Source organism: Dama dama, chromosome 13 (assembly GCF_033118175.1).
Source record: "Dama dama isolate Ldn47 chromosome 13, ASM3311817v1, whole genome shotgun sequence".
Classification (NCBI taxonomy): domain Eukaryota; kingdom Metazoa; phylum Chordata; class Mammalia; order Artiodactyla; family Cervidae; genus Dama; species Dama dama.
In genome coordinates this window covers 31370873-31440462 of record NC_083693.1, presented here as the reverse complement: position 1 = coordinate 31440462, position 69590 = coordinate 31370873, and the positions used below count along the sequence as shown (strand labels likewise).

Sequence of the window (69590 nt, the reverse complement as noted above, 5' to 3'; positions counted from 1 at the left end):
CTCATTCCTTTACCAGCGACGGGATTGAGCGCCTACGTAGTACTGGAGTGGTCTGTGGGTATGGCACTCTTGGGGCCGGAACGTAAAGTAGAAGTTAAAGTTACTGTTGTCTTGGTTTACTAGGGCTGCCATAAAGAAGTAACACATATTGGGTGGCTTAAAGCAACATATTCCTTTTCTCACAGTTCTGGAGGCTGGAACCCCGAAAGACTAAAAGTGTCAACAAGATCATGTTTCCTCTGAGACCCTGGGTAAACCCCCTCCCCACTTGCCTCTTGGTAGTTTCTGGTTCAGTTCAGTTCAGTCGCTCAGTCGTGTCCGACTCTTTGCCACCCCATGGACTGCAGCACGCCAGGCCTCCCTGTCCATCACCAACTCCTGGAGCTTACTCAAACTCATGTCCATTGAGTCGGTGGTGATGCCATGCAACCATCTCCTCCTCTATCGTCCCCTTCCACATTCAATCTTTCCCAGCATCAGGGTCTTTTCCAGTGAGTCAGTTCTTTGCATCGGGTGGCCACAGTATTGGAGTTTCAGCATCAGTCCTTCCAATGAATATTCAGGACTGATTTCCTTTAGGATTGACCGGTTGGATCTCCTTGTAGTCCAAGGGACTCTCAAGAGTCTTCTCCAACACCACAGTTGAAAAGCATCAATTCTTCGAGGCTCAGCTTTCTGTATGGTCCAACTATCATGTCCATACATGACTACTGGAAGAACCATAGCTTTGACTAGACGGACCTTTGTTAGCAAAGTAATGTCTCTGCTTTTTAATATACCATCTAGGTTGGTCATACCTTTTCATCCAAGGAGCAAGCGTCTTTTAATTTCATGGCTGCAGTCTCCATCTGCTTTTATTTTGGAGCCCAAGAAAATAAAGTCTGCCACTGTTTCCATTGTTTCCCCAAGTATTTGCCATGAAGTGATGGGACCAGATGTCATGATCTTAGTTTTCTGAATGTTGAGTTTTAAGCCAGCTTTTTCACTCTCCTCTTTCACTTTCATCAAGAGGCTTATTAGTTCTTCTTCGCTTCCTTCCATAAGGGTGATGTCATCTGCATGTCTGAGGTTGTTGATATTTCTCCCAGCAATCTTGATTCCAGCTTGTGCTTCATGCAGCCGGGCATTTCACATGATGTACTCTGCATGTAAGTTAAATAAGGGTGACAGTTAACAGCCTTGTCGTATTCCTTTCCCAATTTGGAACCAGTCCATTGTTGCATGTACGGTTCTAACCTTTGCTTCTTGACCTGCATACAGTTTTCTCAGGAGGCAGGTAAGGTGGTCTGGTATTCCCATCTCTTGAAGAATGTTCCACAGTTTGTTGTGATCCACACAGTCAAAGACTTTGGTGTAGTCAATAAAGCAGAAGTAGATGTTTTTTTTTTTTGGAATTCTCTTGCTTTATCTATGATCCAGCAGATGTTGGCAATTTGATCTCTGGTTCCTTTACCTTTTCTAAATCCAGCTTGAACATGTGGAAGTTCATGGTTCATGTACTGTTGAAGCATAGGTCGGAGCATTTTGAGTGTTACTTTGCTGGCATGTGAGATGAGTGCAATCGTGCAGTAGTTTGAACATTCTTTGGCATGACCTTTCTTTGGGATTGGAATGAAAACTGACCGTCAGTCCTGTGGCTACTGCTGCATTTTCAAAGTTTGCTGCCATATTGAGTGCAGCACTTTAGCCACAACATCTTTTAGGATTTGAAATAGCTCAGCTGGAATTCCATCACCTCTGCTAGTTTTGTTCATACTGATGCTTCCTAAGGCCCACTTGACTTCACATTCCAGGATGTCTGGCTCTAGGTGAGTGATTACACCATCACTCGGGGTCATGAAGATCTTTTTTGTATGGTTCTTCTGTGTATTCTTGCCACCTCTTCTTAATATTTTCTGCTTCTGTTAGGTCCATACCATTGCTGTCCTTTATTGTGCCCATCTTTGTGTGAAATATTGCCTTGGTATCTCTAGTTTTCTTGAAGAGATCTCTAGTCTTTCCCATTCTTTGTTTTCCTCTATTTCTTTGCAGTGATCCCTGAGGAAGACTTTTTTATCTCTCCTTGCTATTCTTTGGAACTCTGTATTCAGATGGATTTATCTTTCATTTTTTCCTTCGCCTTTTGCTTCTCTTCTTTTCTCAGCTATTTGTGAGGCCTCCTCAGACAACCATTTGCCTTTTTGCATTTCTTTTTCATGGGAATGGTTTTGATCACTGCCTCCTGTATAATATCACAAACCTCCACCCATAGTTCTTCAGGCATTCTATCAGATCTAATCCTTTGAATCTATTTGTTACTTCCATTGTATAATCGTAAGGCATTTGATTTAGGTCATACCTGAATGGTCTAGTGGTTTTCACTACTTTCTTCAGTTTAAGTCTGAATTTTGCAATAAGGAGTTCACGATCAGAGCCACAGTCAGTTCCTGGTCTTGTTTTTGCTGACTGTATAGAGTTTCTCCATCTTTGGCTGCAAAGAATATAATCAATCTGATTTCGATATTGACCATTTAGTGATGTCCATTTGTAGACTCAACTCTTGTGTTGTTGGAAGAGGGTGTTTGCCATGACCAATGCATTCTCTTGGCAAAACTCTGTTAGCCTTTGCCCTACTTGATTTTGTACTCCAAGGCCAAAGTTGCCTGTTACTCCAGGTATCTCTTGACTTCCTGCTTTTGCATTCCAGTCCCCTATGATGAAAAGGACATCTTTTTTGGTGTTAGTTCTAGAAGGTCTTGTAGGTCTTTATAGAACTGTTCAACTTCAACTTCTTTGGCATTAGCAGTTGGGGCATAGACTTGGATTACTGTGATACTGAATGGTTTACCTTGGAAACGAACAGAGATTATTCTGTCGTTATTGAGATTGAACCCAAGTAATGCATTTTGAACTCCTTTGTTGACTGTGAAGGCTACTCCATTTCTTCTAAGGGATTGTTGCCCACAGTAGTAGATATAATGGTCACCTGAATGAAATTCGTCCATTCCAGTCTATTTTAGTTCACTGATTCCTTAATGTCGGTGTTCACCCTTGCCATCTCCTGTCTGAGCACTTCCAGTTTACCTTGATTCATGGACCTAACATTCCAGGTTCCTATGCAATATTGTTCTTTACAGCTTCAGACTTCCATCACCAGTCACATGCACAACAGGGCATTGTTTCTGCTTTGGCTCCATCTCTTCATTCTTTCTGGATCTATTTCTCCACTCTTCTCCAGTAGCAAATTGGGCACCTACCAGCCTGGGGAGTTCATCTTTCAGTGTCATATCTTCTGTCTTTTCATACTGTTCATGGGGTTCTCAAGGCAAGAATACTGAAGTGGTTTGCCATTCCCTTCTCCAGTTTCTGGTGCTGTCCAACAGTCCTTGATGTTCTATGCTTGTAGCTACTCCTTACTCCAGTCTCTTAACTCTGTTCTCCTTATGTTTCTTCTCTTAAAAGATGGGATGGAGGGTCCAGCCTCCTCCAGTATGACCTGAGTTTAACTGATTACATCTGCAATGGCACTGATTCCAGGTAAAGTCACATTCGAAGGTCCAGGAAGGACATGAGTGGGAGAGGATTTGACACTATCCAACCCAGAATAGCTGTCAAAGAGCCTAAGAAGTAGGCAAGCCAAATACTGACAACAGCTGTAGTACAAGTGAACTCAAACATATTTTAGTTGGATCTGAGAAGTTTTCATGGACACTGGGGCTTCCCAGGTGGCGCTGATGGTCAAGAACGCACCTGCCAGTGCAGGAGATGTAAGAGACACAGGGTTTCATTCCTGGGTCGGGAAGATCACCTGGAGGAGGACATGACAACCCACTCCAGTATTCTTGCCTGGAAAACCTCATGGACAAAGGAGCCTGGCGGACCACAGTTCATAGGGTCACAAAGAGTCAGACATGAACAAAATGACTTAGTGCGCACACACAGACCCCCCCCCACACACACACACGGTGAGGGGTGGGTAGAATTTGGAGGTGTCATTCGTAGACCATCACAGCATGCTTGGCAAACAGACAGCACTGACAAGCACTGGTTGAAATGTAAAAAGAAGTTAGGTTAAAGCAGGAGGGATCTTGAATGCAGGCTGAAGAGTTTGGAGTCTGCTCTGTATGTTAAAAGAATAAATTGAAATGTTTCAGGATGTGGGGGTTGTGCTTTGAAGATTAATTAGTAACTTGAGCCAAACTTCTGTTGTGTTCCTTACTCCAATTTAATGAGTATTAATCCCATCCTCTAATACCCTGTGCTTTTTCTTCCTGGTGTCCCTGCTCATGCTGTCCTTTATTTCTGGCATGTTGCTTTTAGGCCATGTGATTTTCACTTGTTGACATCTATATATATTTTGTCATGGAAATTGTGCTGTGATATGAGGTGGGGAGGAGAGTTGTTCCACTTACTATTTGTTTAAATCGAAGTATAGTTGATTTACAGTGTCATGTTTCAGGTTACAGAAAAGTGACTCATATAGATTCTCTTTCAGATTCTTCTCCATTATAGGTTATTACAAGACACTGAATATAGTTCCCTGTACTTCAGTTCCCCATGTGTTCCCTTGCTGCTTACCTATTTTATATGTGGTAATGTGTATGTATTAATCCCATATTCCTAATTTATTCCCCTCTTCCCCTTTGATAACCATAAGTTTGCTTTACATGTCTGTGTCTATTTTTATTTTGTAAATAAAAAATGCTTTCTATGTGTCTATTTTTGTTTTGTAAATAAAAAATGTATCAATTTTTTAGATTCCACATATAAAGGATATCATATGCTATTTGCCTTTCTCTGTCTGACTGACTTCACTTAATCTCTAGGTCTATCCATGTTGCTGCAAATGGCGTTATTTTATTCTTTTTATGGCTGAGTAATATTCCATTGCATATATGGAATATTATCTTCTTTCTCCATCGTCTGCCAACGGGCATTTAAGTTGCTTCTGTGTCTTGACTATTATAAACCGTGCTGCTGTGAACATTGGGGTACAGGTATCTTTTAGAATTAGAGCTTTTGTCTTTTCTGAGTGTATATCCAGGAGTAGAATTTTTGGATCATATGGTAACTCTAAGGATTTTTTAAGGAACCTCCAGACTGTTCTCCATAGTGGTTACATCAAATTTACATTCCCACCAACAGTATAGGAGGGTTCCCTTTTCTCCATACCCTCTCCAGCATACTTTTTGTTGATGGCCATTCTGATCTTTGTGAGGTGATATTTCATTGTAGTTCATCCTTATTTTATATTGTTAGTATCCCCCTGATGGCACAAGCAAGCAAACAACAACAAAAAACACTTGAGACCAAACTCACATAGATACAGTCTTCTAAAGTAAAATATTTGCAAATTAATCCCATACTCCATTTGGAACAAGAAAGCATTTATGCAGTGATTTAATATTAGAAAAATCTGTTGCTACAAATCATTTATATAGTTTAGAGGTTTTAAAAAACTATATGATCACCTCAACTGATAAAATGTTTTCTGAAATAATTCAGTATCTACTTACAACACTTTCAGCAAAATGGGAATGGATAAATTGCAAGTTGATAAAATGCACCATAAATCTATAGTAAACATTGTGCATACTGATGAAACATTAGAGACATTGAAGTCAGGAAAAAATAGATAGCCTCTTTCACTGCTAGTGTTTAACATGGTGTTAGATTTTGTAGCTAATGCAGCAAAACAAGAAAAAGGCAAGATTGGGAAAGGAAGAAGCAAAAATATTATTTTCAGATGATGTGATTTTCTTTCTAAAAAATGCAGGAGAATTAAATGACAAACTATTAGAACTAATTAAATGGTTCAGCAAAGTGGCTAACTTAATATATAAAAACTTAAAATTGTGTTATATGTCAGTAATAAAATAGAAAAAAAGAATCCATCAGAATACAGTGAACAAAAGATGTACAATAATATGAATATTATTGAAAGACATGAAAGGTTTAATTAAATGAAGATTTTCATGTTCCAGGATTGGAAAAATTCAGTGTTTTAAAGATAAAATTTTATGACAAAAGTTTTTGATACTGTGCTTATTAAAATACTGATAGGCTGTCCAAATAACTTTATTTGGCCAAAGTATATTATTTTTTATATACTCCTATGTGCAATTTATTGATATTTTATTTAGAATATATTTCTTATTAGTGAGATTGGCATGTAGGATTTTTTGGTACTATATTAAGCACATGTTGGTATTTTAAATTATATGAGATACCTTAAAATAGGGAGCATTTCTCATTTCTTTATGGTCTGAAATAATTGAAGTAACTTTAGAATTATCTGCTCTTTTAAGACTAAATAGAGAGCTTGATTGTGAAACTATATTGTGTGAAGCATTATTATATGTGAATTTTAAATAAAGTGTCTGCTCTCTTCTGTGATAACTGAATTACTCATCTTTCCTACTTTTACTTTGCTTGGAAGTCATCCATTTCCAAAAGGATTTTTAAATTAGTTGTCATTATGTTAGACGTAGAATTCTCTTATGATTTTAAAAATCTGTTCTACATATGTGGTTGTTTCCTTTCTCATTCCTAAACTTACATATTTTTTTCTTTTTTTCTAAATCAGGCTCACAAGGGATTTATTTTCTTGAACTTTTCAAGGAATTGGATTTGGAGTTTGTTTTTCTAGTATTTTTCTGTTTTTGTTTTTGTGATAGTTCTTCTTCCTACTCTTATTTCTTGTTCTTTTCTAACTTCTAAATATGAATCTATTTTCATTTGTTTACTTATTTTTGGCTATGTCAGGCCTTAGTTGTAGCACAAGCTTAGTTGCCCTGAGGCGTGTGGGATCTTAGTTCCCCCACTAAGGATCAAACCCCCATCCCTTGCATGGGAAGGAGGGTTCTCTTTTTATATTCATTTACTTACTTTTGGCTGTGCTGTCTTCAGAGCTGTTCCCGAGCTGCTTTGTGTAGTTGCAGTGCACCAGCTTCTCATTGCAGCGGCTTCTCTTGTGGAGCCCGGGCTGGAGGTCACAGTAGATTGGCCTCCTAGGCTGTGGAGCACAGGCTCAGTAGTGACCCACGGGCTTAGTTGCTCCACAGCATGTGGAATCTTCCCAAACCAGGGATTGACTGTGTGTCTCCTGCATTGGCAGATGGATCCTTTATACCACTGAGCCACCAGCGAAGCCCCAGAAGACAGATTCTTAACCACTGAACTTACCAGGGGAGTCCCTAAACACCAACCTAAGATTCTTTATTTTTTTAAAGTGCCTTCACTTTTAGTCTTTTGTTTTTAATGAAGACATCTTAAAGGCATGAATGTACCTCTGAATACCTCAGTCTAGGTTACAGCCCTCTTTCTTTTCCATTCTAGTTGGTTTTCTCCAGTGTAATAACTTTATTTGACTGCGCCTGGTCTTAGTTGTGGCACGCAGTATCTTTAGTTGTGGTGTATGGGATCTAGCTCCCTGACCAAGGATTGAACCCAGGCTCCCTGCATGGGGGTGTGAAGTCTTAGCCACTGGACCACTAGGGAAATCTTGTGATGACCTTAATCATCTCTATTTTGATAAGCCTCAAATTAACTCTTTAGTCTTGGCAGTTTTCCCCTGAACTCTGTACTCCCACATCCAGACATTAACCTCCCTTCTCCAATTGATATTTAATGCACAGCTCAAGCTTCACATGTGTAAAATTAAACTCGTGATTTCTGCCACCCTCAAACTGTTCTTCCTATAGCATTCCTCACCTTATGATACCAGCATTCACCCAGTCACTTGGTCAGAAACTTTGAAGTCATCTTTGATGCCTTTCTTTCAAACACATTCTACATTAAACCCATCAGCAAATGAATTCTACTTTAAAATACATATACTGAATCTGATCACTTCTTGTCCCCAGTGTAAATACTAACCTGGTCCTAGCCTCCAGCGTCTTTGCCTGGATTGCTGGCTGAGCACCCTAACTGGACTCTCTGTTTATGCCCTTGTCACTCTCTACTGCACAGAAACCAGAGTAATCCTACTGAATCACCAGTCACTCCCCTGTGCAAAACTGCCCAATGATTTTCATCATACTTTAAAATAAAATCCTGTATCCTTACCATGGGCTGCAAGGCCCTAAGAGATCTCTGCCCCAGACTGCCTCTCCAACCCATCTTCTACCACTGTCCCCCTTTCTCTCACCACTTCTGACTTCCTTATTTCTCAAATATACCAACTGTATTCCTACCTCTGTGCCTTTGTACTTGCAACTGTCTCTGCCTGGAACCACCGTTCCCCTAAAATGTATGTATGACTTGCCCCCTTACTTCATTCTGGGGTAGGGTTACCAAATACAATACAGGATCTCAGTTAAATTTGAGTTTCAGATAAACAATGAATAATTATTTAGAATGTATGTCTTAAATATTTGTTATCTGAAATTCAAATCGAAATGGCTGTCCTGTATTTTTATTTGCTAAACTGCCCTTTTTTAGAGCTTTTATTGCTTTAGTTCATGGAAGGGACTACGCTTTCCTGGCTCCTGCCTCAGTTTCGGCTTCCCCACTGTTATAAGGCCTTATGGGCCTTCCCCCATAAGGAGGCAGACACCCCCTCCCCACCGTGTACTCCACCTGCCTTCTCTTTTTAGAAAAACTCTAGTCACCTAGGCCTTCCCCAAGTTCAAAAACAAAAAAAATCAGAGAAGTGAGAAAATGCAGAAACAGAAACAAAAGAAAACATTTCAGCAAGACAAAATAATAATAGTCTAGCCATTAAACAAAGTCAAGGACCTTTAGTTCCTTGTCAAGGTCTGTAGATAATATTCTGAGCCAAATCCTTTGAGCTGTTTTGCAAACACTGAAACCCCCACCAGGTGGGAGTAGTTAACTGACTACTGACCCCGAGCACATAGACCCCAGACCAGAAGATTGGTAATGTTTACTCCCAATGAGCTCACCATCCACCAATCAGAAGAATGTCCGAACTGATCATGCATCCTGCAACCCCTCTCCCAACCCTGTCTTCAAAAATGGTTCCCTGAACGCCATTAGGGAATTTGGGTCTTTTGAACATCAGCTACATGGACAGACTGCTTGGTTCTCTGTGATAAATGCTGCATTTTTCCTTCATCACAACCTGGTGTGATAGATTGGCTTTACTAAGCATGCAGGCACGCATATCCAAGTTTGGTTTGGTAAAATATACAATTGTATATATACACACACATACATACATGTTTTATATATTTATTTATATTTATATAAAATAGAAGCAGGCAGGTTATTTGTGTGTGTGTGTGTGTGTGTGTGTGTGTGTGTGTGTGTGTGTGTGTGTGTATTAGAAGCAATCAGGATACAGAGGGAGAGAGAAAACCTGCTTTATATATACATATTTAAAGCCTGCTTTCAGGCTCAAATATATGTCTACTTTTTCTTTTAAGTTTTTTTGTCTAGCATCTTGGACTTCCCACATGGCTCAGTGGTAAATAATCTGCCTGCTAATGCAGGAAACTCCGGTTTGATCCTTGGGTCGGAAAGATCCTTTGGAGAAGGAAATGGCAACCCATTCTGGTAGTCTTGCCCGGTAGTCTTGCCTGGGAAATACCATGGATAGAGGAGCCTGGCGGGCTACAGTTCATGGGGTTGCAAAAGAGTCAGCCATGACTGAACACTGAAAACAAACAATCTTTTGGTATGTTTGAAACGGGAGATTTCATTTCCACATGAGTTCATTGTGCCATCTTGTCCCATAGTTGACATCTCCACACTGCCACTCATTCCATCTGTATTTCTATGTCTAAAGTATATCCTTCAAAGTTCATTGAACTTCAGTGTGTTTCTTTTATCTCCATCTCCTGCATATCCTTGTTAAGATTACATATACTGACTAATGACACTGAGGTCAAAATGTGCAGCCAGCCCCTCACACCATGTTTATGATTTCAAAGTTTACTTGACAGAAACAGTTTAGCATATAGCTGGAAGTTTATTCTAATGAGTCACAAGGCGATTTGTGTGGAGTCGTGGATTTGACTTTCCATTGGTAAAGATTATATTCCTTCTTTATATATTTCAGGTATCCTGGGAAAGGACTTTGTAGTGATGAAATGAAATCCATGTTTTATGGCCAGATGAGAGTAATTTAAATATAAAACTTTTCTTTGCCCACTTTGGCATTCTCTCTTCCCTTTAGTATTTGTTGTGCATCTACATTAACCAGACCTCCTAAGGAGAGAGTATTCCTTCTTAATCTTGTAAAGGGTCACTGGCCCATGACCCACTGCTTGCTTTATTGTACATCTGGACTGTGTAAACTGTAAATGATATATCACTTGATGTATAACTCTTTGTCTCAAAAACTTATATAATTGTATTTTCTTATATAATTGAGTTTTCTGAAAAAAAAAAAAAGTCTCTTCAGGCTGGCTGGAATAAAATTTTCCATTTCTTTCTTGGTTTGACTACTGATTTTTTTTTTTTTTCCATTGACAGTAGGTTCCTAAAACCCAGGTCCACTATCTCTTTGCTTTCCCTTTTTCCCTGCCAGAGATCACGCCAGCCTCTTCAACCCTACTTTTAGGCTGCCCACCTACTTCTCAGTTATCAGGAGTGGATGGAGATCAGAGGCCCTACGAGGGCTTTTGCAGTGGACAGGAAAAAGAGGTCTCTTCCTTGAAATGAGGAAGCCCTAGGGTGAGGACAGAGAAGGCAATGGCCCTCCGCTCCAGTATCCTTGCCTGGAGAATCCCATCAACGGAGGAGCCTGGTAGGCTGCAGTCCATGGGGTCGCGAAGAGTCGGACACAACCGAGCGACTTCACTACTTTTCACTTTCACGCATTGGAGAAGGAAATGGCAACCCACTCCAGTGTTCTTGCCTGGAGAATCCCAGGGACGGGGGAGCCTGGTGGGCTGCCGTCTGTGGGGTCGCACAGAGTCGGACACGACTGAAGCGACTTAGCAGCATCAGCAGCAGGCTGAGCACAATAAGGCCTGAGAACAGGAAACAAATTATTTCCATCCACGTTAGCCCTGGTCGCCCTCTCAACAACAGCCAATTGGAAGACAGAGTTTCCAGAACTGGAAGAGCCAATCAGATCGCAGCCAGGCGGCCCTTGTCCTCTTAGGGGTTTACCTCAATTTCCTGCTGAAGAAGCTCCAGATCAGTACCAACGATCCTTATCTTGCTCCCTGGGCTTTTTTCTTTACATGCCTGTCTCCTTCTCTTTAAGCGGTAAGTTTTGAGCACCTCATACACCGCCCTTTCTTCCTCCGCCGAAACTCATAGAATTTCAGAGTCGTGAAAGAAACCTTAGCATCAAGGTCAAAGGTCTTGTTTTACAGATGGTCAGAAAAGCAGAGTGTTATCTCTACTGTCTTACCTGCGTGAGCTTTGCAGAAACTCCCATCATTCGGTATCTGTAAATTTTCATCAGTTTTTGGGTCTCAGTGTAAGCTTCATCTGAGAGCAAGGGCGACATCTTGATGGGAAGAGATGATGATAACAGGTCTCCTGTGTGACGAATACAGGAGAAAACACCGGGATGCTCCGTGTGTAATGGGTTTTCAATCAGTTCAGGACATCTTTGTAAATATCTTTGTAAGGGCATCAGGGAGACAAGAGAAAGGAGACCCATTTTAAGAGCAGGTGCTGCCAGTACTCTGGAAGAGCATTCTTGGGTGAATCATTAAATGATGTCCTGTGTGCCAGTGATGTTAAGAGTTAGGGAAGTAGGATTCTTGGCAAGTGCCTGCACCTCCCGCACCTCACCTGGGCAATAATAATGGTGCAACAAACATAGGAGTATGTGTATCTTTTCTAATTAGTGTTTTCTTTTTCTTCAGGTAAATACCTGGAAGTGGAATTGCTAGATCATATGGTAGTTCTATTTTTAGTTTTCTTTGAGGAACCTCCATACTGTTCTCCATAGTGCCTGCACCAGTTTACATTCCCAACAAGAGTGCGTGAGGGTTCCATTTTCTCCACATCCTCCCCAGCACTTGTATCTTGTCTTTTGGATAGCAGGCGTGAAGTGGTATCTCTTTGTGGTCTTGATTTGAATTTCCCTGATGATTAGTAATGTCAAGCATCTTTTCATGTATCTGTTGGCCATCTGTATGTCATCTTTGGAAAAATGTCTATTCAGGTCCTCTGCCCATTTTTTAAACGTGTTATTTTTCTTTTGATGTGAGCTATATGAGTTCTTTGTAATTAACCCCCTACGAGATATATTATTTGCAAATATCTTCTCCCATTCCATTGATTTGATTTTAGCACTAGCTTTAACTTTCAGGAGTTTTTGTTCTTTGTTACTCTTTCATAGCATCTGTTATTATTTTAAGTGTGCAGTTTTCTCACTCTGTGTGTGTGTGCACACATATGGATGCATGTTCTCTCCTGTTCCCTGAAGTAACTGTTTCCTTTAGGGTCTGTTGTTTCAATCTTTATGTTGAAAGCTTCTTCAACTGTCTGGGAGAATCTTGACTGTGTATATTTAAGAATGAGGTGGATATGAGCTCTCTGTACTGGGTGAGACTTGTCCCTGGGCCAAGATGATGGGACAGGAATGCTGATATTCTGAATGGAAGGATGCAGGATATTTTCTGTGGAGCCAGCGAATTTATTTAGTGAATAACATTTCAGTGTTTAATGTGTATAAACATCTTGGGAAGTTCTACATGTTGTTCCTCCTGTCACACCCTCACTCTTGAAGTAGGTACCTGACTGTAAGGCATGCTGGTAGGAGGGAGGGATCACTGTTTTCATATGTGGATTCTTGGCCCTGTGTTGCCCTCCTGACTCAGTGGTTCCTGATACTTCCTGTCTGCATCCTTCTAGTGTTGTGTAGGGTTAATTGGCTTCTTCCTTGGCTATGTCTCTCACCCTCTACAGTTCCTTCTACTTTTCCTTATCAAGTATCATTCCCCCATCACCTTTCTATGTCCTGGATTTTTTTTTTTTTTCTAATTTCTCACTGATGGTTCTTATCCCATTCTTCTGTTTAGATCTTTATGGCTCTTTTTATTTCTTAGGTGTTATTTTAACAAGATCTTAAGAGAGTGAGATGATAAATCAATGTTTTTAGTCTCCCAAATATAACCAGACAATTCTATATCGCTGCTTTATAATTCTTACCATTAAAAACAACTAAAAGACCATCATGAATTAACGGGTTTATTCATGCAAGAAATACTAGGCATTCATTAAAAATGATGTGACTGCATTTTGGCATCAATAACTAGGCAAGATGAGTATGGGAAAAAGGCAAGTTACAAAGCACTGAGTTATAGAAATATAAATTAGATACATACATGTGACTAAGGGGAGAGGGAAGCCCAGTTATAACAATGGTTAAATCTGAGAGGTAATAGCCAAAGTTATTTATTTTTTTAATTTCTTTAGACATCTCTGTATCTTCTGAACTTTAGAACAATTCAGTTCAGTTCAGTTAGTTTCTAGTCTAGATCCCAACTCTTTGGGATCCCATGGACTGCAGCACACCAGGCTTCCCTGTCCATCACCAACTCCCAGAGCTTGCTCAAACTCATGTCCATTGAGTCGGTGATGCCATCCAACCATCTCATCCTCTGTCATCTCCTTCTCCTCCTGCCTTCAATCTTTCCCAGCATCAGAGTCTTTTCCAGTGAGTCAGTTCTTTGAATCAGTTGGCCAGAGTATTGGAGCTTCAGTTTCAGCATCAGTCCTTCCAATGAACATTCAGGACTGATTTCCTTTAGGATTGACTGTTTTGATCTCCTTGCAGTCCGAGGGACTCTCAAGAGTCTTCTCTAACACCACAGTTCAAAAACATCTATTCTTTGGCGCTCAGCCTTCTTTATGATCCAACTCTCACATGCATACATGGCAACTGGAAAAACCATAGCATGTTTTTAATAACCAGAATATATGTAAGTCTATTTTTGAAATAATGACTATCTGGGTACATACAGTTTTGTGTACATTTTGACTTCCTTAAGCTAGGTACCCATATTTAAGTTATTTGTCCAGGAGAACACATTCCTTGAAGTTTTTAATCCATCTTTTCAAATTTCCTTTCCAGAGAGGATGCAAGTACATATTTGCAGCAGTATTTGACAGTGCTGCTTTCCCAGACCCATACCAGAGCCAAGGAATGATGGGTCCTTGGTACAAACTGGTATTTGTACATTTTCCAGAGTTTTCCTTTGCTTTTAGCTCTTTTTATGTCACCATGTTTTTTTTTTTTTTTTTTTTTTTTGGTCTGTCTGATCTATTTTCTTTTTTAAAAATAATTTTATTTATTTATTTATTTTTGGCTGTGCTGGGTCTTCATTGTGCGTGGGACTTTTCTCTAGTTGCTGCAAGCAAGGGCTACTCTTTAGTGCAGTGTGCGGGGTTCCCATTGCCTTGGTTTCTCATGCTGCGGAGCATGGGTTCTAGGTGTGGGGCTTCAGTAGTTGCAGCACGCGGGCTGGATAGTTGCAGTTCCCGGGCTCTGGCACAGGCTCAGTAGTTGTGCTGCACAGGCTTAGTTGCTCCACAGCACGTGGAATCTTCCCAGACCAGGGATCAAACCCATGTCTCCTGTATTGACAGGCGAATTCTTTGCCACTGAGCCACCATGGAAGCCCTGGTCTACTTTCTTATGAGTAGTTATCAAAAGAACCACATTAATATTTGGAGCCCTTCTCTACTGAGTCCATAAAAATGTAACAACTAAAACAAATTCCTGAACTCAGTTCATTAGATTTCAAAATGTTTTCCCCCTGGTTGAGGCAGTATAGGGAGGGAACTAGGAATTTGGGACTTGAAGTCAGATTGCCTGAGCTCTAATTCCAGCTCTACAACAACTTAACCATCTGTTAAGGTGGTCAATGAACTAAACTCATTCCCTCATCTGTCTAATAAGGACTGTGTGAAACTATCCATACAAGCATGTGGCACAGTGCTGGTACATAACAAACACTTGTTGTGTTGTTTAGTTGCTAAGTGGTGTCTGACTCTTTGCAACCCCGTGGACTATATAGCCCGCCAGGCTCCTCTGTCCATGGGATTCTCCAGGCAAGAATACTGGAGTGGGTTGCCATTTCCTTCTCCAGAGGATCTTCTCAACCCAGGGATCGAACCTGTGTCTCCTGCATTGGCAGGCAGATTCTTTACCACTGAACCACAAGGGAAGCTCTTAAGTTATGTTTATTATTGTTATCATTGTGACCTTATAATGCTATGGCCTGAATGTATTCCCCTGCCAAATTTATATATGAAGCCATAATCCCCCAATGTGATAGTATTTGGAGGTGGGACCATTGGGAAATAATAAAGTTTAGAGGAGATCTTGAAAGTGGGGCCCTTGTGGTGGGATTAGTGCCCTTATAAGAAGAGAAACCAAAAAAAAGAAGAGAAACCAAAGAGTTCTCCCCCCACCCCGTTAGTGTGAGGAAATAGCAATGACAAGAAGACAGTCATCTGAAAGCCAGGACAAGAGCCCTCAGCAGGCCTCCACTGTGCTGATACCCTGATCTCAGACTTCTTGCCATAAGTACTGAAAGAAAAACTGTCAGGCTAGAATTCTTTTTTTTTTTTAGTTCGACCACTTTATTGCTACCAATCCATCTCCCTCTCTCGTGCACACATGCTCAGTCATGTAACCCCATGGACTGCAGCCCGCCAGGCTCCTCTGTCCATAGACTTTTCCAGGCAAGAATACTGGAGTGGGTGGCCATTTCCTTCTCCAAAGCTAGAATTCTTTACCAATTCTATAGCTTCTTTCAAAAACAAAAAATGAAATACAGACTTTTTTAGGCCTATTAAAGCTAAAAGAATTCATCAGCAGCAGACCGTCCCTGCAAGAAATATTAAAAGAAGCCATTCAGGCAGAGGGAAAATAGCACCAGATGGAAACCTAGATCTACTCAAAGAAATGAAACACCTCTGCAATGATAACTACATGGATGGGTATGTTTTCTCAAGCAGAACAACCTGTTCTTAGGAAGAGCTAGTCTGTTCTTGTGACACCACAGAACTGAAACAGAGTTAAGATACTATATTTTTCCAATTTCTGCTTGGGATTAGACATGGGTTGTTTCCTCCTGTAGTATAACTTCCTTGACTGAGAGAAAACATTTGGAAAGTCATCTCTGTGACTTTAGCCAAAAGTTTGTTAGTGATTATCCATACCTTCACTAACTTGGAGTGTACAAAGCAGTAGGAGGCAAATTGTTTTCTTAATTTGCCTTCAGTGTTTCACCTCGTTTGTTTCTATGGTTATGAAATGAACAAATTCGCTCTTCACTTTGAGATACAAAATTTAGAACACTAGTTCACCAAAAGTTTTAAAAATAAGGTGAACTTGTGATTTGTGAATTGTATAAGTATCAGAATTAAAAGCAAAATTTTTTGCTTAAACTACCACTTAGAAGCAAATAGACTGTATACATGTACTATGGATTCCTTTATTGATCCCATAATTGTCTTTTTCAAGATTTTCATAGGATTCTCCATTTCAGCCTCACATATGGCTTTACTGCTTACTTTCCAAACTTCAGAGTGATCATTTCTCATCTATATGTGTCTTCATTGTATGTTTGAAACATTGAATGTTTCATTTAGGATTACATACAGATAAAAACTCATTATCTTTTGAGGAGATCACATTATGACAATGATCCGTGATAAAACAGTATTTTAGAGGAAGGATGGTTCTCTTTTGTTATAGCCTGTTTATTGGTTGGGCAACCAACCATTTAGCATTACACTGGAGGAGGAACCAGCCGCGGGGCAGGGAGAGTGACATAAACCAGGGCAAGGGATAGATAGGTGCTCTGTGCTTTTCCTAGGCTGTGGGAGGGCTCAGTTGGTGAAACACCACCTTCTTATCCAGATGCTATGAGAGAAGCCCCACCTGGCCACTGGGGAAGTTAGGAATGATTATAAAAGACAAGAACAACGTTGTTGGTGATCTTCCTGATTTGAAGATCTCTAAATGTATTCTCACAGGATGACCTTGAATAAAGGTGAGAGAAGGAGCGTTATGTGTACTAAAACAGAAGTGAAACCTCATAAAGACGTCTGTTCTGTTCTCTCAGTAGCCTATCAGCCAAGCAAACCAGTTCCTCTTTTACTCGTGGGGTGAACTGTGAGAACATCGGTAGTCTGGTCTTGATTGTGCCTTTTGAACCTTGAAAAAGACCCCTTAAAATCATTCTCTCTAAAATGCTTACCTGTCCTTGCATTGAGAGCATCGAATCAATTAATGATACAGCATTTTGAAAGAGTATGAAGTGAACATGAGTAAAGAACTAGGGTGGAAGAAACCTTAACTTGTTTCATTCGGGAAGGGAGATTTAATCAGGACAACCCAATTAAGAGGATTCTCATGTATCTTTACCTCAATCTGTCTTTTATGTCCCCATCTTTTTATTCTGCCTGCCGCTGCCTCAGTTCACAGTCATCTCTTAATTATTCTTGTGTTCTCACCCAGCCACCCCAAAAACCTACTTCTCTATTATCCTTCAAACTGGCCACTAGTTATTCTCTAAAACTTATCTCCACTCAGATTCTATCCGTGATATTTAAGGTCTCTTGCAATGTACTTTTCAGGGTTGTTTTAAACATTAACTTTGTAATGTCTGACACATAGAATTCCGTATATCTGGCGTAGTGAAATAATAACAACAACAACAGTAGCTATAGGCTAAAAATTCATTTAAATTCATTTCCTAGACTGAGGACCATCAGTTTCAGTATCTAAAAGAGAATACCTGCACAAAAACCATTCTTATAAATCCAGAGAAATCATGCTTTTGAAGGCAGCCTAGTGGATGGGGCAGAAGCCGAGACACATGTGACACGTGTGATACAGTCCCAGACTGTAACCTCCAAGAGAGGTGGGACCACATGTTTTATTTGTTTTGCCTTCTACTTTTTCTTCTCCTACTATATTAGTGAGGAGGTTCCCTTATGTCTTCAGCAGATAAAGAATCCCCCTGCAATGCATGAGACACGGGTAGCATCCCTGGGTTGGGAGGATCCCCTGGAGGAGGGCATGGCAACCCATTCCAGTATTCTTCCCTGGAGAATCCCATGGACAGAGGAGCCTGGCAGGCTATGGTCCATGGGGTTGCAGAAGAGTCACACATGACTGAGCGCGTGCACACACACACACACACACACTGTACTAGTGAAGGAAAACCAGACCTTGTCACCTCAAAATATGCCACTGTGGTATGTGGATGATGTTGAATTAAAGGCAAGAGGAAACAGCAGGTATGAGAAGAACACTCTGACCCTCCTTTTCTTTCTGAAAGCTGGAGCTAAAACTCCCACATGAAAAGTACTTTCCCTGTACCAGGAGGAAGGAAGACATTCTTGCCACCAGAGGTGGGGAATCTGGGGTGGAGAAAACTTTGTTAAACCAACCCTTATCTTCCTAGTTACTTCTTGAACAGGAAGAATTCACTTTTCCCCCTGTGTGAGTCTCCTTTACTCTCGCACTAGTACCACATTCACAAAACTCCGACACCAGACTGTGTGGAGTTTTGCCCACACCAAGCAGTTGTGTGAAACCAGCTGCATGTCCTACAATTTGACTCAATTCTGACGCTGTCTAATGAGACAGCATCAGATCCCGCAGGTTAAGGGCTCAGCCCCACAAGACTGTCCCCCATGTCAGCTGTCAATCTCAAATACCAGGTCCCCAGGTTTCCTACAATTTCTGTCTGGCTTGCCTATAAATTGGCGCTTCCTATGTCCTCCCCTGACTCCAACTTGGATTCAATTAATTTTTATAATGGTTCATAAAACTCAGGAAAACAGTTTACTTACTGTTGTAAAAAAAATTAATAAACAGAAACTTTTACTAAGCAGAGTTGGGAAACCAGAAGGGGGAGCTCTTATGTCCTGTAAAGGTTGTCGTTCAGTTGCTAAGTTGTGTCCGACTCTTTGCGACCCCACGGCCTGCAGCACACCCGACTGGTCCTGTAATGGTATCTAAGCCTAATAGAAAGAAAGCAGGCTCTTCTTTCCTGGAAAGCAGTCAGCCAATGAAAAACCCTGGACTCTGCTTGCTCTAGCCCTCTGAACTTCCTTTTCTTCCCAATAAAAGCATTCTCTTTCCCTTGCCTGTTGGGGACAGGCATGTGGCTCTACCAGGGTTGCAGACCTTGGATTGCAGTTCTCTGCTGATCCCAAATAAACCCATCTTTGCCTGAGAAATACCTGGCAGTCTATTTGTTTCAAGTCATCACTGTGTATCAGTTTGTTAGGAAAGGATATGATGAAGGATACAGGTGAACATCCAGATGAAAGAGATGCAGGGCAAGGTATATGGGATAGGGCTGGGAGCTTCCATGCCCTCTCTGGACACCACTCTCTGAACACCTCCATGTGTTCACCAACTTATAAGCTTTGTGAACTCGATACTTCTGGAATTTTTAGGGAGGCTGCATCATGGGTCAGTAGGTATGATGTATCATTAACTCCATTTCTAGTCCTCCTCCCCTCTTTGAAGAATAGGAGGTGAGGCTAAAAATTTCAAGCTTTCCCTTTAGGGCCCTCCCCCATCTATCCAGCAGGGGATAGCTAAACCTCATGCAAAAAGCCACAGAACTTCTTGGCTCAAGACATCATTGGATAAATTTCAGAATGGAGTATCTGGAAATTGAGGGGGGAGTATCCCAGAAAGAAGGTATCTACAGAGAGGGGAATCCCCTAAATCTGCATATAAAATCCCTACTAATCCTTGGATAACTCTTTACTGCAACCCACTGGGTGAGACTCCAAGGAACCCAGTGGAAAGCAACAGCTGAAGGGGAGATATTTCAGCTGCTGTCAACTGCAAGGGAGATGGGATTTGTAGTTTGATTTCAACAACCTTAAAGGGGCTTGGTGAATCCCTTTGGATCGCCCACTGAAATCCCATAGGGGCTATTCCTTATGAGACTATGGGCTAGGACTAAGGAATACACCCTAATAAAAATGGTGAAACTTAGACTTGCCATAATAGAGGGTTAAACCAGAACTCCACAAGCTTGAAATCAAGTCCAAGCTATTAATTTGACAGCTTGCTAATATAAAAATCAATATTCTTCAGGGCAAGAGAAAAGAATACAGAATCTGTACAATGTATCATCTCCAGTGTCCATTATACACATTTTAAAAATCCTAGACATGCAAAAAAAAAAAGGAAAACATAAAATCATTAGAAAAACTAGACAATGACAGTATATACCCACACCACCCAAATGTGGGGGGCAGAAAAACCTTTAAGCATTTATTTTAAATATCTACAAAAAACTTTAAGCAAAAAACAGTAATAATGAATAAATAGAGAATCTTAGAGAAAGGAAAATTATATTTAAAATAATATTCTAAAACTGAAAAGAAAACAAATGAGTTTATTAACAGTAAGTCAAGGTTGTCAGAAGAAAGAGTCAGTGAAATTAAAGAAATACCAAGAGACATCTCAGTCAAAAGATTGAGAATAAAGATTGAAAAAAAAAATGACATATCAAACAGCATCAAGGTGATGATATTAATTGGAGTTTAAAATGAGAGGAGAGGGAAAACAAGGCAGAAAAATGTCAAGAAATAATGGCAAAAAATCCCTGAATTTGGTAAAAACAAAAATGTATGTATTCAAAAATCTCAAAAAAAAAAAAATAAATAAAATAAAATAAAAAATCTCAAGGCACTACAATGAGTTATATATAAAGACAACCATTCCTAGGTACAGTCGCAGCCATGCTCCTGAAAACAAATATGAAATCTGAATAGCAAAGATAAATAGTACATGACGTGCTGGAGTTATCTTTAATAACTTAATAATAGTTGTCTTTCACTTCTCACCGGAAACTATCAAGGTCAGAAGACAGTGGGGGCAAATCTTCAAACTGCTGAAAGCAAAAATTAATACAGAATTCAATATCCAATAGTATCAAGGAAGATGAAATACAGTTACTCTCAGATAAAATAATTCATCTAGGAGAATTCATCACCAGCAGATGTGCACCACAAGAAATGCTGAAGGAAATTCTTCAGGCTAAAGGGAAATGATATCAGGGAAAATCTTAGACTTTCAAGAATGAATGAAGAGGATCAGAAATGGTAAATATCTGGGTAAATATGAAAGACTTTTCTTCCTGCTTTCTTTAAAATACAGGACAGTTTAAAGCAAAAATTATGACATTATCTTGTGGAGATTATAATGTGTGTAGATGTGATGCGTATAACAAATAGAGGATTGTAGTAAATGGACCTGTTTGGTTACAATGCTTCTATATTTTATGTAAAGTCATACAATATCATCACTAAGTAGACTGTGGAAATTTAAATAGTTACACTATAATACTGGAGAAACTACTAAAAATTAATATATACAGAGAGGTACAGCTGTCAATACATAAAATTAAATTCTTTTAAAAAAAAAGTTGAATATGCCCAAAGAAGTGAGGATAGGGAAAGGAAAGGAACAACTATCAGAAGGGAAAAAAACAAATACTATATCAAAATCCAACCATATCAATTATTACATTAAATATCTATGGAACAAATGGTTCAGTTTTAAAGGCAGAGATTGCCAAAATGAATAAAAAAGTGAGACTTAACTATATTCTGTCTAGGAGAGATATACTTTTTTTTTTTTTTTTTTGAGATGTACTTTAAAAAAGATACAGATAGATTAAAAGTGAATGATAAAAGATACAACTACAAATAGTGAGCATAATATCAGAGAAAGTGAAAGTCACTCAGTCGTGTCTGACTCTGCTGTATAGTCCATGGACTTCTCCAGGCCAGAATACTGGAGTGAGGAGTGAGTAGATCCCTTCTCCAGCGGATCTTCCCGACCCAGGAATTGAACCGGGGTCTCCTGTATTGCAGGCGGATTCTTTACCAACTGAGCTACTAGGGAAGCCCCTTCAGATAGAATAGACCTCAAAGCAAAATTTATTAGCAGAGAAAGGAGCAACATGCGTAAGTGATCTTGTGTGTTAGTCCCTCAGTCATGTCTGACTCTTTGCCACCCCATGGACTGTAGCTTGCCAGGCTCCTCCATCCATGGAATTCTCCAGGTAAGAATACTGGAGTGGGTTGCCATTTCCTCCTTCAGGGGATTTCCTGACCCAGCGATTGACCCTGGGTCTCCCATATTGCAGGCAGACTCTTTACAGTTGGAGCCACGAGAGAAGCCCATGCGTGACCATGAAGGGTCAATTCATCAGAAAGACATAACAATAGTCAAGTAATAATGGAATTTTAACATCCACTAGGCAAAACTGGACAGAATTGAAGGGAGAAATGGACAGTCTCACAATCATAGTTGAAAGTTTTATTATCCCTCAATTAATTTAAAATCTACACAAGAAGTCAGTAAAAACACAGACTATCTGAGCAACATTGTCAATCACCTTGACCTAGCTAATATTTACCATACCCTGAATGTATAATGAACATTTTCAAGTGCATGTAGTATATTCACCAATGTAGACCATATGTTAGTCAATAAAACCAAGTATCAACAAATTAAAAGGAACTGAAATCTGTATGGAGTTTGTTCTCAGGGCATTTGGGTACCCTGGAGGCCAGTAAGGGAAGAAAGGTAGGTCTAGAGAGCAGGTACAAATGGCAGTCCCAGCAGAAGCGGGTGCGGGGTGGGGGCTGAACACCAGGAGGAGGGGAGAGAGGTGCCTGAGGGCACCAGTTACCCACTCCCGGCTCCAGCCTTTCAGTTTCTGGCTGCTGCCTGTTCCCAGAGCTGCCAGGAGCGGGGAGGGCTGCCATCAGATTGGTGCAGGCGGTGATGCTCAGAACAGGGCCCCAGGGCTTCCTACTTGGCTCCCTTATCTGTTTCAGAGCGGACAGCTAGCCTTCCCTTCTCTGGCCACAGAAGGAGAGCACCTAGCAAGGAACAGACGTGACTGCTGCAAGGTGAGCTGCTCGAGCTGGGGGCTAGGATTCAGGTGGGATCACTGGGCCAAGAGGGAGGGGATGACCAAAGGCTTTTAAGGGAAGGAAGGGGCAGCCCCAGGGTGTGCTGGGGGCTTAAAGGAAGGGCCTGCTCTGCCCAGTGGGGAGCCTCTGACTGGAGATGACTGGCTGAGAGCAATGACCCCAGAAACTTGCTTCCCACAGAGGGACCTTTGTCCAGGGCTAGACCAAAGGGGGACAGGAGAGGCTAGAAATTCAGGCCAGACCACAGCCACACCACCAAGGGCTACCACAAGCCCTGTGCCCAGTGGTAGGACCCCACTGAGAGGTCCTTCAGGGATCTCTGGGGGAAGGGCAGGGCCCAGGGCCCCAAGGACACTACCTGTCACCCCCACACCCAGCTGCAGGGCCACTCTCACAACTGGTCCTCTGAAACTCTCCATCAGGGTGAGGGGAGAAAGAGCTCAGGTCCCCAGCAAGAAGCCCCAGTGTGGTGGGCAGCATTGCAAGGCCAGGTGCCCAGAGAGTGGGACAGTCTGTCCCTGGGGCTCTTGCTCTTTACTCCTTTTCTTACAAAGAGAGTGGTGGCTTGGCTCAATGAAAGCCGAGGGGAAGGTCAGGAAGAACACAGGGGGTCAGTAATTCCTGGTGATGGGGTCTGGGGAAGGGGGTGCTTGTCTGCCAGCAGTGTGAGAGAGGCAGTCCTGTACAGTGTTTAAGGTCTTGGGCAATGGAACCAGACCCACCTGGGCTTGAATCCTCATTCCTCCACTTACTAGTTTGGAACCCTGGCAACCTCTCCAAGCGTTTCCCTTTCTGTTAAATTAGAAAGATAACAACAGTACCCATTTCATGACATTACTGTTAGGGCTAAATGGCGTTTTAGCACAGAAACATTATCTCAAAGTTTCTGGCAATAAACGTTATCATTACGGATGAAGCCCCATGTGTGGACCTAGATCCCCTACCTGAAGGGGCAGCTCCTCATCTGGACCCTGACTCAAGTCCAGGGGCCCAGCTGGTGGTGGCCAAAGCACCTCATCACCCAGGTCACCACTGGGGAACTTTTCAGAGGAGGAGTCAGGGGTAGGGCCTGCTCTCCAGAGCCTTTCCAACTGGGCGACTTCCTGAGCGCTCTGGGGCAGGGGTCACAGGGAGGTAGCCCGACTCTGAGGGCCCATTGTTTTTCTCCACTGAGCTGAGACAGACGCTTTCTCCCCACCCCTCCTCCCTTGATGCCCAACTCTGCTTGCTCAGATGAAGACTGAAGATAAACAAACTGCTGCCGGACTGGCCTTGTCTTGCTCACAAAGAGCTCTCAGTGCCTCACAATGGTCCTTTGATGCGCAGTCTTCCAGGCTTATTATCCCCAGTTCACAGATGAGGAAGTTGAGGCCCAGAGGGAGGGAATGGCTTATCTGATGTCCTATACCGAGAAGTGGCACTGCCCAGACTCAGCCTCCTAGTCCTGTATCCAGTACTACAACAGACTCACGGGCACAACAAATGCACAGCCATGCATCAACACACACATAGACAGCTCCCCATGTAAACGGCGCAACCTGAGTGGGGAGAGGTGAGAGGGGCGGTGGTTTGGACCTTCACTCCTTAGGAGCCAGGGGGTGACAGCTGTTTTTGTTTTTTTTTCCCCCTCCCTAGATGAGCTTCACATCCCAGGTGACTGGAGCAGAAGTCCTCAGCTTGTCTGTCTTACCTTTTCTCCAGGTCGGATTCCTGCTGCCCTAGCAGGGACCAGGACAGTCCACTCTCACCCACAGCTATGATCTCTGCTTGGCCTGATGGGTATGGGGGGAGTGGGAAGCAAGAGAGGCTGCTGGTGGATTGCAGGAGAATGTGACCAAAGAGTTGTTCACATGACTGGGTCCTCCCTGTGGTCTCCTGAGGTCAAGAGAGCTGGGAGAGAGGAGCCCAAGGTCACCAGTCGTCCCAAGTTTTCCTGGGTTCCTGGGATGCTGGGTTTTCGATTTTAGAACCTGCAAGGTCCCACACAAACTGCGATGAGTTGGTCCCCTGAGTCTTTTCACAGTTCCCAGTTCGGGAAAATGAGATTCGCTCTGTAATACACAGAGGAGAGGGAGACTATGGAGTGGGGCCAGGGGCGAAGGGGAGGGTCCGGGACAGGAGAGGCAGGCCCTGCTTTCACCTCCTTTTCCAGGCTCTCTCTGAGACCAAAGCCCAGGCTCAATTTCAGCAGGCTATCCTCCCAAGTCCCCAAAGCCCTTTGTTCCCAGTAAAGATAGGAGAAACCTGCTCTGAAGGTACTGCTCCCTTCCACATAGAGAAAAAGAAGGTACCAGGTGACTGATGTTTAGGTCGAAGGGCACAAGAAGCAGACCTACATTAAGCTGTGTGCACTCCAGCAACACATAACATGTGAACCTGTTTTTTTTTTTTTTTTAATTGGAATATAATTGCTTTACAATGTGTTAGCTTCTGCTGTACAGTGAAGTGAATCAGCTATAAATATACATATATCCCCTCCCTCTTGACTTCACTGCCCCCTAGGCCCTCCCCACCCCACCCTTCTAAGTCATCACAGAGCACTGAGCTGATCTTCCTGTTTTATAGCAGGTTTCCACTAGCTTTCTGTCTTACACATGATAGTGTAGCCAGGACGTGGAAACCACCTAAATGTCCGACAGATGAATGTGAACCTGTGTTTTGTCTTTTTTTTTTTTTTTTTTTTTTTAATCCTGAAAATACAGATACTGTGCCCACCTTGTGGGACTGTATTAAGCATCAGATGAGTAGCTGCTTAGTAGATGTTGATGGCTGAGGCTGTGGAGGGGACTTTCTCTCCTAGACTTGGGAGGAGATGCCTGTCTTGGGTCCAGATCTCACCTGGGTTTCTGTTTCTGTTTCTTTAGGACTTCAGTTCATCTCAGGTAGGCAAGCTCCTTGTGTTGCCTCCAGGGAGTGGAAATATAGGAGATGAGTGGGAAAGGGGATCTTGATGAGGGGATGGGCATTGGCGTGAGGTGGGGGGGTGGGGGTAGGAGGGGGAGGATAGGGCAAGGCTGGAATTTGAGATGAGATGAAAACAGTTCAGGAGTTCTCAATGGCTGGAAGTTGAAGGCTGGCTCAGGGCAGAACTCACTCACGATGCCCAGGCCTCTGAAGTTCCTCAGCACAGGGAGGCAGGTGTGGGGTAGGCAAGACCTTCACCCAGGGCTTAGCCTCAAGCCAGGTCTGCCTGAGCCCTGGGTGGCCCATCTGACACAATGAACAGTAGAAGGAACCAACTTCTCTTTCATCCTGGCCTTCAGTCTCCCTGTGGTCTGGTCCATTTTTCCTCCCAGGCCATGACAGGGGCAGTCAGCACCATTAAGTTTTTCATCTCTGAGGCTTTCCTGGGTCAGCACTTCGAGGCTGTGGAGTTGGAGGGCAGTGAACCTGAGCCAGGAGACCTCTTCCTATTCAGGCTGATGTCCCCCACTGGACGCTGGTGCGGGGCCCACGTTGGTGTGTATTGCGGCCACGGAGAGATCATCCACTTTGAGGGTGAGAGGACAGGCCTTGGGCTTGGAACAGAGGTTGCCCATCAAGCCCGCTCCACCAGTGGGTGGGCCTCACAGGGACGAAGGCTGCCACCCCCCAGCTCATGGTGCATGTCTCCGAAAGAAGTCGCTTGGGCATCCAGGGCATGGGGCTCTGGGCCGCACGATCCTGGGAGATGGGGGTGTGGGCGGGAGCTTGGGGCTGGAGTCACAGGACCGAACCCAGCTCTGATCGCATTTGACCCGTGATCCTTGCAGGCAAGAACCCTCGTGGCCAAAGGCCGAACCTGTTTCTCGGCTCCTGCGAAGGTGTTGTATCCAAACAAGGGCAGCGCCCGATGCAGCGCTCCCGCTTGCTTTGGCGGGTGCTACGTAGACGCAGTGGCATTGACCGCATAGCGCTGGAGCGCCGAGTGCGCGAAGCCATGGACGCCGACCCGCCTCCCTATCACCCCACATGCAGCAACTGCGTGCACTTTGCTCTGCAACTGCTGGGTCCAGAGCCCAACCTGGACCCCTACAAGTAGTCCGGAGTCCCATGATTTCGGTGAGCACGGCCCAGCTACCCACATAGGACCCCAAGTCTAGAGCCGGTTAACAACTGTGGCTAAACTATGAGCTTCTGAAAAGTTTAGGCCCTCTCTCCCCACCGAGGCTGCGTTACTCAAAATGGAGATCTACTTTACTCTGGCATAACCAAAGCCCCCACAAGCAAACTAGGCCTGCTAATTCATCAAGGTTCTACTCCTCAGAAACTCTTTTGGGCCCACTCCAGAAAGATCCCATCTCACAGATGACAGGCACATCTATTTACTTCAGCCTCCTTCAGCCAGGTGCTACGGTGGTTCTGGTCAACCCCCATTCCCATTCTTCAGCCAGGTGCTGCGGTAGTCCTGGTCAACCCCCATTCCCATTTTCCAATGGAACCTACCTAAGAAGCCAAGCCCTACCCTTCCGGCCCGCCATTTCCACCGAGACCCTCCAATTCTGGTTCTGGAGACACCGGTATCCTATAGATCAAGACTCAGTCCTATGGCCCCTTCCACATTACGAATCCAGCCCTCACCTCCCGAAAAGTGAAATGCAGTGAAATGCAGTCAGTCCTGTCGGACTCTTTCTCAGTTCTGTCGTACTCTTTGTGACCCCATGGACTGTAGCCCACCAGGCTCCTCTGTCCATGGGAGTCTCCAGGCAAGAATACTGGAGTAGGTTGCCATTCCCTTCTCCAGGGGATGTTCCTGACCCAAGATCGAAGCCAGGTCTCTGCATTGCAGGCAGATTCTTTACCGTCAGAGCCACCACGGAAGCCCAGGCAAAAGACCAACCCCCCACCCTCACCCCGCCCACTCAACTTGATGTCCTAACTCTACTGGAACCCACCCCCTTCCCCCGGCCCAATCACTACTTTCTCTCTAGATCCAGGCTGCCTTCTCTGGAGGTACCTTGGACCTTGGGGGAGGAGCTGGAGGCCTCATAGGATCCGAAAGTCCTGGCAGTGACACCATACCCAAACCCAACCTCCTCCCTTCCCCTTCTTTCCTAGGTTTCCGTGGATGTGGACTTGACCGTGGACTAGCCGTGACCTCAGGCACTCCTGGTGGGCAAGGGGCTTCAGAAATGATCATTAAACTATCTTCCGAAGCCAAATTCGAGGTTCACCATTCCCTCTATTCAGTCCCCATCTCTACATCTTCATCCTCGGCGCTCTTGGACCAAAGTTCCTTAAATTCCATCATCTCTAGGAAGCTGTCGTGCACAGCTTTCTTTTACCCGCCCCTCTCCCAAGACCCAGCCTTTCTTTCCACAGCGTGGGTGAGAATCCGCGAAGTATCTGGCATGAGTGAACCTCCAAGAGACCGTCCCACCGAGACGAGGTGGTCAGGAGTGAGTAATGGCGTTCTGCATCTCCAGACGGCTGTCTCAACATCAGGCCAGCAACTCCACCCCAACCCCGCACGCCACCTCCCCACCCCCAGACCTGGAGGTGCAGGATCACTTTCAGAGGCTGGAACCTTCCGCACTTGGGGGGTGGAGGGATTTCCGAGGCATTGGGGCGGGGCCAGGCTTTGCTGCACCGCCCCTCCTGCTGCCTCCGCGGACACGCCCTCCGCTCCGCCGGAGCCTGTGCCTTTAAGATCTACCACGCGCTCGGCCCTGATTGATAAATCCGCGCGCTGCTGCCTCCGCCGCCGCAGATTGCGGCCTCTGCGGAGCCCCGGCAGCGCAGCAGACCTCGCCTGCACTGCCTGCGCGCTCCTCCTCGGTCCCTGCCGCATCCCGGCGGCGCCGCGTCCTCCCCAGCGAAGCCCTCTGCCCTGCTGCCCTATGTCGGCCGCCCCAGCCTACAACGAAGACAAAGGCGGCTCTGCCGGCTCCGGGGAGCCCGAGTATGGCCACGACCCGGCGAGCGGCGGCATTTTCTCCTCCGACTACAAGCGGTGAGGGAGCCGGGCGAGAGGGAGACTGGGCCCGGCCCGGCCTGGGAACATGCGCTGCGGTACCATGGACAGCGCCCAGGCCCGTCCGCGGCGGCCCGGGTGGCGCGGACCGGAATCCTGCACGGCCCCCTCCTGCCGTGGACACAGACCCTCGCGACCCCTGTCCCCGCTTCGCCCCCCGCCCCGCGAGGGGCCGGCCTGGGACCTGTGAGGGTGGGGGCGGAGGCTGGTGGGGGATGGGCCGGCCAGCTCCGTTTCTGAGAGACCAATCCTCCCGCCCCAGGTGTTTCTCCTGTTTGTGGGCTTGGATTACAGGGTCTCCGCCTTTTTTCGCTTGTGGCGAATTGACTCCGGAAGAACGCGGGGGAGGGGTCAGATCTGCGAGCTTGAGCCTGGAGGCCTGTCCAGGAAGACCCGTCCCGGAATAGATAGACTCAGGAGCTCCTAGGCCTGGCCGCTCCTACAAATCCGTTTCCCCCCATTCTGGTCCCCCTCTCCTCATCCCCGTCTCGCGTCTGGAGCTCCCACTCCTGCTGCCCACGTTGCCCCTATGATTCAACCCTTTCTTAACTTCCTACCTTTCCCTTCCACCTTTGGCTCAGTCCATCGTTCATTTGTTTATTTGTAAATTCTGAGACAAGCGTTGTTAAGGGCCTGCTGTTTCGAGTCTCGTCCTAGTCAGTGTGGATGCCGCCGTGAACAGTCTGAGTCCTCAAGCCCCTCTAGAGGTGGGCACAGGGAAGAGGCTGTGAGTGACTGTGCAGTGTGGTGGGGCTCTCAGAGGGGTGAGAGGAGCTGGTCCCTGGACCTGGAGAGAAGGGAGTGGGGGAGAGCCAAGGATGTTTCAGGCAGAACAAAGAGGTTTAGGCAAGGTGTGGAGGTGAAGGAGAGCCAGATCACAGGTTTTGTAGGTGCTAATACAGTGTGGCCAGAATCTCTGTCCAAGCCACTGGAATGGCCAGAACTGAAGGTAGAGAGATGCCAAGGTGGAGGGAGAGGGGCACAGGACCACTGAAGCTTTCTAAGCAGGCAATAGCAGATTTGCATTTTAGAAGGGTCCCAGGTGGAATTGTGAAGAAGAGATCGGAGGTGTGCTGGATTCAGCAGAAGACAGGTGAAGGGGTGTTAAAGTTGGAGGGGTGGGTGTGTTGGTGGCCTAGACTATGGGTGATGCCCAGGACTTGGGAGGCTCTTGAGATGGTAGAAGCCACAGACTTGATGATTACCTGGGGGGAAGGTAATAGGGGCTGGGAGAAGATGAGGATAATCTCAGGTTATTAGTTCTTGTATTAGATACGTGGTGGTACCAGACAGGGTAATTGGAAATAAAGATATTACAAGCAAATTTGTGGAGGTTAATGTTGAGCCTGGCTTTTGAGATGCTGAGATTGTAAACTCTGAGGTACAGTCTAGTAGGTAGCTGGATATTAGAATTTGGATTCCAAGAGATTATTAGTACACACACACACACACACACACACACACACACACACACACACACACATGTGCGTGTCCATCCATCAAAGCCACAGAAGAAAGTGAAGATAGCCAGATAACCTAGGGAGCATTTATAAAATGAATTCAAACAAAGCACAAGTAAGAACCCTGAAGACATGGAATAAGAGTGACCAGAGAGCAGGGGGAAAGTGTTTCAAAATAACTGAGAAAAAGTAAACTAAAGGCAGGAGGAAAAATAAAATGTTGTTTCAAGAAGGAAGCCATCAGCAGTGTCAATGCCCTCTGAGGTCAATTCAAACAAGGAAAAAAATCATGCCCACTGGTTTGACAAAGAGCAGGTCTGCCTCTTCCTGCTCCACTCCCCACCTCCACCCCTGAGAGACTAGTTCTGGCAAATTCAAAAGAGGAGGAGCTAGGTTAATTTTCTCCATCTTTCTTTGAGGAACAATTTTAAACATACAGAAAAGTTGAGTGAATAATACAATGAATATATGTATACCCTCCACCTAGATCCAATTCAGTCGTTGTTGCCATTCTGTGGTATTTGCTGATCTAACCATCTATCTATAAATATTTTTGGCTGACCCCTTTAAGTTGTAGACATCATGGCCATGGCCACTGAACCCTAAATTCTAATCAGCATCTGAAGCCAGATTAAAAGTGAATAGGAGAGTGAAGAGGAGGTAAATGAATAAAACACAGTGAATGAGAATTTCGCTTTGGAGAAGTATGACTGTAGGGACTTCCCTGGTAGTCCAGTGACTAAGAATCTACCTTGCAATGCAGGGGATTCGGGTTCAATCCCTGCTCTGGGAACTGAGATTCCACTTACTGCAAGGCAACTAAGCCTATGAATCACAACTAGAGAGCCTGTGCACTGCAACTAAGATCAGCAAAATGAATGAACAAAAATTTTTTTTAATGAAGGGGAAAGGGAAACAGTTGCCAGAGGAGAACATTGGTTCAAGAATGTCTGTTTATTTTTATTGTTATTTTTGTTTGTCTGTTATTAGTCTGGGAGAGCCCAGAGCAAGTTTAACTGCCTTTGGGAAGAAGCCAGTAGTGTGGGAGAGGCTGGAAGGAATTGAAGGAGACATAGATCCCTGACTGATGGGAGGGGAGGCTTCCAGACCTGGGTAGGAGAACTGGCCTGGCCTCAAGGAGGACCAGCTCTGCCCAGAGGGAAGAGGAGAGGAAAGACTAGATGGAGATGTTTGGGAGCTGTGGGGATTTTGATCTAAAGCCTTTATTTTCTGTGAGAGGCAAATAGTGAAGTTGCAAGGGCAAGGATGGTGGGAATCTGAGGAGCATCCAAATACAACAAATAAAGTCAACCACTCCTGGCAGGGTAGGGGTCTCAAGGACAAGAGGGCCAAGGATGTAAGTGAAGAGCAGTTGGAGGCGTGCACTTGAGGGGCTCCAGCTAGGCATGGAGGAAGTAGAGGTAAGAGAACGCCAATAGGAAGGGAAAAAATCAAGGACCTGGCCATGGAAAGACAGGCGAGGATCAAGACGGTGGGGGTCAGAGTGGAAAGGGGGTGAACACGACTGTTGAGGAGGAGGGGTTTTGAGGGGGCAGAGGTTCAGTTGTGGCCTGAGCGGGAAGTGAGAGATGCCTCACCTGTGTCTGGATCCGCTCCCCTGCCTGCTGGTCCCCTGCCTGCAGACCATGCCTTGGCTCTGTCCCCAGTCCCTGCCCTCCTCCACCACGTGAGTTCTTGTCTCTGAGCAGCGAAGAAGAAACCAGAGCCTCCCTCCTGCCAGTGTCCAGTTTCTGAGTTTTGGGGCGGGCCCTCTGGTGACAGGAACAGGCACCCCTAGCTCCCCAGTCAGCTCAGTCTCATTTCGAAGCAGGATCTGGTGCCCTGATGCAGCGATTCCTGCAGCTCCCGGGGGCAGCAGTGAGGCCGGGGGGCAGAGAGGCCGATCAGGAGGCTGCCAGCCCTGTGCTGGCCCCCGAAGGCGGGCCCCCACCCTGGTACCAGGCCCTGCAGCCGGAGGAGCTTCGGCGGCTGCAAGCCCCAGAAGAAGACACGACCCCAGAAGAGTCCCTAGAAGGACCTTGCCCGGAGCCTGGCCAAGGCCAGAGCCAGAGCCAGCCACTACGGTACAGAGGAGCTCTCAGGGACCCTCCCCCAGACAGATAGGAAGGCCAGGGATGGGAAGCTGCCTCTTCCAGCAGGAACCATTTAAGTTCCACCTCTTTAGCAGGAGGACTGGACCAGCATTTAGTGTCCAAGAGGGAGGGGGCGTGGGGGGTGTTACGGGGGACTGAGAGTTTAAGGGGGGAGATGAGCCTAATTCCTAACTCCCTGGTAGCTCTGAGGAGAGAAGGATAGTAAAATATTTGAGGATGGAGTAAAACACCTGACCTTTTCCTCCCCCCAGGCCCTGGCTAGGTGAGGGTTCCGGATGAGGTTTGGAGATAGGATAAGAACAGGGTAAAGAGTTTGACCACTCTCTCCCATCTAGTGGGTTGGAACTTGGGTGGTGAGGGGAGGGAGGAAGGTGTATATCACATGAAGTGAGTATATCTGGCCTCAAATGCCAGGTTTTACCTTCCTCCCACCCCTCCTGCTGGCTCCAGTCACCCACAGAATCCCTCAGGTCAGGCCAGGGCTCGGGTCACAGTGAGAGCCTTGTAAAGGGATCTGACTCCAGATGATGAATGTTTCATGGCCTTGGAGCGTTGCTGTGTATCCCTCCCTTCCTCTCCATCTTGGGAACATCGGCTGGTGGGAGCGAAAGTGAGGGACCCAGGGTGGCCACACCTCAGGTGGGGGCTGCCCTCTGCTAGTGGGCAGCTGACAGTCTTGCCTGTGCTGGGTCCCCACAGTCCCTCTCTTCCCTTGATTCCCCTCTCCTAGGGTCCCGGACCCTCCCAGGAGCCTAGAAGGTGGGTACTAGGCTGGGAGAGCAGGATCAGTGTGGGTGCCCAGCACCACCCTGGGTGTGGGCACTTGACATGGGCTTGTGGCATCTGTAGGGGCGGTGAGGACACCTGGGTGTGAGGAAACCTACTGCAGAGAATTCCTGAAGTTAAAGGGCCCTGGAGTCAGCTCCAGCTGGTGCCTGTCTGACCCCTAAGGAGGTCAGAGGGTCTGTGAGGCTGGATATATTTGCTCTTAGAAGCCTAAATTTATCATCAGGAATCACACATAGGAGTTCACAGGCCATTTTGGCAAATGGGATTGGAGTGACTCAGTTTTGTCTAAAAGCTATATGTGTGCGTGATGTGGGTGGTGTGTGTGTGTCTGTGGAGGGTCATGTGTGGGTGTGCATGTCTAGGTCAGGGTGTGGGGAGGTATAGAGAGCCTGTGGTGGGTGTGTGTCTGTGGGTGTCTGTAGGCATTTGCAGGTGAGGCATGTGGGTCCACAGGTGTGTGGGTGTATGTGCTGAGTGTTTTTGTGGGAAGTGTATGTGTGGTATATGTGTCTTTGTACATTTCTGTGAGGATTATGGGTGTGTCTGCAGGGGTTTTGTTGAGTGTGTGTGGGTTTATGTAAGAACTGTATATATCTGAGGGCTATTAGTGTGTCTTTGGGGGTATGAGTATGTCTCTGGGGTGTAGGTGTGTCTGTGGGGACAGATGTGAGAGTATATCGGTGGTACCAGTGTTTGATGGGGTGTTGGGGTTATGTAGGGATCTGTGGGGGTGAGTTGACTGTGGAGGTATGTATGGAGGGTCCTGGGAGCACGTGATGTGCATTTGTGTGTTGGGGAAGGTGGTAGTCAGCTCTGTCATTCTCCCCACACCCTCTGTGCTGCCCAGGCCCAGCTGAATGGTCTGTACCTCTGTCTACAGCCATCTGTCCTAAGTTCAGCATGCCTAGGACTTGACCACCTAATTTGTGTTTGGGAGAGGGACAAGGTGGTTGTCTTCTGACCCTCACTTGGCCATAGGCAGTAGAAAATGTCCTCTGGTTTGAGGGGACATCTTCCTGAACGGAAGATATTCGTCCTTTTTTTTTTTTTTAATTGAAGTATAGTTGATTTAAAATGTTGTATTAGTTTCTGCTGAATAGCAAAATGATTTAGAGATACATACACACACAAACACACATACATATATTTTATCATATTTTTTCATTTTATTTTCCATTATGGTTCATTACAGGATATTGAATCTAGTTCCCTGTGCTATACAGTAGGACCTTGTTGTTTATCTATTTATATATGGTAGTTTGTATCTGCTAATCCCAAACTCCTAATTTATCCCCCCTCCACCCCCTTTCCCCATTGGTAACCGCAAATTTGTTTTCTATGTCTGTGAGTCTGTTTCTGTTTCATAGATAAGTTCATTTGTGTCATATTTTAAATTCCACATACAAATGATATCACATGGTATTTCTCTGACTTACTTCACTTAATATGATAACCTCCAGGTTGATCCATGTTACTGCAAATGGCATTGTTTCGTTCTTTTTTTTTTTTAATGGCTGAGTGGTATTCCTGACTGGAGGGGTTCTAGATCAATATCAACATCTTCTCCAACCCTCATCTGACGGCTAGCAAGTCCTCTGTGTTCTGGAAGTCATCATCTTTCTACTTTGCTTCCCATCAAAAATGTCTTCACAAGAGGCACTTTTAAAATCCTGGGAACATTGGTTTCTTAGCACTCCTCCTGTCTTTTCTGATTTTATCTGTTAAGCACTTGCACATTTCTACAAAATGCAGCCCTGTGACTAGGTGTCTGTTACGTCAGGTTCTTTCCTTCCTCTCAGCATTTATCACTTACTCATGTCTCAGTATCACCAACAGTCACACTTGCCTCTTTATGACTGTTAGCATGCTCTTCCCTCTCCTAAAATGGCTACGTCTATTTCCTGATTTTCTATTGCTTCTAGGTGTTTAACTTCTATGACTAACTTTGCACACACTGCTTTTTAATTCCTGCCATTGGTAATACCTCTCCTGGCAGGGTTCTCATGCCTGGGTCAAAGCTGTGGGTTATCTGAGTATCATCTGGGAGGTCAGAGAATATACAGGTCTCCATTCACAGCTGCTCAGCACATTTTGGAATTGCCTGGACAATGTGAGAGCATCTGTGGTCCCATAGCTCTGTTAGCTGTGTAGAGACACATGTTTCCATGAGGTGATTTCACGTTTCTCTGCTTACTTCTCTGACCACCAGCCACTGGACCTGAGTATGGCTGGGCAGGTTGTTCACTGCTCAAGGGCACATGGCCAAGGAATACCAGACCATGCTCCGCTCACTGACTGGGTAGCAGCAGCTCAGGGCTGGGTCTACCTCGATGGGCAAGGGGATGACAGATGGGCAGCCCTGACAATGAATCCTGAATATAGACCCTAAGCTTATATCAGTACTTTATTTAAACTTGTATTCACCAAATCCCAAATATTTTCCTTTCTGTTGCTATTGTGGGCTGAATTGTGTTCTCATATGTTGAAGTCCTAACCCCCAGTACCTCAGAATGTGACTGTGTTTGGAGACAGAGTCTTTTAAGAGGTGATTAAGTGAAAGGATGTCATTAGGGCGGGTCCTAATCCAATACAATTCACTTGTTATAAGAAGAGGAAACACAAAGGGAAGACCATGTAAAGATATGGGAAGACAGTCATCTGCAAGTCAAGAAGACAGGCCTCAGATGAAACCAGCCCTGCTGCTGAGATCAAGACACCTTGATCTCAGATTCTAGCCTCCGGAATTGCAAGAAAATCCGTTGAGGTGGTTAAGCCACCCAGTCACTCTGTGGTACTGTTACAGCAGCTCTCGTGAACAAATACAGGTTTGCCTTGTTTTTTTTCTTAAATTTAGTTTATATACAAGGGATGAAAAAAAAAAAAAACCTAGCCATCTTATTACTGATAATTTTATGACCTTGAAAATTAAAATTTCCCCCTCTTCCATACATTAAAATAATTTTTTAAAATGATTCATTTACTTTTGTCTGTGCTGGGGACTTTGTTGCAGCACGCAGGCTTTCTCTGGTTGCAGCGAATGGGGGCTGTTTTTCATTGTCATGTGCAGGCTTCTCATTGTGGCTTCACCTGTGGAGCATAGGCTGTAGACTCGCAGGCTTCAGTAGTTGCAGCTCATGGGCTCTAGAGTGCAGGCTCAGTAGTTCTGGCACATGAGCTTAGCTGCTCTGAGGCATGTGGGATCTTCCTAGACTAGGGATCGAACCCATCCTTTGCACTGCAAAGTGGATTCTTAACCACTGGATCACCAGGGAAACCCAACATAATTTAACTGTTAAACAAATGTGGAATTTATTTTTGTGTGAAATACATGTACAAGTTAAATTCTTTGCTACATAGCAGTTGTCCCAACAGCATTTAAGGGGAGGCAAAAGTTTCTTTCTCCGATTGGTGTTAATTGTTCCTAATGTATCAACTTAGATCCATTTGTGAAATTTTTAATCTGGCACCACACAGCTTTTATCATGGTCATTTGTTTTATGTTTCAAATTCTGGTCAGGTAAATTGTCTGTCATTGTTCCGTTTTTCTCGTTTCCATCCTCCTTTGCCACAAAATTCTCTGGAGTTCTTACCTCTTGATTTTTGTTTCTGGATGAATTTTGCAGTCACTTCAGGAAGTCTGACAAAAGGTCTCCCTTGAAATTTCAATGGCCATTGCATGACGTTTAGATACTGGCTTGGAGACTAACATTATTCCCCTCCACCAAGTGCAAGGGGTTATTTATTTACATTGTCATTTACCCGGGACTTCCCTGGCAGTCCAGTAGTTAAGGCTTAGCCTGCCAATGCAGGGAGTATGGGTTTGATCCCTGATTGGGGAGCTAAGATTTTACTTGCCTCTCAGTCGAAAACCAAACCTTAAGAGAGAAGCAATATTGCAGATGTTCCTTGGCTTGCAGGTGAGCCACTCCAGTTCTCTGTATTCACAGTATTCTTCCTGCATCTCTCTCTTCACAGGGCCATCTTCTTAAAGCATGCCAGACATACTGAGTTAGAGACCCATCCTCCTCCAGTATTACCTCATCGTTAATTACAGCTGAAACAATTCTGTTTTCCAAATAAGATTACATTCTGGGTACATTCTTTTTTGAGGGGATCACAGCTCAGCCCCATAACATTGACTGACCCACATGCTTCTCCCCACCCCAAGTCCCCTGATCTGTATTTTACTACCTTCCCTTCCGGTCGAGTCCTGCCTTCCCTACCCAGGTTCCTTCTTTCTGTCTGAATCCTACTGACTGATAGCCCCGTCCCCACCGTTGTGCCCTCAGCTGACCTTTCGTGTCCTCACCAGGCATGATGACCTGAAGGCGATGCTGGACACCAACAAGGATTCCCTCAAGCTGGAGGCCATGAAGAGAATTGTGGCGGTGAGGGGGTCAGAGGGGATCCCTTGGGGGAGGAGCTTGAGGATCCAGGAGCCCTCCTTGGCTGCTTGTGAACCTTCCCCCAATGAGTGCTGGCATCTCCCTTCTCGTTCTCCCCCTACCCTGACCCCACCACCCAGATGATTGCCCGGGGAAAGAACGCCTCAGACCTGTTCCCTGCCGTGGTGAAGAACGTGGCCTGTAAGAACATAGAGGTGAGTGCTACCAGGGAGGGGTCTCCCATGTCCACCTCCAGGAGTAAACTGGAGCTAGCTGGGGATGAGAAAGGGGACAGCCCAGTCCCTGGAGGTCCAATCCGCTCAGAATGTCCCTGGTCTAGGAAAAAACACCTCCCAGATGTCCCTGAACCAGATGTGGATTAGCATGACGGGGTCTGGGTGCTTTCCCTGTGGACCGCAGCCACCCGGGGTGAGGACATCTCTCAGGGCAGGGGCACCAGTCCCTGTGGAGAAACCCCCTCTTCTCCAGGTGAAGAAGCTCGTCTACGTGTACCTGGTGCGCTACGCTGAGGAGCAGCAAGACTTAGCCCTGCTGTCTATCTCCACCTTCCAGCGTGGCCTGAAGGTCAGAGGTCTCCATTTGCCTCCCTGGGGTCTGGGCCTTGATGGGGCTGTATTGGAGGTGTGGACTTATTCACAATCTAAAAGTTGAGAGTTAGGTTTCATTAGGTGGGAGTTTTTAGGACTTCAAGCCTAGGAGACAGCATCTAAGTAATCCTGACAGAACTGCTCCAAGGAGGCGAGGGGAGGAGTCAGGTTATATAGAAGTTTTGCAACAAAGGGCAGGTGGTCTAACATCAAAAGACAGTTGTTAATGAAAGAAAATCAGATAACCCAGGTTAAGGAGTTTGGTGCTTTTCTGTGTATGGGAAGATGCAAGAGTCTGGGCTCACTGAAATCATTCCTTTGATATGCACCCCAGCTATCTGGGGTCAGTATCCTGTGTTTCCATATCCTGAGTTTTTCCAGGCCTCACATGGGAAGTGGCTGCAGTCTGATGGCTGCTAGATGGCAGGTGTTCTTTCCTCCTGAGTTCCCTTCAGGGATCACCAGCTCACTGTCCATGGTGGCTGCAATTGCTGATGACTGTGGCATCCTTTGTTTACTGATAGGGCAGGAAATAAATTCCATTTGTCAGAGGAGTGGACCCAAGGAGAGGTCTGAGTGCAGGGGTCGGGGGGGTCAGGCTCTGGAGGGCCTTTCCTACCTGCCTAAAGTCAGGAGAGTCAGAGGAGCCTGTGCTAATGGCTGCCTCAACTATGACTCACTTGAGCCCCTGACACTGGCCTTCACCCTACTGATGTTAAGGGATTCAGGCCCACAGCCAGGCAGAAGTCAGCCTTCTTAAGACAGAGGAATGTGTGGGGAGCCCGCTGACCTGCATTCCTCACCTCTGGGTGTCAGAGCCTTGGCACTGGCAGGCTCACCTGGTTTGAGTATCTGCTAGGAACAATGGCTTTGGAACCTTTTCACCTGAAACTGGGTGAGGAGGACAAAAGGGTTTATTGGAAACAAGTGAGCTCCATGGAGAGGAAAACCACAAAGCTCACCAAGCTGGAGAGCGGCCTCAGACGTGGAGACTGGGTTTGACAGGCTGCAGAGAGAACATAAAGACAAGACCATTCCATTTTCAGTAAGGTTAGTACAGCCAGTGATTCCTTCAAAGTAGGAACAAGTTGATTATTCTGTTTAGCACCAGAAGAAATAATTGACTTATCTTAGATGCCCCAGTGTATGTAAAAAATCCACCTTTAAAGAGCTGGATCGGGACTTACCTGGTGGTCCAGTGGTTAAGATTCTGCCTTCCCAATGCAGGGGACATGGGTTGGATCCCTGTACTGAAAACTACGATCCTGCATGCCCTATGGCATGGCCTCAAATTAAAAAAAAAAATATATATATATATATATATATATTTATTTAAAGACCTGGATCACTTTTGTGGCAATAAAATGCCCTTTGAGGCAGGTAGAAACTGAATCACTTAAGAAAAGGGACAGTGGGAAGATTCGAGTCCTTTTGAATGCAGTGGAGGCTGACCCCTCACAAACACACACACACATACATATTTATTTATTTATTTATTTTCACACATACATATTTAAACTGAATATTCTCATCCTTTGTATGTTAAATGCAAGCATGATAATCTCCACTGAGTGCTTTTGTGGTTAGGATAAGATATCTCCAGGGTAAAGAAGTCAGCATCACTGTCTTTCTATTTTTTGTCCAATCAGACTCTCCAGCTCTGATTACAGCCATTAACTCCTCTAGTCTTTCCGCATGTTTAGTTCTGATTCCTGTGAGAGGGACATTGAAAGGTCTGGCTCATCTTTTCCTGTTCAGCTGATTCCGTAGGTTAGCTGAGCAGACTGAGTTGACTGCCCAAACTGGGGGCTTACCCCTGGTTCAGTCTGCTCTGGCCAGCCGGAGGTGATGGCAAAGTCTGCTCCTCTGAGGTGGGGCAGAAAGCCTGGGCACTTGCATCTACCATTCTTTCATTCAGCAAATACTTGGGTATCTCTGTGCCTCACTGTGTTAGGGGTTTTTGTTGTTTAAATTTTTTGGCCACACCGTAAGGCATGCGGGATCTTAGTTCCCCCATCAAGGATAGAACACTTGCCCCCAGCAGTGGAAACAAGGAGTCTTGACTACTGGACTACCAGGGAAGTCCTTGTGCTAGGTTATTTTTTAGCAAGTCAAAACTATATGATCTCTCTCTCTTTCAGATTGGTTTAATCGGGATTAAAATCATTTTATAAGAACCGTTCTGAACATTTTGCACAAATTTTTACATTGACCTGAAGTTTCCACATTCTACCCTTTTTAGAAAACCAGAGCTCATTTAGTTCAACTCAATACAGCAAACTTTTGTATCCAGCCAGGTGATAGTAGTTTAGGCTATGCAGACCATCTAGTCTCAACCATGCAGCGACTCAACTTTGCCCTTGTATTTTAATAGTATGAAAGCAGCGATGAATGAGTGTGCATGACTGGGTTTGAATTCATATTTTAAAAAATATTTGACTGTGCCAGGTCTTAGTGGCAGCATATGGGATCTAGTTCCCTGACCAGGGGTTGAACCCAGGCCTCTTGCATTGGGAGCTCAGAGTCTTAGCCACTGGACTACCAGGGGAGTCCCTGAATACATTTTTATTTATTAAAAAAGGCAGAAGACACATTTGGCTTGTGGACTATAGTATGCCAACCTTTGCTCTAGAACATCTCTGACAGGTCATCTCCAGTGGTACAGACCTACTCCATCATAAGGCAGTTCCATCTTAAGACAACTACCACTGTTTTTCATTTTTGTTTTTATTGAAATATAGACAATTCACAATGTTAAATTAGTTTCAGGTGTATAATTGATTCAACATTTTTGTGGCTAATACTCCATTTAAATGTATTTCAAAATATTAGCCATATCCCCTGTGCTGTACAATATATTCTTTTAGCTTTTTATTTTATACATAGTATTAATACTTTGTACCTTTTAATTCCTTACCCCATCTTGCTTCTCCTCACCACCACCACCCCCACTCATAACAACTAGCTTGTTCTCTATGAGGCGTTTCTGTTCCGTCATACTCATTCATTTGTTTAATGAAAACATACCCAGAATATATACCCAAGAGTGATATTGCTGGATCATATGAAAGTTCTGTTTTAGCTTTTTGAGGAACCTCCACACTGTTCTCCACAGTGGCTGTGCTAATTTACATTCCCACCAACAGTGTACAAGGGTTCCCTTTTTGCCACATCCTTACCAACACTTGTTATTTGTTGTCTCTAATGACAGCCATTCTGATAGATGTGAAGTGATTATAACTTTTTAGAAACCATTATACTGTGTTGAAATGTCTATCACCTTAATTTTTAAAAATTTATATCAGATCCACCAAAGGCATAAAGAATATTATTCATATGTGTGCATTTATTCTCTTACTGCTTATTTATGTGTTCCTAAATAATATATAATACTGTATTATAAACACCATCTTATATGTGTTCCTCTAAAATTCACTTTCTTTTTGTTATTATTATTGTTTAGGGGGCTCTTCTGCACAGTAGTACCAACCTTTTCTGTCAGCCCAGACTGAGACTCTGTTTGCTTTGCAGCCGGCTAATGTGGTTGCCTCAATTCTGACAAACCTCCAATTGGCAAGCAGATAATCCAGGTGTCCCTATGTCTTGTCTTTATGAAGTTGGTTCCTTGGATCCCCTGTGAGACCCTTCTGTATTTCATTGTTTAGGTTTAGCACAAGATCCAAGCCAGGGTGGATCTGAATCTTAATATTGTCCTCCTGGTTTTATGTCTTCCTCTAAGATGTTGATAAGCTATTCCAACCAGGGCAACAGACTAAATCCCATGTATCATGTTTCCAGGTTGACACTGATCTGCTAGTAAATCTTCCCCAAGTATTGCATTTTACCAAACTGTGGATCCACCTAATTGCAGTCAGCTGGTATTTTTCCATCTTGTTAGGAAGGATCTCAACTGCAAAAAAAACTTAACACCTTCTATGTGCAAAGGGCTGTGGTTATCTAGAGATAAAATAGACATGAATTCTGCTCTTAAAATGCTTACGTAGTAAATGAAACAAAAGGCCTACATCAAAAATGGCAGTCTAGGAAATGCTATGAGAGACTCCCACAGTGCTTTGCTGAAATCAAGATATATAGTATTAATATATGCCAGCCTAATTACCCTACTAAAAAGGAAAGGGGTTTTCTGGGGGGTAACTTCCTGTTGAATCCATAATCATTTCCAAATGTTAAAAAAAAAAAAGGAAAATAGGTTTTAGCAGTGGATATGATTTGACTTGACTAAGAAAATACAGACTCCTGCTTTTAAAATAAGTGCTTTGAAGAACTTCCCTGGGGGTCCAGTGTTTAAGACTCCAGACTTCTAATGCAGGGTGTCTGAGTTCCGTCCCAATTGGGGGAGATCCCGCATGTAGCAACTAAGATCCAGTGCAACCAAATAAAAAAATAAAGTAAAATCATGACTTCATAAGATATTTTAAAAATAAAGCGCTTTGAAACCTCCTTTTAAAAAATTAATTCTGGAATTTTAGCAAGGATTACCATCATTTTCACCTGTAATTCTGTGGCTCTCCTCTTTCTCCATTTTAGAAACTCATGGTAGCCCCTACTCTTTACTGTTTCAGGACCTCTTCCTTTGCCCACTGTCCTTCAAGATGAACAGTAATTTACATCTGCTGCTGCTCTCATAATCTCATGATTACAGTATACTGTGTCTAAGGCTCTTCTCAGGTGTCTTGTTGTTCAGTTGCTCAGTCGTGTCCAATTCTTTGCTACCCCATAGACTGTAGCATGCCAGGCATCCCTGTCCTTCACCATCTCCCAGAGCTTGCTCAAACTTATGTCCATTGAGTCGGTGATGCCATCCAACCATCTCGTCCTCTGTTATCCCCTTCTCTTTCTGCCCTCAATCTTTCCCAGCATCAGGGTCTTTTCCTGTGAGTTGGCTCTTCTCATCAGGTGGCCAAAGTATTGGAGCTTCAGCTTCAGCATCAGTCCTTCCAATGAATATTCAGGATTGATTTACTTTAGGATTGACTGGTTTGATCTCCTTGCAGTGCAAGGGACTCTCAAGGGTCTTCTCCAACACCACAGTTCAAAAGCATCTATTCTCTGGCACTCAGGCTTCTTTATGGTCCAACTCTCACATCCATACATGGCAACTGGAAAAACCATAGCTTTGACTATATGGGCCTTTGTCGGTAAAGTAATGTCTCTGCTTTTTAATATACTGTCTAGGTTTGTCATAGCTTTGTCATGAGTTTGTCAAATTTATGTCTAAGTTGTCATAGCTTTTCTTCCAAGGAGCAAGCGTCTTTTAATTTCATGGCTGCAGTCACCATCTGCAATGATTTTGGAACCCAAGAAAATGAAGTCTCTCACTATTTCCATTGTTTCCCCATCTGTTTGCCATGAAGTGATGGGATTGGATGCCATGATCTTGGTTTTTTGAATGTTGAGTTTTAAGCCAGTTTTTTCACTCTCCTCTTTAGTTCCTCTCTGCATTCTGCCATAAGGGTGGTGGCTGTCTCTGAGGTTATTGATATTTCTCTTGGTAACTCTTGATTCCAGCTTGTGCTTCATGGAGTCCAGCATTTTGCATGATGTATTCTGTATACCAGTTAAATAAGCAGGGTGACAATACATAGCCTTGATGTACTCCTTTCAGGTGTCTATAGGATGCAATAGGTGCAAAGAGGAGGGGCTTACACACCTATTCTCTTTCAAATACGCAGAGGAAGGGGAAGAAGAGCAGCTTTTGAGAGTTTGCTGGGAGAGAAGACTGAAAGGGTGAACTTTAAAAAGAATATTTATTTGTCTGTGCTGGGTCTTAGTTGCAGCATGCAGGATCTAGTTCTCCAACCAGGGATCAAACCTGGGCCCCCTGCACTAAGAGCAGAGTCTTCGCCTCTGGACCACCAGGGACGTCCCTGAAAGGATGAACTCTTGGGAAGGGAGAGCAGGTTGCATTTGGGCAGTCTCCTCCACCATAAACACAGACAGCCTCCCGGTCTGCACACACTCCTGAGAAACAAGGTGCTTCAAGAATCTTAGGCATTCGGAAAGTGTCGCTCTCCCTGAAAGTGAAGCAGCCCCATGCCACATCCCTCCAGATACCAGATTTCTGCTGCAGGGCCCCCCAGGCACCCAGCACCAGTACCTCATCATCTAGGCTCAAGACAGGAGACAGGGAAACAAGAGTGGATGGCAACCAGGGACAGTGAGTTCCCCTCCCATCAGGGCGCCCGCTGCCCTCCCATGGCTCTGCCTCTGCCACCTCTGCCCTAGGACCCCAACCAGCTGATTCGCGCCAGTGCCCTCCGTGTCCTGTCTAGCATCCGTGTGCCCATCATCGTGCCCATCATGATGCTGGCCATCAAGGAAGCTGCCTCAGATATGTCTCCCTATGTGCGGAAAACAGCTGCCCATGCCATCCCTAAGCTCTACAGGTATGCCCCAAGCCACTGCCCATCCCTGGCCTCTCCCAGTCTTGAAGGCCGCTTTTGTTGTTTGTTGTTTTTAAGTCTTTAGGTGGTTTAAGGCAGTTTGGGGAACAGACAGAGAAGGACATTGGGAGCAGTGGCTCACACCTCTTGATGAATAGGGTTGGGGGGAGGGAGGGGAGCCCAGCCAGTATTGGGAAGGCTGGAGAGGAGGGAGGGGCAAACAACAGTTTCTCCCTCAGTTTGGATTCTGACCAGAAGGACCAGCTGATAGAGGTCATCGAGAAGCTTCTGGCTGACAAGACCACGGTGTGTATATGGATGCACAGAGGTGGGTGATGGAAAGGTGCCAGGCCGAGCCCCTTCCGTCCTTCTGTTAATGCACTCCTGCCTATGTGGATTCCCCAGCTGGTGGCAGGCAGCGTGGTGATGGCCTTCGAGGAGGTGTGCCCTGAGCGCATCGACCTGATCCACAAGAACTACCGGAAGCTCTGTAACCTGCTCATCGACGTGGAGGAGTGGGGCCAGGTGGTCATCATCAGCATGCTCACCCGCTATGCCCGAACGCAGTTCCTCAGTCCCACGCAGAACGTGAGTGGCCCGGGCCCCCAGGCGCGACTGCGACCCGCGCCCTAGCAGAATGGGTAGGAGGGCCTCCAGGAGGAGGTGTCCCCTGCCCCACCCGCCTGTTCCGCACCCCTCCCCAGGAATCTCTGCTGGAGGAGAACCCTGAGAAAGCCTTCTATGGCTCCGAGGAGGATGAGGCCAAGGGCCCGGGGTCTGAGGAGGCAGCCTCCACGGCACTGCCCGCCCGGAAGCCCTATGTCATGGACCCCGACCACCGGCTGCTGCTGCGCAACACGAAGCCGCTCCTGCAGAGCCGCAGCGCCGCCGTGGTCATGGCCGTGGCGCAGCTTTACTTCCACCTGGCGCCCAAGGCAGAGGTGGGCGTTATCGCCAAGGCCCTTGTGCGCCTGCTGAGGAGCCACAGGTGCGTGCCCGCCCCGCCCACACCCCAACCACGCCCCGCCCACACCAACCACGCCCCGCCCACACCAACCACGCCACGCCCACGGCCCAGCCACGCCTGGAGGGGGGCCGCCTCTCCCCTTCCACCTACCTAGAGTGCGGTGCCCTCCATCCCAGCCCACCGGCCCCTCCTCACTGACTCCAGTCCCGCCCTCCTCCCACCTTCCCCGACACCCGCCCTCTCCTCCCTCCTCTCGGGCCCACCTCCCTTCCCCGCCCGCGCCTCCTGCCCTGGCCCTGGCCTAGGGACCGGGTTCCTCTGCTGCTCATCTCCGCAGTGAAGTGCAGTACGTGGTGCTCCAGAACGTGGCCACCATGTCCATCAAGCGCCGGGTGAGCACGTGACCCAGGCCTGCCTTCGCGGTCCGACAGGTGGCTCTGCCGGGCAGGGGCGCTGGGGAAGGCAGGATGGGATGATGCCTTGGCGGTGTGGAGCATGGGAGGGGGAGACCCTAAATGCAGGTGGAGGTGCAAGACCCAGATCCCCGGGGCGGAAGCCCTGATGAAGGAAGATAGGGTAGGAGCTGAGGGGGCAGGAAGAACTGATAGTGGAGACAGTGCAGGGGCGGGAAGGACGCTGGGCCCTGGGATGGAGGAGGGTGTGCAGGGAGGGGGCTCTCTGGAGGAGAAGCAGGGCTGTGGTGGAGCTCCCTGGGACCACCTCTCTTGTGCCAGGGTATGTTTGAGCCGTACCTGAAGAGCTTCTACATCAGGTCCACCGACCCCACCCAAATCAAGATCCTGAAGGTGAGTGACGGACAGTCATGCCTGTGGCCTTAATGAAGGGTTAAGGAAAGCACAGATGGACTTCCCTGGTGGTCCAGTGGTTAAGAATCTGCCTTGCAATGCAGGGGACGCAGGTTTGAACCCTGGTCAGGAAACTAAGATCCCACATGCCACAGGGCAACTAAGCCTGCCATGCCACAACTAAGACCTGATGCACCCAAATGAATAAATATTAAAAACAAATGAAAGCACAAGAGGCCCACTGGCACCCCCTGCCCCTTTTCTGCCTCCCTGCAGCTGGAAGTGTTGACTAACCTCGCCAATGAGACCAACATTCCTACTGTCCTCCGGGAATTCCAGGTACTGGCCAGGGATCAGCTTGTAGCCAGAGAGGTCCATGAGAGTTGCCCCGTGGCTCCTTATGCTCAGTGAGAATCATCTTGGTGGGTTAAATCTTCTCTTTAGAACCCAAAGTGGAGAAATTGTTATTTCACTTCCCTTCCCAATCCCTTCTGCTGGCTTTGGGTCAGGGAGTCTCCGGGTAATGGATGAGGGTGTCATTCCTTTCCCCAGAGTTTAGTCTCTGGCATGATCAGGTAACAGCTTTCCGGAAGGTCACCCTCAAGTCTGCAGAGTCACTGCAGAGTCAAGTCTGAGGGATCACCACATTCTGGGGCTCATTCTGTTGTGGCCTCCCACAGACCTACATTCGCAGCATGGACAAGGACTTTGTGGCAGCCACCATCCAGGCCATTGGGCGCTGCGCAACTAACATAGGCCGAGTCCGAGACACCTGCCTCAACGGCCTGGTGCAGCTGCTGTCCAACCGTGATGGTCAGTGTTTGTCTGTCTGCATGTCCAGCTTTGATGATTAGTGGGTGCTGCCTGCATGTCTGACTGATGGCCAGCATGTCCTGTCTGGCCAGCGACAGTTCGTGTTCATCAGTCCATTGGCCTCAGTTTGTATCCTCATACCTGTGCCTCTCTGAGGGCCACTGGGGAAGTACAGGAGGTTGAGGAGCGGAGCCAAGGGCCTGGGGGCATTGCAGGTGTGTCTGCCCATTGTGTGTGGCCATGTGACTGTCCTGGGCTCGTTTCCTGTTCCACAGAGCTTGTGGTCGCAGAGTCAGTGGTGGTTATCAAGAAGCTACTGCAAATGCAGCCAGCCCAGCATGGAGAGATCATCAAACACTTGGCGAAGCTCACAGACAACATCCAGGTAAGGGGGTGACCCCACTGGCTTCCCCAACCCAGGATCCTCCCCGTGATTTTAAGACCCTATAATTAGGTACTTCCCTGGTGGTCCAGTGGTTAAGAATCCAGCTTGCAAGGCAGGGGACCCGGGTTTGATCCCTGGTTGGGGAACTAAGGTCCCACATGCCAAGGGGCAACTAAATCTGTTCACCACAACTAACGAGCCTGTGCCCTGCAACAAAGGATCCTGCATGATGCAAATGAAGATCCCACATGCCACAACCAAAGACCCAATGCAGCCAAATAAATGAATTATTTTAAAAAAAGATCCTCAAAAAAAATAAAAAATAAAAAAAGATCCTCTAATTAAACTGGCTTTAATAAAAATCAAAAAGAAATAAGAAGAAAATCAGGGGCTTCCCTAGTGGCTCAGACAGTAAAGAATCCACCTGCAATGCAGGTGACCCAGGTTCAATCCCTGGGTGGAGAAGATCCCCTGGAGAAGAGAATGGCTATCCACTCCAGTATTCTTGCCTGGAGAATTCTATGAACAGAGGATCCTGGCAGGCTATAGACCATGGGGTCTCAAAGAGTTTGGACATGACTGAGTGATTAACACTTTCACTTTTTTAATAAAAAAATCAACTTCCATTTCTACTGGCTTGGAAGGTCTTTGGGTGGGAGAAGGGGAAAGATGAGACGATGTGACCCTGGTTTGCCTTCCCTTTGGGGACCCCTTGCTGAGCCCCAGCCTGGTCCACAATCATGTTTTCTCTAAAGCTCTGGCTCAGGGTGGCTGGTTGATATGCGAGTGTTTTTGTGTTGCGCTGCCAAGTTGACACATTCAGACAAGTCATTCCTGAAGATTCAGGTAGGATAACATGGCCAGAAATCATCAAGGGTACAGTGGATCCAGAAAGCCAGTCTTTTATACCAAACTGTGACTGAACTTCCAAGGCTCTGTGCATGCTCTCAAAACCCTGGAGAAGAGGGGAGATGCTGCCTGAGAAATGCCCACCTAGTATTTTCTCTCCCACCACCTCCCACTCCCATTTCTAGAGAAGCGAGCACAGATGGGAGGAGTGCTGGCTCCCTGGCAGGCCACATGCCCACCTGCATTCCCACACCCTCCGCAGTCCTGACTCCGCTCCCACCCACACAGGTGCCCATGGCCCGAGCCAGCATCCTGTGGCTCATTGGCGAGTACTGTGAGCACGTCCCCAGGATCGCGCCTGACGTCCTGAGAAAGATGGCCAAATCCTTCACTGCCGAGGAGGACATTGTCAAGCTGCAGGTCATCAACCTGGCAGCCAAGCTCTACCTGACCAACTCAAAGCAGGTACTGGTTGAGAGATGCCCCTCAAAGCCCTCTGGGCCCCGGAAACGGCCCAGGTAGTGCTCTGTGGGTCCTCACCACGTAGCATGAACTTGAGTACCTCTTTCTTTTTGTCAGTTTTTTCATTGTGTATTTTCATTAATGTTTATTGGAGTATAGTTGATATGCAGTGTCGTGTTCGTTTCTGCTATACAGTGCAGTGATTCAGTTATACATATAGCAGCACCTCTTTCTGGAGACTTCAGGACAGGTGGCTGGTCTGCCCATGTAACCCAGTGTTCCCCAGAGTCCACGACTACTCTGGAGGCCCAAGGGCCTAGTAGAGATGGTGGCCATGTTGAAGAGACTCTTCTGTGGGGCTGTGACTTCCAGTCTGCCAGTGGGAGTGTCCCTACTTGCTGCCTTCGGGATGCTGGGGCCAGAGGGAGGGACCTGCAGTGACAGGACTTGATGGGAGACCACATGTCCCAGGAGATGTGGTCTGTCCTCCTCCCAAAGGTTGGTGATGCGTCACCAGTCTATGCCAGCAATAAGGGGGCACAAGCCTGGGTGGTATTGGTGCTCATTGTCATTCCCATGGTGAAATATTATGAGAGGCACCGTAGCCAAGAACACTGCTCAGCTAAGCTGGAATATCAGGATATTAACAGCCACTTGAGTGTCCAGCATCCTCTGAGATGGTCCCAGGAGACGTTGCTATGAGTCAAGTGTAATGTGCCAGAGCACTTCAAGGTGCTAGGACACCAGGCGCCATGACAGTTCCCACGCTCACTGCTCTGCTCAGTCAGGCGAGGCAGGGGTTGGCAAACCACCGCCCGTAGTCCAAACCTGGCCTGCTGCCTGTTGTTGTAAATAAACTTTTACTGGGCTACAGCCATGTTCATTCATTTGTTTATCGTCTATGGATGTTGTAGCTGCAACAGAGTCCATATGGCCTGCAAAGCCTAAAATAGGTCCTCGGCCTTTTGTAGAAACGATTTGGCAACCCTCAGAGCAAACAAAGCATGTGGGCCATCCCCTGGAGGCGGTGACATCTCTGCCGGCCTGAAGGTGGCCTCTTTGCCATCCTATGGAGTCTTTGGATGGTGCTGTTTGTGCATCTTCTGTGACCCACGGTGGACAGGGTGGGCCCCAGGGCCTCCAGCTGGGGGCAGGGCTGTCACATGCGGGGCCTCTTGGCAGGAGCTGGGATGGACAGTGGTCATGTGGAATCTGTGAGGGGCTGGGTCTGTGGGTGTCAGTATTGTGGGAGAAGCAGATTGGAGACAAGTTAGAGGGAAAGGCGCCACAAGAAAGCCTTGGAACAAATATCTATGTGCCTCCTTTATGCAAACGGGAGAAAAGAGCAGGTGGGAGGAAGGTCTGAAGAGATGAAGCAGGCTAGGTGGGTGGCTGCTGGGTAGAGAGGGCGTCTGAAAGGCTCAATACCACACCAGAACCCTGAGCCCCAGCATAGTGATGTCAGCATGTTTGCGTAAGTCTGGGTATGCCCACGTGGCTCTTCCCTAAGTTGTCCCTGTAAGCTTCTTGTGCATTTATTCATGACCATAATTAACATACATTTCCCGAGTGCCTACTGTGCCTGGCACTGAGCTATGTCCTTGGGTGATGACAGCGAGCAAGACATGTTTACTAGCCTTCAGGTGCCCACAGCCAAGTAGAGGAAATAGCACAAAATGCAGAGCAGTAAGGGCTGCAGTCAGGCTTCCCTGGTGGCTCAGATGGTAAAGAACCTGCTTGGCAATGCCAGAGACACGAGTTTGATCCCTGGGTCAGGAAGAAGCCCTAGAGAAGGAAATGGCAACCCACTCCAGTATTCTTCCCCGGGAAATCCCATAGACAGAGGAGCCTGGCGGGCTACAGTCCATGGGGTCACAAAGAGTCGGACATGACTTAGTGACTAAACAACAACAACAAAGGGTACAGTCAGAGTTGGCACAGAGAGCCATGGGTACAGATGGCTTAACCCCTCTCCTAGGCAGGACACAGGGGTCCCGGTCCCCATCAGGGCACCCTGAGTAGGCTGTTCAGGCAGATGGAACCTCCACACACCTTTCATCCTAAGGCCAGTCCTTCAAGGCACAGGCTCCTTAGAATGGTTCTTTGACTCAGTAAAGAGAGCTTTCCTCCTTCCTACCCTCCCTGTCTTTGTCTTTTCTTCCTTCTCAGCCTGTGCTGAGAGTGATGGAGAACAGGAATTCTCTGTACCCCAGAAGGGAGGTATTTGCATGTGCCCATGGCCACCCTTGCAAAAGAGCAAGGATGCTCCCCCAATCCCAGTACAAGGGTGACTTGCTCAACCTGCCACAAGGCCACAATGATCCCAGCTACTGCCCCCTCCCCCACATGCTGACCCCTACTGCATGCCAGGCCCTAGCCCAGGCCGAGTCGAGGAGATGATGGATGAGCTCTGCCCTTCTGTGGCTGAGCAGATAACCAGAGGGTCTAACAGAAGACGCACTGGCAGAGGTCTTGGGGTGGCAGGAATAGTGAAGGTGACCATTACAGCCACTTCAGGCAACTGCCTGCTTGAATGCTCTTGGTAGGTAGGTTTGCTTTTGTTTGCTTGATGAGATACCTGGGAGGGGAGTCTGCTTAGGTCATGGTGGGAGCTAAAATCTGGCTTCTAGAGTGAGTGGAAGAGTCTAAGTTCTGCATTTTTTTTTGAGTTAATAACTTCTTTGATATCATAAAAATAATGCATGTTCATCATAAAACATTTGGAAAACCCAGAGAAATATTATATGTTAAATATTTAAATTAGCTATAGGTCTACCACTTAGAAAAGACCAGCATTGGTTTTATATTTTCTTAGTTGTTTTTTTTTAAATTTGGTTTCTACATACAGTCATCCAGAACTTGTACATTTGTGCCTTGTTCAATACATTAATCTTTTCGTTTCTATTTTCTCATAATGCCTTATATTTAAAAAGTTGTTTCCTCGTTCACATATCAATTAAAATTTTCATGCATAATTTCCTCCATTTTTTTTTCTATTTTTAATTCACTGTATTGGTTTTCTAGTGCTGTGTAATAAATTACCACAAACTTAGTAGGTCAAAACAACATGTTTACTTTCTATTTCCATGGGTCAAGAATCCAGGTATGGCCTAGTTGGGTCTTGTATGTGTATGTGTGTGCGTGTGCACACCATCAGTCGTGTCCGACTCTTTTTGCAACCCCATGAACTGTAGCCTGCCAGGCTCCTCCGTCCATGGGATTCTCCAGGCAAGAATACTGGAGTGGGTTTCCATTTCCTCCTCCAGGGGATCTTCTCAACCCAGGGTTTGAACCCACATCTCTTAGATCTCCTGCATTGATAGGTGGGTTCTTTATACTAGCACCACCTGGGTTGGGTCTTACGCAAGGCTATAGTTATAGGTGAGATACTGGTCAAGTTGGGATTCTCTGGAGGCTGTGTTGGGCAAGCATTCATATCCAACTTCGCATGCCTGACTGTAGGACTGAGGCCTTGGCTTCTCGCTGGTTGTCAGCTGGAGACCATCCTCACCTCCCTGCCACATGGTCTCCGAACATAGCTGTTTGCTTCTTCAGAGTCACAAGGAATAAAAGTGTTTAGAGCCAGTCTGCTAGCAAAACTGGAGTTGAACGTAAGGAAACAGTCATGGGGTTATATGGTCACTTCTGCCATATTCTGTTGGTCAGAATTACATTTTAGGTCACACCTACCCTCAGGAGGGGAGCAAGACTGGGCTTTAGGAGGTGGGATTGTGGGAGAGGACCTGGGCATCTGTCCTCTGCATCCATCTAGAGCTTATTTTGGTGTAGCATGTTAGGTGTGAATGTATTTTAATTCCTTCTTTTTTTTTTTTCTGAAGAGCTAGTTTCCCTAGCATGATTTAACAGGTGTTTGCAAGGTAGCGGGTATGTTGGCATAGGTTCTTTTAAAAAAGTAATTCTGCTTCTTTATTTATGGCTGTGTTGGATCTTTGTTGCTGTGAGGACCTTTCGCCAGTTGTGATGAGTGCTCTAGTTGAGGTGCGCAGTCTTCTCCTTGCTGTGACTTTTCTTGTTGTGGAGCATAGGCTCTAGACACACGGGCTTTGGTAGCTGCGGCTCCCAGGCTCTAGAGCACAGGTTCAGTAGTTGTGGCGCGTGAGCTTAGTCGCTCTGTGGCATGTAGGATCTTCCCAGACCAGGGATCGAACCCAAGTCTCCTGCATTGGCAGGTGGATTCTTTACCACTGAGTCACTGGGGAAGTCCTGGTACAGGTTCTTGAAAAGGCATCGATGCTCCCCACTTAAAATTCTTCCTGGCAGACAGAGCTCTTGGGTCCAACTGGGAGCTTTGTTCAGTTCTTGGTGCACTGGAGCTTGTCTCATAGGCCTTCTTAAACAGCCTAGAATTCTTGTGCATACTGGCTAGGCAAGGCAGGTGTCCTGGGGCTGCAGACTGGATGCGATAACCCCTGGGGAATGGGTCCTTAGTAAGGAGCGGGGTAATGAACTATAGGCAAATCCTGCAGTGTTGAGGTGGAGGGACTAGCCCCTTCTTAGGTTGGTTGTTGATGGGCAGTTAAGGCTGTGGACAGATGGATCAAAACCTTGAACTCTTCTTCCCAGAATTAGGCAAGGACTTGAGGGTAGGGAGAGAGGGTCTATGATCGGCCAGCTGGGAAATCCATAGAGTTGGATCAGGAGCTTCTTGATAACAGTCGGTGTGAATAAGGACTTCTGATAGCCTTGGCACACGGGGTGGTGTCTGGCCAAGGAGAGGCAGGTCTACAATGAAGTCCATTTTGATGGGGGCGTCCTAGGGAAGTGTGGGGTTTGGAGTACTTACCTCTGATGGGAACAGTATCACAGGTGGTGCTGTGCTGGAAGGGACTGAGCTGAACATGAGGCTGCGAAAGCCGCCGTTGTTGGAGTGGAGTCACAGAAGCTCTCTAGAGTTTTGTCACAGCAGCTACTCTGATTCTGGGCCAGCGTCTTGCTGATGGCCCTGCCAGATTACCTGGCTCAGCCGTGTCCAAGGCTGGATGTAACACTGTGTAACCAGAATGTCAGGAAGACCAGAGTCGGTTCGCTGGTCCTGTCCCTCAGAATATCCCCAGATACTCTGGTCGTGGTGACACGGGATATATGTACTTGGTGGATTTTGATTGTCTTTGCCACAGGGATGGAGACCTGGATGAGGTCAGCCACAGAGGGTAGGCAGTGGGAGGGACAGGTAAATAGAGTGCCGGTTTGGGTGAGTTCAGGCCTGGGTGCAGCACTGACTGGCTCCGTACCCAGGAAATGTCACTTAGTGCTTCTGATTTTCCTCTGGAAATGGGGGCAGTAGCGCCACCTCTCCGAAGGGCTGTGGAGATTCCATGAGGCAGGGACAGGCCCCACTAGCACAGTACTGGGCACTAGAATGCACTCCATAAGTGGTGGCTCCCACTGTCATTTTGTGAAGATAGCTGACACTAGGTCAGGAGCAGGGCAGAAGTTGAGACTTGGTCCTGGGCTCGGGCTCCCTTGACTGCAGACTGTGAGCCCCGTGTTTACTTCAGCAGACCCTGAAGTGGCTGCAGTTTGCTCCAATCTCATTGGAAACTTCCAACAGGGGATTATGGCCTCTGAAACCCCTGGGCTGCCCAGATTCTACCCTGTGGGTCCATGGGGTATGAGGACAGCCCCGGCCAAGGGGATTCCTGTGTGTCCCCCTTTCTCTTTTTGTCGTCTGATTTCCCCTGGGTGATGGAGTCTAGGAACGGTGAGGTCTAGAAACCTGTTCTAGACCTCAGGGTGGAGACACTGGCTTAGCCTGGACTAGTGAGTTAGGAGTGGGCCGAAGGCAGTGGGGACCACAAACCTGAGGATGAATGGCTTCCCCAGGGCTGAGAGGGAGGGTTCCAAAAGGGCAGCCTCTTATGCTGGCCAAGGCAGTTGTCAATGTCAGGGTCGGGGGTCAGGGCTGGGGAGGTGAGGGAAAATGTAGGTCTGACACAACAGCGGAAAGTGAAAGTGTTAGTCTTCAGTCATGTCTAACCCTTTGCGATCCCATGGACTGTAGCCCACCAGGCTCCTCTGTCCATGGAATTCTCCAGGCAAGAATACTAGGGTGGGTTGCCATTTCCTTCTCCAGGAGATCTTCCTGACCCGGGGATCGAACCCAGGTCTCCTGCTTTGCAGGCAGATTCTTTACCATATGAGCCACCAGGGAAGCTCTGACACAGTGACACAGTGTTGGGGTTGGAGGGGAAGTTGGGTGGACGCAGCAGTGCTTGGAGCTGTTGGCTTAAAGAATCTGGTTCTGGGACTTTCCTGGCAGTCCAGTGGTTAAGACTCAGCGTTTCCACTACTGGGGGCACAGGTTCGATCCATGGTTAGGGAATTAAGATCCTGCGTGTTACAGGACATGGCCAAAAAAAAAAAATCTGGTTGGAGACTTCGTGTGTCCCCACCCTCTGTGATGGCTGCTGACTCACCTCTCGTGTCCCAGACCAAGCTGCTGACCCAGTACGTGCTGAGCCTGGCCAAGTATGACCAGAACTATGATATTCGCGACCGAGCACGCTTCACCCGGCAGCTCATTGTCCCTTCGGAGCAGGGTGGAGCCCTCAGCCGCCATGCCAAGAAGCTCTTCCTGGCACCCAAACCAGCCCCAGTCTTGGAGTCGTCCTTCAAAGGTGGGAGCTGAAATCAAGAGGTGCCTTCCTGGAGGAAGGGGAGAATTGGCCAGCACCCCAGTCCTGGCTCTTCCTCCTGAGGTCTCAGTCTCAGCCAGGCACCAGCCTTTGGTGGGCAGGACTCCTGTGCCCCTGGCTGGACCCTTTGCTCGTCCTGCGGCGCCCTGGGCTTGCTCCTTCACCCACTCACCACCACCACGAGCATCATCTCACCTGGTCTCTGCCCTCCCAGGCAGGATGGGCCCCTGGCTCCTCAGCTCTCAGACTCCCTTTTTCCTTCCACCTCCCTGAGCAGGCATATCTATCAAGATTTTACATACCAAGGCCCCAGGAAGGCAGGAAGTAGAACTGCATACAAAGGGGGGTGTATGTTGGTAACAGTCCTGAGAAAGCGGTTTCCAGCACTGGCTGGGCTGTCCCTGAAGGTCAGCCCAGATCCCAGCCCCTCAGCCCTACCTCATCTCTCAGGCAGGTCTCCCGTGAGAAGGGCTCTGACAGCGAGTGGTGGGGGGCCCAGCTGGCTCTCTGGACCCAGGAATCTCCTCTGGAAGGAGCTTCCTTCACAAAGCTTGGTTCTCCTATGTAGCTCTTGTCCTGCTTAGTCTCCGCCCTGGATCCCTGGAGTAAGGAGATTCAGAGCGGTGGGGCAGATGGGAAACCCCCCAGGGAGGAAGTGGGCAGTGTTTTTCTCCTCCCCAACACCATCCCCACCACAGGTCTCTGTGCTGCCCTCCTCTGGCTCTGACCCCGTCCCACTCCCATTCAGATGGCTCAGCTCTCCCCATGGAGGCCAGAGCCTGATGAGACACAGCTCTTTGCCCTTGGTCCCAGCCTGGCCAGTCTCTTAGAGCTGATACCCTTGTCCCAAGTGGGCCTCCCTCCTGAGCCTGGCCCTGCAGCCACATAGCCTTCACCCCACCCGCACTGTGCCCTGGGAGAAGCCACACCCACATTTCTGCTCCCCCCGCCCCCGCCCCCATCTCAGCAGGCAGACCCGGCAGACAGGCCCGCAGCAGCTCTGGGCCCACAGTGCCCCCCATCTCCTCTGAGGTCCCAGTTGCCCCCACCCCTCCCCCACCCCTCAGCCCTGCTCTTGTCAGTCATACAACCTTCTTTCCAGCCTGTGGAGCTGCAGATTCGGTCAGGGCTGAAGAGCCCTTAGGGGACACGTCCACCCCCTCTTCCGTCTATCTAGGATGTTCCCACCAGAATTGTCACCCCGCCCCACCCAGGAAACCACCCCAGGGCATTTCCTCACTGCCACTCCTGGCCTGACCTCTCACCCTGTCCTCAGACCGGGACCACTTCCAGCTGGGTTCCCTGTCCCACCTGCTCAACGCCAAGGCCACGGGCTACCAGGAGCTGCCAGACTGGCCAGAGGAAGCCCCGGACCCATCTGTGCGCAACGTGGAGGTCAGCAGGAGTGGGGTGGGCCAGGGTGTGCTGAGAGAGGTGGACAGCAGGGAGCCCTGGGGGTGTGCCCGGCCCTCCTGACACCCTCCCCACATGCAGGAAGAAGACCTCTCCCTTATTGAGACCCACGTGGGCCTGTTGGGCGCATACACCGAGGTCCCCCGCCCCGTGTGCTGTGTGCCCTGCCCTGCGTGCAGTGCTCTCCCCCAGCCTCCAGTGCCCCCCTCCCCCTGTGTGCTGCATCCCGTGCCTGCTCTGAACCCTGATCCTTCCTTGTTGGCAGCCAGGCTCTGTGAGCACCACCCCTACCCTCCAGGGATAGTGCTCCTGCCCACCCCCCATTATTCCCTCTCAGGGCCAGGGCCAGGTGGGGCCCCCAAAAGAGCTGGGGTGAAGGATAAGAGGGGCTTTCCTGGTGCCTCAGATGGTAAAGAGTCCGCCTGCAATGCAGGAGACCTGGATCCTGGGTCAGGAAGGTCCCCTGAAGAAGGAAATTGCAGTCCACTCCAGTATCCTTGTCTGGAGAATCCCACGGACAGAGGAGCCTGGCAGGCTACAGTCCATGGGGTCTCAAATAGACACGACTGAAGCGACTAACAACTTTCCTCATCTCCAGGTACCTGAATGGACCAAGTGCTCCAATAGGGAGAAGAGGAAGGAGAAGGAGAAACCCTTCTACTCAGACTCGGAGGGAGAGTCGGGCCCCACAGAGTCTGCAGACAGCGGTGAGGAGATGGTCAGGGCTGGGGCCTGTGTGTGCGTCTTGTGGCTACCTGTCTGGTGCAAGCGTGTGCTCTTGTGTTACTGGTCATGGGTCCAAGGGAGCATGCACCAGTATGTGTGTTTATGCACCAGAGGGACTGACTGCATGTCCCAGACACGTGTGTGCTTGCGTAGGTCTCCATCCACACGGGTCCATCTGCGTCCCAGCTGGTCTGCTTGGCGTCTGGCTGGGAGCAGTTCAGGGTGTGGGCGGCGGGGGGGAGGGGGAAGAGGTGAGTTTGCTGCATCAGTGCAGAGTCTGAAGCTGAGCTCCCAGGGCTCCCCAGGAGGCCTGCTCGGAAAAGAGGGAAGACTGAGACTGTCCCTCCACAGATCCCGAGTCTGAGAGTGAATCGGAGAGTAAGAGCAGCAGTGAAAGTGGCTCCGGGGAGTCCAGCAGCGAGTCTGACAACGAAGACCAGGATGAGGATGAGGAGAAAGGGAGGAGCAGTGAGAGGTGAGATGACTGGGGGGTTTCAGGGTCTCCCTTGGGAAAGAAGGGCCAACACTCAGCCTTAGTCAGTCTCCTAAGAGCCCCCAAGCCTCCTCCTGAGCTGCTGGGGCCTGCAGTCCCCCAGGTCTGCTCACCTGAGGGCCACAGGAGGTCTCTGCACCAGGGCCACAGCCTGGAGAAGCAGTCAGGGAAGGGGCCTGCTGGCACAGGCTGGTCTGAACCTCTCACTGCAGCCCAGGTGTGGTGTGCTGTGGTCCAGGCTCCCCACCCTCACCCCCAGTTTTCAAGGCTTTCCCTGCTCTTCTGTGAGGCAAGAGGGGGCCATCCAGGCTGGACCCAAGCCCTGTTTGCCCCCTCTTCTCCAGTGAACAGAGTGAGGAGGAAGGTAAGAAGAAGAAAATGAAGAAGAAGAAGAAGGTGCCAGAAGGGCAAGAAGGCGGTTCGTCCTCAGATGAGGGCAGCGATTCCAGCAACAGCTCCTCAGAGTCTGAGATGACGTCAGAGACTGAGGAGGAGCAGGTGGAACCTGCCTCCTGGAGGAAAAAAACAGTGAGAACCTTGGGGCAGAGAGGGGGTTGGCTCATGGACCAGCCACCCCAACCCACCCTCTGGGCCAGGCCCAGGCGTCTGCTCACAACCCAGAACGGGTCAGGGTACTCCCTTCCGCACTCACACCCCATTTTTCTCTTCCAGCCTCCCAGTAGCAAAAGTGCCCCTGCAACCAAGGAGGTCTCCCTGCTTGACCTAGAGGACTGTGAGTTTGGGTAGAAGTCAGGGGGAAGGAGGCCTGGGGAGGATGATGTAGGAAGGTCCGTGGCGCTCTGGACTAGGTTCCCTGGGGCTTCAGGGTAATGGGAGCAGACAGAATACATCTTTGAGCCTGAGGTGGCAGCAGAGCAACCTCCTCAGGTGCAGGGTTGAAGTCAAGGATGGGCATCGCTCTGGAGGCACCAGCTGCCATGCCTCGCTGTCCATGGTGCTGAACTGTCTGCTCCCTGAGCCCTAGGCTCCATGGCCGTATCCAAGCCAATTCCACTTTGCCTCTCCTTTATCATCACGTTCCTTGTATGCCCCACAGTCACCCCGCCCAGCATCCAGCCTGTGTCCCCGCCCACAGTCGTGTCCACCAGCCTGGCTGCTGACCTGGAGGGCCTGACACTCACAGACTCCCCCCTGGTGCCCTCGGTGAGTGGGCTGGGCAGAAATACATCTCTGTGGTGTATCCTGTGGTGTGGGTTTGTGTGAAGAGGGTGCAATGGAGTGGGTAGCTCTGAGTCCCCGTTTTTGTGAGCACAGGCAGGGACGAGGCTGGGGCTGGCCCTTTGCTGGTGAGTTATTTCCATCCTTCCCACCACCACCCCCCCGCCCCGCCCCAAATCCCCACCAGCTGCTGAGTCCCGTGTCGGGAGCTGGAAGACAGGAGCTGCTGCACCGCGTGGCTGGCGAGGGGCTGGCTGTGGACTACACCTTCAGCCGCCAGCCTTTCTCCGGGGACCCCCACATGGTGTCTGTGCACATCTACTTCTCCAACAGCTCAGACACCCCCATCAAGGGCCTGCACATGGGCACCCCCAAACTGCCTCCCGGCATCAGCATCCAGGAGTTTCCTGAAATCGGTGCGGAAGGGCCCTGCGCGGAGTGGTGGAGGAAGCTCTGGGGGACAGGGGGAGGGGGGTCCACAGGTCTGCCTGTGGCTGCTGACAGTCCAATCTGTGCCCAGCCAGGGGCTAGGCTCTAGGGGTACAGAGATGGCATCTGCCATAATCCACGCCCCAGTGGACAAGACAAACTAGGAAACGAGCAAGTCCATATCAGGATGGGAGGAGCTTGAGGTTTGACTGATTCAGCAGTGACTTCCGTGGGGTGAGGGCAGGTGGGGGCGGGTGTCTAGATTTCAGGAAGAGTCTCCAGCAGCCCAGAAAGCCAGGTTCCATAGAAGGCAGTCAGCCGTGGCAGTGGAGGGGAGAAGAGTCTGGGTTCCAGACCCATCAGTTGATGGGGTCTCCGTCTCCCCCTGCTCCTGCCTCCCATCACTGCAGAGTCCCTGGCACCTGGAGAGTCTGCCACTGTTGTCATGGGCATTAATTTCTGTGACTCAACCCAGGCAGCAAACTTCCAGCTATGGTATGTGTCCCGCTTGTAGAGGAGCGGGAGGGCGGCTGGGGAGAGGAGGGGTCAAAATAAACTGGGACTGGAGGTGGTGTTAGGTGGGGAGGCATCATGATCTGGAAGGCATCTCAGGACCTCAGGCCTTACCTCCAGACACAGTGCGAGGTGAGGGGAGAGAAGCCGGCCTGACTCCCTCTCTCTGTCTCCTCCTGCCTTCCCAGCACCCAAACCCGACAGTTCTATGTCTCCATTCAGCCACCCGTTGGGGAGCTGATGGCCCCTGTGTTCCTGAGTGAGAATGAGTTCAAGAAGGAACAGGGTGAGTGCTCCCTGGGGGTGGGTGGGATGGGCGCTCAGGACCCTCCACTGGGGCTTATTCAGCTCCACTGTACAGGCATGCTGCGGGAGCCTCAGCTGCTGCACACAGAGGGAGGCCTCGCCCCTTGTGACTCCAGCAGAGGCTTCCCAGACCCTCGGACACTTCAGTGAGACTTTGGAGAGAGTTGAGATGCAGCCAGCAGAAGATTCTAGGCCAGGATTCCAGCTGGGGGAAGCATTATGAGTAGGCGTTAGTGAAAATTTACAGGAAGCAAGCAGGGGTGCAGTTTGCCTTGGGGCCTAGGGATCCTTAGCACTGGGGAGTAAGGAGAACAAAGATGAAAATATGTTCTGTCTAGTTTCTGGAAGCCTTGAATGCTGTGCTAAAATATTTCCATCCTAAAATTTCAGAGCTGAAAGGGGTCACAGAGGTTATTTGGTACCAACTCCATTAATAGAGGGTTGAGGAGTGCAGATTTCATTTTTCTAGCAGTAGAGGAATTATTGAAGTTTTTTTGAGCAAAGAAGGGGCCAAGTTCAGTCTTGGGTTTCAGAAAGTGAAATCTGGCAACATTTACAGTTAGGACTGGAATTGAGAGAATGGCAGCAGGAAAAAGAGGCAGAACAGTATAAGTGGAAGGAATCATGGGGCTTCGTGAGTCCTGGATTTAAGTTCTGAACCTGCCACCTGCTTGGTATGTCACCTTGGACTAAATTCTGTGACTAGTTATAAGGCTATTGATGTAGATTTGATGAGAGATGGTGAGGACCAGGATTAGAGCCACAGCAAAAAGAATGAAAGGCTGAGGTAGGGGAGAGGGACTCCATGGGCATTTGCCGAATGAAAGAGGAGACAGAGACATGGAAGCTGTCTCTAGAATATCTGGCTTAGAGAGCGGGAAGAATGGCAGTGCTGTTCACCTAGACCAGGGTTTGGCCAGCTTTTTCTGTAATGGGCCATAAAGTAAATGTTTTATTTATGTTAAACATTTTAATATTTATTTATTTGGCTGTGCTGGGTCTTAGTTGTAACATGCAGGATTTTTAGTTGCGGCATGTGAACTCTTGATTGTGGCATGTGGGATCTGGTTCCCCAACCAGGGGTTGAACCTGGGCGCCCTGCATTAGGAGTGTGAAGTCTTAGCCACTGGACCACCAGGGAACTCCCAGCAAACATTTTAGGCTTTCTGGGTCATGTGGTCTCTGCTGCAATTTGCCTTTGTAACCCAGGAACAGTCATAGATGATACATACATGAATGAGTGTGGCTGTATTCCAATAAAACTATCTATGGACACAGACTTGAATTTCATATACTTTACATGTGTCATGAAATAGCTAGTCTTGATTTTTTCCCCCAACACTTAAAAAATATTTTAAAAAAACAAAAACCACATTGTGGACTGTGCAGGTGGTATGTTGTATTTGGCCTTCAGGCTATAATTTGCCAAACTCCTAATCTAGAAGAAAGAAGGATGAATCAGGCAAGGGAGAGGGGAAGATCTTGGATAGTTTTGGATGAGCTGCTTTTTGAAATATACGTGGGAAATTCAGGAGGAGGTGTTTCATACACAACTGAAAAATGTGGGTCTGTGCCCAGGAAACCCTTCTAGGCTGGAGTCAGGAGCATAGAGGTGATAACTGAAGCTGTGACTATAAGTGAGATCACCCTGAGGGAGAGATGAATGGGGAGATAAGGAGGCCACAGACCTTTCTTGAGGAAAACTTGCATCCTTCAGGAGAAAAAGGAAGGGAGGGGAAAGAGAAGGAACAGAGTGTAGGTACGAGGAGGGATGAGGAGGTAGAAATGTGTCTTGGATAGTCTGCAGGCCAAGATGACCAAAGACCTTCAGGTCCAGCAGATAGGAAACTGCTGCCAACATCAAAGAGAGCAGGTTATTGCCAAAGGGGAGACCGAGGCCAACTGCAGTGGGTTTAGAGAGAGCGGGGCTTGAGGAAGTAAATCTTCTTTGGAGGACCTTGGAGGTCAACAGGGAAGGGGCAACAGTATTGGCATCATGCATGTCTGGCTTCTAGGGAGGACTTAAGAATGGGGAGACTTGATAAGGAGAAACTAAAAGTACAGGACAAGAAAATGTCACTAGTTAGGAATGGAGGGGATGAAAGAAACAGGAAGGGTGTGTCTGTTCTCCAAAGGAGAACAATGGAGGGAGCAGCAAAGGGAGGAGAGAGGCTGGGGAGAAGGTGGGCAGGAGGACAGATGGAGGAGCTCATGTGCTGGGGAGAGCATAGGAGTGCAGAGGAGATGTCAGCCCTGAAGAGTGAGGGTTTCTGGGGATGCTGTGAAGGCCTGGGGACGTCACGAGCCTGGGCCATGTTTGGAGCTGTTGTCCTGTGTGAAAGCAGGGGTCCACCCATGCGGGCTGCTTGTGACCCCTGGACTCTGGCCTGTCTGGTGAGGACCCATAGCAGTTACCAGTGACCTCTCTGTGAGAAGTCAGTCTCCAGGAGCTGGGGGAGAGTTAAACTTGGGTTGGAGGGCCAACCAGGAAAGACCAAAAGATGTGGGGGCCAGGCGGAAGAAACCTCTGAGAACTGACTGGCCTCCAAAACCACCGGCCACTCCCAAGGGGCTGGTAGCCCAGATGTCTGACAGTGGGGAAGCACCAAGTCAGTCTCTGGTTGGCAGTATGGACAGACCCTGGGGTGGGGCGGGGAGAAGCTGACAAAATCTCCGTGGGGAAGGACACGGCCCGAGAGGGAAGTAGCCCCTCCCCAAGACTGGTGAGGGAGACCTGCGTAGACCCTGGTGAGAAGGCCCAGTGGGCAGACCCAGGGGCACCCACCATGGCCTTCACCCTCACCACGACCTCTGCCCACAGCAAAGCTGACGGGCATGAACGAGATCACAGAGAAGCTCACGCTGCCAGACACCTGTCGGAGTGACCATGTTGTGGTGCAGAAAGTGACGGCCACAGCCAACCTGGGTCGTGTCCCTTGCGGGACATCTGACGAATACAGGTACTGACTGCCAGCAAGGGGGACGAGATGGGCTCTTGGGCCTAGTTGGAAGGAGGGGCCCTGGGCCCCAGTGTTGAGCCCATTCCTCCACCCCTACCCCAGGTTTGCAGGGAGGACGCTGACCAGTGGGAGCCTGGTCCTGCTGACGCTGGATGCCCGGCCCACTGGAGCTGCCCAGCTGACGGTCAACAGCGAGAAGATGGTGATTGGCACCATGCTGGTGAAGGACGTGGTACAGGCCCTGACCCAGTGATACCAAGGGCTGTGACCTGTGTGACCCCTTCTTGTCCCTCCCTTGTGACATGTAGGCTATTAGCTTCTCTCTCCTCATCCCATATAGCATCCAGGGGGGTCCTCTCTCTCTCTCTGGTCATTACCAGGCTCCCTTCTGGTCCCCCCACAAAGGGTTCCTTAGTGATCTGTGCAGAGGGATTCCATTCAGCCCTCCCAGCTTGGTGTGGCTATTTATGTGGCAAAAGCTCAATAAAATATCTTCTCCCTAGAGGCTGGCTCACCTTCCCTTTCTTCTGGGTTCTACCTAAGGGGGTGGACTGGGGGACAAGCTCCCAAGATTGACTGTTTGACCCTTGTGAATGACTGCTACTGGCCTTCTAGGTTGGAGCCCCAAGATGACTGTCTTCAAGTCTCCACGTGTCTCTATGGAAGAGACATCTGATCAGGATGGGGATGCCAAGCTGGAGGAACTCCTTGGTCCTCTGCAAGCCTTGGCAAAGATTCCTCTTCAACGTCTGGCCGTCCCTTTTGGTTCCCCTCATGGGCGCTGGAGAAGGAGAACTCATAACGTGGAATTCCCAAACATAGGTGCAAGGTTCAAAGTATGGCAGCTGCATCTTGATTGGCTTAGAGCCCCCACTTTGCTGGGGAGATGACCCAAGGGGCCATCTTGGAGAGGGAAAAACAGGAGATGTAGAAGAGTGCTTCATCAGATGACCTGGGTGTCTTGTTAACACACAGATTCAGATCTGTGGGTCTGGAGTGGGGCCTGAGAGTCTGCAATCCTAATGAGATCCCAGCAACCATGGCTGCTGCTCCACACACACACTAGAGGAATAAGGTGTAGAGCCCCCACCCTGGGACAAGCCTTCTGGGGGGTGGCCGTGGGGGTCAGGGCCCTTTCCTCGTGCGGAAAGAGCCTGAGCAGGCAGTGGTTCCTAAATGGATAAAAGGGGTTCCATAAGCGTATGTTCTGCCAAAAACAAATAGAAAGCTTGTAATCAAATAAGTTTAGGAATCACAGATTGAAACACAGTAAGGTAATTTCCCACAGGCCTTCTCAGAGCCTTTACTATGCTAATGTGCGCTGTGACCCCCATCTGCTCTTGACCTTGGGATGCATTTGTCCCAGGACCCTTTGATGGACTGTGTTACAGGAGAAACACTCCTGTGACAGTTGGAGATGTAGGACCTCAGCCCTGATCCTCCATAACCAAGACTTCAGTCCTTTGACCACCCCACCCCCCAGCCCTGTCAGGGAAGAGGTGCTGAGCAGGTCTATTTAGGGACAGACAGGGTGGAGCCGGTGTGGCCCTCTTCTCAGGGAAGGAGAACAAAGGCGGTGTCAGGGGACAGCCCTGCCCCCACCTCCGGAGACTTGCCGGGCTCTGTGGCACCAGAGGGCAGCTGGGGCTGCTACCTGTGTGAGAGCCTTGGGGCCCCAGAGTCCCCCTGAGATCACTGTTTTTGTCACTGCAGGTTCTGAGAGGGGACTGATCCACCATTCAGGGGTCACTCAAATGGTGGAGTGGTTCCTGCTGTGTCTCTAAATCAGCATTGCCCGCAACAGGAGAAAGAACATGGGGGCGACTTTTTAAGAAATCAGAACAAGGACGGTCCGAGAATTCCTTACCAACCTGGACTTTGCAGCGCAGGCCCCCGAGTGGGTTCTGTAGGAAAAAGAAGCACAGAAGGCATGTCCTCTGCCATCCCCCACGGAGCCCACAGCCCAGGTTCCCAGAACCTTGTGGAAAGGGAACCTGGGTCTCCAGCCCCTAAGTGAGAGCCCAGAGCCCAGGAATCTTAGTCACAGCCCTGTGCTGGTTCCTCTGGAGCAAGTCCCAGGCTATGGGGTTAGCAGCAGCAACCCTTCTTGAGAAGATGGTTCTTGTGCATGAGACAGTCTCAGGGGAGAGGCAGGAGAGCTGGGCGTGAGCAGAGAGAGTCTGGGTCTGCAGCTGGTGAGGAGGAGGAGCCCAGCTGGGAAGGCTGGCACTGAGGAAGCGGGCAGAAGAAGCAGTCTTCTACCCTTCAAGGAAAGCAAAAGGGCCCCATTCTGTTCTAGGGGATGGTCTGCAGGGAGAAAATGTCAGTCAGACGGGAAGGGTGTTGGGCTGCCCCACCCTCAGCCCAACCTGTGTCTTCTAAAACCCCTAGGTCAATGGCTGAACCTCCCATGGCCCTGCCATGTGGGCATCCCTGAGTGAGGGATGAGCCTCCCTGGTGGACACAAATCAGACACGTAGGACCTGGAAGGGGCTCTCTTCTCCCCAGAACGTTCTTATTTATCCCTGTCACATCCTGTATCATGTCACTGATTCAAGTCTTTGCCACTGTGGCCACAGGCTTCCTGGATCTCATGTACCCTGTGACAGCGCTGAGGGGCAGCCAGAGAGCTGGGCCCAGGACTAGGGGGTTCACATGGGGCCCGAGATGACAGAGAAGCCTAGGAAGGGCTCTGTTGGAACTCAGGGAGGACTGGGGTGGGGGCGGAAATGGACACAAGCCCAGGGATTGGCACCGAGGCAGAAGGTGCCCCCGGTGAGGGTCGGGTAGAGCATTAGTGAGGACCAGAAGGTCTGAGTGTGGTCTGAGCCAGACCACAGGCCTTGACAGGACAATGAACTTCATGAGGGGTTGAGAATGGGAACCCACTCCAGGATGGCTTCAAAGCAGTGCCCTGGCAAATGGGTACAAGCAATGGGTGCGGTTTCTGGCCAGGCAGCTGTAGCTGGCTAGCCACAATGTCTGGGGGACAGATCCATCTAGGGACCCTAAGGCAGTGTCGCAGCAAGGGTCCCAGAGTGGAGGGTGGGAGGAGGGTGCTAGCTGTGCCCAGGTCTGCACTTACCCCGCCCCAGCCCTTAGGCTAATTCAGCACCTTTCCCTGGGCATCTTGAGAGTCATCTCTTTGGCAGAGTCTTCAGATCAAAGGGAGGGGATGTTGGGTCTGTAACTCACTGTGCCAGGATTTCCCCTGGCTTTACTGGGCAAAGGAGACTTCTGACCCACCCCCGCCCCAAGGCCTGGCTCCTGGATAGCCAGGATCCTCACTACTAGTTTCTTTTTTAAAATACTTATTTGGCTGTGTCAGGTCCTAGTTGTGAGACATGGGATTTTCTGTTGCCACACACAGGCTCACTAGATGCCACTTGGCTTCTCTGGTTGTGGCACATGCAGGGGTTTAGTTGCTCCATGGCATGTGGAGTGCTGGTTCCCCGACCAGGGATCAAACCCATGTACCCTGCATTGCAAGGCAGATTCTTTACCACTGGACCACCAGGGAAGTCCCCCTCACCATCAGTTTCTTCCCCGCCTCCCCAGCCACATTCAGGTCCCTCTCTGTCACTCCCACTTCTACTGTGGCTACACATGAAGCGGGGTGGGGGCGGGGAAAGGCCCACCTCAGGTCCTTCCTTCCTCGTCAAGCATCTGAGCAGCCAACAAGGGCTTGGCACTGTGGTGGCAAAGAGGTGCTGATAACCACCCAGGACTGTGGTGTGAACCATGGAGGGACTGCTCAGCCCAGTAGGTCCTGTCTCATGACACCAGCTTGCAACTGGCTGCAGAGCCTGGTGGACTGGGAGAGTCCCAGCTCAAGGGTGGGCCAGGAGAGCTGCTGGGGGAGGGTGTGCATGGACCAGCATCTTCAAGGAGATGAGCTGGTCTTCCTTCTTCGATGGCCCGGTCAGTGTTGTTTCCCGAAGTCAAGAGAAGAATGGTGAGCCAGTGCCTGGAAGGGTTGGGCTCAGGACAGGGGTTAGAAATGTGCACCTTCCTAGATCTTCTACCTGATTGTGCTGGGTTGAACCTGTTTTCTTCTACCCCGTTGTCTCCCCTCTCCCCCATCCCACTAACCTGTCTACTAAGAAAGAGCACTTGGAGCCTGCATTATTAATCCTGACCACTGGGAACCCCACCCTGATGGCCCCATGACTACTGAGGATGCTTGGGGGTCTCTGGGCCTCGGCACAGTGTGGAGGAAGGTGAGCGATGTTGGGGGTTACTTACCTGAGTGGCACCTTCACCCTGAATGTCACTTCTTATCTGCTGCCAAGGACTCCCTAACTTTAGTCCCTTTTCAGATCTGCCCATGAGTCCACCTGAGTGGTACTTTCCAGTGGTACCTGAGAATAAAGGTTGCTAACAGCTCAGTAAAATGCTTCTGTCTGGGATCTTCCCAGACATATGTCCCTGTCTTTGGGACTATTTAAAAAAAAACGCACACACTTTATTCGTAGACTGAGTAATCTGTGTAATTAGTATTCAGATCAAGAAACAGATAGCAGCATTGATATTTCAGTCAGAGATCAATCACAGAGCTCTGAAACAGTTCTACCCCAGTCTGCAAGTGGCAGTGGGATCCCAGAAGGCCAGCATAGACTTGTGTCCGGTAGTGCCAACATGATGCCATATGCCGCTCTCTGGGGTCCCTGTGGCAGGGGACGAGGTGTGTGGAAATAAATGGAGGTTGTCTTGTTTTGGCTGAGGGAGAATGTGAGAAAACAGTTCCGAGGAAGAAGGAACTCTTGGGCAAGGTGACCTTGATGGAGGTCTTGATGTGCCAGGACCCCAGTATTTGCACCTGCAGAGGGAAGGCAGGGAGAAGGTAAGGCATAGTCCTTTTCACTTGGACCAAGGCCAGACGGAGACCCTGCGCTCCAGGAAACCCGTCAACTTCAGTCTCCTCAGCTATAAAATGAAGGGGAGGGCCCCTCAGGTTCCCCTGTCTCTCCTTTCGTTGAGACCCTAGGCATCCCCTCACCCCTTTACAAGCATCTCAGGACAACCAGCGCTCTCCTTCCACTGTGACCAAGAAGTGAGCCAACCTCTGGTGATCTCTGCTTCCTGGCATTTGCCTCCTGGAGTCATCCCCTCCTGCATCTCATCACTGTTGGTGTGTGTAAACAACAGAATACTGTAGAAGCTGTAGAGTCTGTTATTTTGGAAATGAGCTTATGATACTCCCCTCACCTCCATCTTAGTCCCCTGGAGCAGTCCCTGTAAGGAGGAGCTGAGAGAGTCTGGGGTGGGTGGAGTTGGGAGGCCGATCCGGCTCCAGGCAAAGCTTCAAATGACTGCAGTTCTGGCTGAGAGCTTGACTGCAACCTCAGGAGACAGCCTGAGCCAGGAACACCCAGCTAAGTCGGTCCTGGATTCTTGACTCTCAGAAATTGTGTGAGAATGAGTATTTGTTGTTCTAACCAGCCTCACTTCCGGGTAACTTAACAGCGTACATGAATACAATCCAGCCCTTGACCCAGGTTTTAGGATTTTGGAAATGTCCTCAGAGCGAGCCTGGGCTCCCAGCTCTGGCCTTTGGAGCAAATTTCTCCCACGCTCAGTGTCAGTGGTGTGCTGGAGCTGGCTTGGGAGCCTCTGCTGGTATCACACTGGCAGTTTGAAATCAGCCACTATCCAGGTGGGGATAGTGGTAAAGAACCCACTTGCCAATGCAGGAGACATGAGACACAGGTTCGATCCCTGGGTTGGGAAGATCCTCTAGAGAAGGGTATGACAACCCACTGCAGTATTGTGGCCTAGAGAATCCTTTGGACAGAGGAGCCGGGCAGGCTACAGTTCATGGTGGTTGCAAAGAGTTGGACATGACTGAAGCCACTTAGCATGCATGCATGGTCTTTATGCCACAGAAATTGGTGAATACTGCAAGTCACTCCCCTCCCTGTGGCCAACTGTCAACACTTACCAGCACACCTCTGCCCTGAACTGTCCCCATCCTTGTATCTCCTTAAACAATTATATTTCAAGTTTAAAGAGTAAAATAACCACCTGTGTCTGCTTACCCAGTTTAAGAACTAAAGCACTCATCAA

The 69590-nt window shown here is 48.1% G+C and overlaps 1 protein-coding gene across 5 annotated transcripts; it reads left to right on the top strand.

The window, feature by feature from the left end:
* The first annotated feature begins 28389 nt into the window (after nucleotides 1–28389).
* Nucleotides 28390–64015, top strand: AP3B2 (adaptor related protein complex 3 subunit beta 2). Of its 5 annotated transcripts, XM_061159611.1 has the most exons (27): nucleotides 28390–28786; nucleotides 37483–37558; nucleotides 37696–37770; nucleotides 38045–38140; nucleotides 44410–44570; nucleotides 44807–44873; nucleotides 44973–45155; nucleotides 45272–45555; nucleotides 45872–45926; nucleotides 46269–46340; nucleotides 46617–46679; nucleotides 47021–47153; nucleotides 47429–47538; nucleotides 48676–48852; nucleotides 55301–55487; nucleotides 56782–56900; nucleotides 57517–57625; nucleotides 57996–58119; nucleotides 58482–58665; nucleotides 58810–58870; nucleotides 59195–59301; nucleotides 59413–59444; nucleotides 59650–59732; nucleotides 60156–60240; nucleotides 60447–60544; nucleotides 63386–63524; nucleotides 63627–64015. In XM_061159611.1, exons 1-27 carry the CDS (start codon nucleotides 28674–28676, stop codon nucleotides 63775–63777), a joined length of 3144 nt encoding a protein of 1047 aa, XP_061015594.1. In that variant the 5' UTR covers nucleotides 28390–28673; the 3' UTR covers nucleotides 63778–64015. The 5 variants fall into 5 exon arrangements, 4 of the variants coding, with proteins under 4 accessions (XP_061015594.1, XP_061015593.1, XP_061015595.1 ...); XM_061159610.1 differs by lacking the exon at nucleotides 59413–59444 and having other exon boundaries at nucleotides 59504–59732; XR_009695504.1 differs by lacking the exons at nucleotides 59413–59444; nucleotides 63386–63524; nucleotides 63627–64015 and having other exon boundaries at nucleotides 28391–28786; nucleotides 60447–60495.
* Nucleotides 64016–69590: the final 5575 nt, after the last annotated feature.

Excerpts from the sequence above, each read along its gene's own strand:
- AP3B2 (XM_061159610.1), top strand. The coding sequence starts at position 28,674 with ATGTCGGCCGCCCCAGCCTACAACGAAGACAAAGGCGGCTCTGCCGGC. Across the intron at positions 55,488-56,781 it reads CTTGGAGTCGTCCTTCAAAG|ACCGGGACCACTTCCAGCTG; the intron begins GTGGGAGCTGAA and ends CCCTGTCCTCAG. Across the intron at positions 60,241-60,446 it reads GCAGCAAACTTCCAGCTATG|CACCCAAACCCGACAGTTCT; the intron begins GTATGTGTCCCG and ends CTGCCTTCCCAG.